The sequence below is a fragment of the Marmota flaviventris genome, chromosome 3 (assembly GCF_047511675.1).
Source record: "Marmota flaviventris isolate mMarFla1 chromosome 3, mMarFla1.hap1, whole genome shotgun sequence".
In the NCBI taxonomy this organism is placed as follows: domain Eukaryota; kingdom Metazoa; phylum Chordata; class Mammalia; order Rodentia; family Sciuridae; genus Marmota; species Marmota flaviventris.
In genome coordinates, this window is record NC_092500.1 from 50079123 (window position 1) to 50151211 (window position 72089).

Consider the following 72089-nt stretch of genomic DNA (forward strand, 5'->3'; position numbering starts at 1 on the left):
CCATATTCTAGACCAGGAATTTGAGGATAAGCGATTCATTCAAGTCAGCCAAGATTCAAACTCATGTGATAGCTGACAGTACAGTCCTTGTTCTTATTCTATTCTGCCTCCGAAAAGTGCAGCTCTCAGATTTTTAGCTTGAATGGATGGGTAGGTAAATAGGGTATCATCAGCAGAGAGGAAAAACTAAGGAAAAGGATGAGTTCATCTTTAGATATTCTGTGTTTGAGGAATCATTGTGAGGTCTCCAGCAGGAGTCCGAAACACAGGGATATGGACTGGGCTAGTCAGTCATACAGATTACGAAGTCAACATTATGTAAACATTAAGAATGGATGAGATGACCGAAAAATGATTATAATATATAGACTGAAGGAGTTAGTAAACCATATTTAAAGGCAAATGAGATGTAGTGACAACACAGGTATAAATAAATCCTCAGAAGACTATGGTGTCCTAGAAGTCAAGGTAGTTTCAAAGAAGGCATAAGCAACAGTATAATATGAAAGAATTCAAATTAAAAAAAAAAAAAGACAAAATGTAATGTTCAAGCATCTAAGAATTTACTGAGCTTGTTTTGCTATGATCATCAAAAGAGGGATGAAGGCTAGATTATAGAATAGGTTGAGAAAAGGGCAAAAAATTCAGAAAGCAAATCTGTCTCTACAAATAGATATTATATTGAAGATGCATTTTTTAATTATATATTTTAGATGAGGCTTAGCATTTTTTGAGATTCCAGCAGATGAACTTGGTGAGTTATAAAGGCTTTAACTATATTAATGAAATGAGGTTAGTGGTTGTCTGCTGAATATGGAAGCAAGGGTTAAACACTTGAAGTACAGGGAGTGGGAAAGGGAATGTCCACATTCCAATAAAAGATGAAGTAATTTTATGAAAAAGACATTTATAAAGATCAGCCAGACAGCTAGCAGAGACCTACAGAAACTGCAAGATTCTACAAGGTTAACGAAATTTTTACAGTGACTGAGGTTATGACAGAACTTGCTGGGTAGGTTGTAGTTAGAGGATACTGGAGTTTAGTTCAAACAACTCTGGATGAAAATATCTGAATTATATCTTGCAACGTGATAGGTTGAAATAGTGGGTACAAGAGTTTTAGTTAGACAGAAATGAGTTTTTGAGAACTATTGCACAGCACAGTGACTATAGTTAATAATGATGCATTGTATATTTCCAAATAGGTAAGAGTTTCAAATGTTTTCACCAAAGTATTTGAGGTGATGCATGTGGTAATTAACTTGATTTAAAAATTCGTACTGTATGTCATTTTTGCCCCATAAATACATAAATTGTAAGTTATCAATTTACTATAAAAGACATAAAATCAGGAAAAAAGATGTTTAAAAAAACAGTGGAGATCAAGGGAGATAAATGTAAACATTAAATTATTAAGGATGACTGCTGCTTTTGTTTGGAAAAATACACTTGAAATATACTAAAGAAAAAAAGTGCTTAAGGTAAACAATTCATTTCCCACAGCCCTAGGTGCCATGGATTTAAAAGAAGAAAGAAAATATTAAATTGCTATTTTGGAAAAGGTGAAGGTGGTTTTCTAAATGGTGAAGGAAAAGTAAAGGGAGAAGGGAGAGGGGTCTGAACTTAAACTTACTGGCAGGGTGGTTGGAAAGAATTCCTGAGAATAGGAACATGGCATTTTCTAGTGGAGTATGCAATGGGTTCAATCTCTCCCTTGTTTTTCTTTAAAAAGGAATCGTTCCCCAGCTCAACTGTGAGCTTGCTGCTCCCACCAATGCCTTGTGAATGTGTATTCAATTGTCCACCAAAAAGTGAACAAAAGAGGTGTGTCATTTCAGGTGAAAGCATTCAGAGCCCTCTGTTACAAAGACCAGCAATGTTTGGAATGGCATCTTGGTCATCCTGGGTCCCAGATGAGATAGAAAACAGATCTCTCCCTCCCAAGCTACCAAAAGACATATAGAATAAATCAATCTTGTTCTGAATCACCAGTTTGGAGGGCTGCTTGTATTGCAGCATGCAACTGTACACATGCTTCCAATATCCAATCACTTGCTAAATCCTGCAAAGTTTACTTGAAATGTTCTTAGCTCCGCTTCAAAACTACAATGGTTCAGAACGTTTACCACTCCTTATCTATATTACCCTAATATGTCCTAACTCATCAATAAGGTAAGGACCTTACTTCCTTCCTATCTTTTCTCTGCACTGCAACTTATCTCCCCAAAATACAAACCTGATCACTCTGGCTTTAAGCCTTTTTTATGGCTATTATCCTTATAATCAAATTCAAACTATTGAAAAGGCCCTTATGCTCTGCCCTTCCCAGCCACTCATTACTCTCCCTTTTCTAAATTACAGCCACACAGAGCTCCTCAACATACCATATAGTCTTGCCTCTAGGCTCTAATACTATTCCTAGTATATGGAATACATTTCCCCTCTTAGGCTTGTTTTGCTCCCGGCCCCCCAAAGGAACCTCTGCCATAAATCATAAAGAACCTTATATTTCTCTGGATATTACAATACTTACTAATAATTACACATACTCAAGTACACAGTACTAAAGAGTAGCAAAAGATGGGAAAATAAAATTTGCTTTGCCTTTAACTTGATGACCCATGTACAAGGGATGGAAGCACAGGGACATGGAAACATAATTGTTCCAGTTTTACTAAAGGATTCAAGTACATTGGTTGCTCATGGCTACTGCTCTTAAGCTTATATGTAGTATACTGGTTTGAAAGGACTTAAATTGTCTTCAAAGCCCCCTTTATTATCATACTTACTATTAAGTATTCAAAAAGCCACTTTACAGTCAGAGAAAAACAGATTAAAAGATTTACTACAGACCATAATATGTGTGTGTGTATAAATGCACACATAAAATACACACACAAGTTGTTAGATTTATGTGTCTTTACATGTAGAGCACTGTAAGGGCTCTGGCAGCGTACCTATCAGCAGTGGTACTCTTATCTCAGCAGCCAAACCTGTTCATGACTGCTGGCTTGTTTTAAAGGAAAACTGATGTTGAATCAAATTAATAAATTTAAATCTTTTAAATGTATTTTTTAAAACTATGGATATAGACTTTCAGTCATAGAGAAAATTTCTAAATATGTAGCGAAGTTCAAGATTTCCAAACTCAGCATTCTGGACATTTAAACTTCTGACCAATAGGCTTCAATATTGCATTAATACTATGTAAAAGGCAATTAACTTATCTTTCATTAGGCCATTTTCTCTCAAATGGGCATGACATGGTTCAGAAATTTGAAGGACTACTCACTGTCCCACTTCAAGAAATGGGAAATTTGTGGTAGTTTTTCTGCCTACCAGCACCATATCCCTTAAAATTCTATCAAGATTCATACAGAGGCAATAATTTTATTGTCTCCAATCATAAACTAATTCTAGAAAAACCTGCTAGAGTCAGCTTGACTTTAATAATTCTTCCCAAATATATTTTGGAATTATAATACAAAATATCACCATTTGGCATAAAGCTAAACAAAGATGTCCATATTGGAAACGAGCCTTTAGTTCAATAAAGTAATGGACAAACTGTTCCCATGGACAGAAAGTTAATGATTTTGAAAACCCATTATACTCTGGTTTCACTGAAAAATTCAAGTACATTGGTTGCTCATGACTACTGCTCCTAAACTTGTATGCAGTACAAGTTAAAAGCACTGATATAAAAGCACTTGAACTGCCTTACAACCCCCTTCATAATCATATTTCTACCAAGTATGCAAAAAGCCATTTTATAGCCAGAGAAAAACACTCCAGTTTAAAGGATTTACTCAAGACAGAACATAAGAATAGAAACCTATTTTCACTAAGCCATGATTGTTTTAATTGGTAGAAGAAAACAGGTTGATTAGAAGCAGTACATATAGTTAGGAAAATAAAATACTGACATTTAAGATTGTCTGAAAACTCTTTGCCTATGTAAACATGAGATTTCTGTTTACCTTTTCTGGAGAAATACCTACATACACTCTCAGTTGGGTATTGCTGCTAGAAACAAGCAAATTTTCTGGCAAACTGTTGTTCTCTGAGGCAAAGCCTGCCTCCCTTCACCTGGGGCATCTGCCAACCTATGGAGACAATGTTGGTTGTCACAACTGGGTTATGTGGGGTCCTACCGGCATCTAGTGGATAAACATCAGGGATATTGCTAATATCCTACAATGCACATGACAGCACTCCCCCATTACCAAAAAAAAAAAAAAAAAACCAAGTCCAAAATGCTAATAGTCCAAGGTCTAAAATCCTAATCTAAAATAATATGAATTTTATTTCTAAAATAGGAAAGCAGGAGTTTATTTCCGGACATCTTAGGAAAGCCTAACTTAATTCACTAATGGTAATGATTGCAAGCAAATACAAGTATCTTTTTAAAAAATGCTATACTAAGATTACAGGTAAACTGGCATTGCACATATTCAGCTGCCCTTACCTAAGTAGTTGGGTTTTTAATCATGTTTAAAAGTGAAATATCTGTGAACAAGTAATATAGCTCTTCATTATCATGATATCATCTAATCAGAGTCTCAAAGTACAATTCTTTAGTTTTTGTGTGTAAGAGCATTCTAGAGAAATATCACTCAATGTGCACCAAGCATTACTAACAACAGTTAATACACTAATTCCGATACTCCCTAATCTGTAAAGAATTTCATTTCAAATAATACAAGGGTTTTTTCCCCCACTTCCAAAGACCTCAGCAAAACAAACTTGCCAAAGTCATCCCAGATCTGAAATAATAACTTAAAGGTATGAAGGTCAGGGTAATAAGACTCCAAAAACAGAACTTCATCTCCTAAAAATTCTGAAACCTAACACATTGATATTACAACAGGGTTGAACAAAGTACAATTATATGGATTACCTCGGTGGTGGTTTTAATTAAAGCTGGCTTTTAAAATGCCCGATGAAAAAACAAATCCCATTTTGGAATCAGAGCTAACTTCCTAAGTTACAAAGAGCAAAAACATGTTTCTAAAACTTCTTGCCATAAACCACAGCACAGGTCTACACAAATTCTTTTCTAGTATTAATAGAAGTTACAAGCAACTGAAAGGTAAAATATGACTTCATTTTGCTTTTTTAAAAAAAGAACATAACTTTATCTGATGAGCTTTTGGTAGCTATGGCCAATAATTATATTGTGTTCCATTTTAGCAACCAAAATTATAAAGATATTCTATTTATCATAATAATACTTTCCAAATAGTAAAGGACCTGTTACTACAATGGTAACTTCCCACTCCACAGAAAATTTTTAAGATTTCAAAAAAAGGTCTGAGTTTGGGGTGGGCATGGTTTGATAATTAGGATTCAACTCAAAGTACAGCTAGAACCCAAAACCTACTTGCTGAAATTTTTGAGGTCTTTACTCTCTAAATATCATTAATTTAACAATTTATATTTTTGATAAAATTTAATGGTGGGCAGAAAATGTTATTTCAATTAAAAAGTATTACTTTATATTTTGTAATATGACTTTAAATACAACATAAAAGGCTAATTAACAACTCAACTGAATTCTTCAATGTCTGAGGATTTTGAATACTCATCCTTTTGTACTTAAATCATGACCATATAATCATGTCTGAGGCTGAGCAAGATATAGATATCAGAATACCCCCTAGAACTGGTTAGATATGCCCATATTAACTTTTTTACTATTTACCAAAAGTAAGTGTAAGAAAAAAGACTAATTTGGTTATTCAATTATGGTTACATAAAAATCATGTAAATTCTCAAACATGTGATGAAGTCATCATAGTATTCCTTATAAGAACACTAATTACTAATGGTTGAGTAGCTTTCAGATATCATTAATAAAGTACACGACCATCATTTTAAAAGTTATTCAGTGCTACTGATTTTATAAATAACTTTTTAAGTTAGGCTCTACTACACCAAATTTTCTTTCTGCCTTAGTTTTTTTAAGATAAAATAAACTCAATCCCATAGGACTTTCTTCAAAAAAATAGAAGACAGATCTAAAATTTAAATATTTAAATGTCTTCATGAAAACCAGAAAATAGCTTGTTCTCATATTGCTAAGTTTTAGATCTCCTGAGGAACCTACATGTGGAGAATTGTGAAGCAGAACCTCTTACCATTTACAGTAGGCAGCATAAATGACAAAATATGTCTGGTCTCTACACCTTGCTACTTCCAATTCAGCATCTGGACCACATTACCCTAGAAGTATGGAGTTAATCAGGATAATTCAACATTTAAATGCTGAACATACCTGTTACTGTGTTATGCTGGTGTACATATAGGTAGATTAACACTAGAACCATATTTCTTTAGTACTAAGAATTTCAGCTATGTTAGAAAAATGAACTGGTTTGCAAGACAAAAACAAAAACAAAACCCCAAAAACCCCATAACATGCATCTTGGAAGTTAAATTAAAAAACAAAAAAAACAACTTAATTTTAGGCAATTAACTAAGGCAGTCACACAACATATGTATGTCAGTCTATATGCATGTCACAAACCTATTCAGTCCTAAAGCCTGCATATTGTAGTTTATTGTGAAACTATGTAACCAAAACCTTAAATATATCCACAATATCTATACCACAATAATGCATAGGACATAATATACTACATCTCAAAATAAATTTCTATTACAATTTTATGCAAATTCTGGTATAAGATTTTCACCTGCCATATTTTGAAATGCAACCAACTTTAAGTCAATGTACTAATCAAAATTCTCACTAGTAGCAACGTCTTCTGTGTTATCATTGGAACATTCAAAAATCAAGCTCTTAATCTAATAACCACAGTATGTTATCAATTAAAACCACTGCATTATTGGTTGTTAAAGCAGGAAGTAATACAGCAAGTAAAGTATTTCTAATTCACAGTTTCAAAAATAAAATGTGCAGTTTTCAAATATCAGTTTGAAATTGGTCACTCAACAACTGCCTCCTTCAACACATGTAAACTATGTTTGCACAGCATTAGGAGATGTCTTTTATTTCAGAAGTTAGTTCTTACTGTTACAGGAGCACCACAAATTTGAATAGAGGCTACAGTGTGAAATGAGCTCACTGAAGGATATGTTAAAAAAAATTTCAACTATAATGCAAAAGCTTTGTTCCCCCAGCACAGATTCCTTAATCGGAAAAAGGAGTCAACACTTACCAAACACAATATGTAAATTAGCTCTATAAGAGATGGGGAAAAATCTAACTCAACTAAAAGATTAGTTAACAAACCTGTGATAGCTGGCTTCAGAATTTTCCTAAAAATAAAATTCAAAAGCATACACAGTATTTGTATCCTCTGCTGAGGAATGTAGACTTTCAACAGTAATGAAAGAAAGATCTAGCTTTAAGAAGTTGTAGGTGGAAACACACGCACACCAATGGGTAACTGAAGAAAACTGAGTACTTAAATATTCAAATTTTAAATGTGTAAGAAAATCTATAATAGAAAAAAAGTGGCAAATTGTTCCTGTGACTTGATTTGCTGAAAACATTTGCAAATTCACACTGGCATTAAGAAAACCAAAGTTTCAAAATTTACTCCTCTCTCTCCAGATATGTTTTCTGTGCAAAAATAAATATCTGAAAATTGCACTAGTAATACTTATTTTAACTTTTGTATTATGAATAATCTGCACATGCTTCTTTACAGACAATACATATTTGTAAACTTGCTCATGCAAAATTAGTGTGTGCAACAGGGATATTGTTAATCCTCATACTTAAAAATGATACCTTATTATCCTTTCAAAACTGCCAAATCCTCTGAAATGTAACAAATTTTATATGGATATTCTTGTCTGCCAGCTAAAAATCAATTTGTGTTGCTGAAACAAAAAATTATACAAGAAAAAGAAACATTTTTTTTTTTTTTGTCTTGCAGAATTGATTTTTAAATGAGAAAATTTATAAAACAAAGAAATTCATGGTCACAAAATTTTAACATTTTAATCCTAAACATTACAGGGTAAATAGATACTGGATTCTATCTCCACACTCTGTAAGTCCTAACTTTTAGTTTCCATTTTAAATGTTGCTTCTAACCACTAAAACATTAGTGGTTTCACAACCTCTGGATTATGGAAATACACATTTCTCAAATAAATGCTACAAAACAACAATGGAAGAAAGCTGAACAAACTGTCTCCATGAAGGAAAAAAAAGTGGAACATTTTGAAGCTTTTAGACACTTCTGTTTCCATGTCTTATGATTAACTTGTCAATTCAGTGCATTATATGGTCAAATGTAATGGTCCCAGTATTGAACAAGCATTTAACTAGTGTCCATTGATTCCAAATTAGTGGATGATGAATCTTTTTGGATACTTTCAAAGATGGCTGCCAGCTCAGGGTTAGAACTGATCTGTGACTGGAATTCACTCATCAGTGGACTCTTCTCTGCTTCTGGAATGGTTAGCAGTGCTGCTACTGCTCTCATGGCAGATCGCTTTAATTCATCTTGTTTTTCAAACTCCTGCTTTACTGAGTTTGCCTTTACCTGTAATGGGAAGTAAATTTAAATTACATGCTATAAAAGATAGCTTACATAAACAAAATTGAGCACACAGGAATTCCTGGTAAATAAGCAAAATTACTATCAGAGGTCCAAAGGGCACTTTATATTTTAAGTATAGCCAGAATTAAACTTCTTTCAAAGCAGAAGCTGTCTCTTTTTCTTTTATAGGAATTTACACAGAAAATCCAGACCCACATGATTGAAACAAAAAGTGAAACTTGGGGAATATCATCTGCTAAGCAAATCCTACTTTGGCCTTTAGCTATCCTATTATTCATGATTCTTCAAATGCCATATAATAACATCTCCATGCCTTTATTCACATAATTACTTGATATTTAAAAACCTTGTTTAACCTTCTTGGTCTAAAAAATCATTTTCCAAGGTTAATTTCAAATATCATCACCCTCATATGAAGTCTCCTATGTTTCCCTCCCTAACCAGAACTGAATATCACATCTTATTCTACATGGGTACTTTAAAATACATATCATATTATTATAGCAATAAAAATAACATTTAACAGTGCTACAGTTCATAAAACAATAGATTATTTTTAGATCAACTGCTACATATGAAGTTAGAATAATTAAATTTGGAAACCTCAGAAAAAGCTACCAATCCTAAATTCAAAGTTACACAAGAAAAAGAAACATGGTTTTTGTTTCCCTAAACTTTTTATTTTTAAATGAAAAGACTTATAAAGCAAAAAATAATTACATAGTCACAAAATTTTAACATTTTAATCTTACATGGTAAACAGACCCTGGCTCTTTCTCCACACTCCATAAATCCTATACCCAGGATAGTCTACGTTGATGTCTATTAAGGATTACCTTAGTTGTACATGTAGCACGTAATGGCTCAACAAGTCGGTCCAACCTCTGTAGTACCGCACTTGGACAAAGGGTAGAAAGTCTCACCAACATTAAAAATGTTAGCATCTATTAGGAATAAAAAATGACAAAATTTACAACTGATATTTTTTCTAAGGACAAAATCCCAAATTCTGATAAATTTCTTAAAAGGAAAAATGACTCACATGTAAAATAGAGCTTCATTTTAATGTAATATGTCATTCTGAATCACAAAGATTTATTTCAAACCTTATCTGAGTTAAGTGCTAGGGAGAACAACTGTCATGTGATCCTAAAATACAAAACTAGAAAACTGGTTTTCAATCTTGGCTGCACATTATAATCACTTGGGAAGGTTCTGTAACATACCCAATTCCTCAGCCTTATCCCCAGAGAGGTTTATTTAACTTGTCAGGATAGGGTTGTAGATTCAATGTTTTTTTTTTTTTGGTACCAGGGATTGAACCCAGGGGCACTGAACCACTAAGCCACATCCCCAGCCCTTTTTATTATGAAACAGGGTCTCACTAAGTTGCTTAGGGCCTCAATGAGGGTGACCTTGAACTTGTGATCCTTCTACCTCAGCTTCAGATTTAGTATTTTTTAAATAGCCCATGTGCACCAGAATTGAAATTCACTGAACTAGAATATTACTAACCTGGACAAAAGCTTTATAGTAAGTTTCCACTACCTTAGCAGATTTTTTCTAGGGAGAGGGGTTAACTCAACTGTTATCCAGATTGATTCATATAAAACTAAACAACCCCTAATTTTTTTCTCTTGGGCTATAAATTTATAGAATTAAACAATATATCCTGTTACTTTTTGGGGGAGCTCTCTTTATTGAAATCTGGGAGGATCAGGTCACTACCATATATAGCAACAAATAAAAGTTCTGGTAGAATAGCTCAATACTGATCACTTATCACTTTTGCTCTGCCTGGAAAGGCCCTAATGGAAGAGTTGAGGAAAAGGATATAATACATTTTTTTCCCCTCAAATCTGTCATTTACTGTTTGTATTTACAATGGAGATGAACAAACAAGAAAATAAAAAACAGTTCTAAACAAAATTCAAGTTCTAAACTTAAGAAGTCATTTCTAGGCTCTTCTACAGATTGCTTTGTATTTCTAAAAAATATTATTGCATGTTGTCCTCTTAATAAAATTTCTGATATTAAACATGGTATATTATACTGAAAAACAAAAAGCCCTCATTCAGGTAAACAAAAATAGTTATCATTCAGATCAGCCTCAAAGACAGACCAAGACAATATGAAGAAACTAGGAAACCCTCTCATGGGTAACAACTATAGTCCAACATTGAGACAGGCCAAAAAAGTCAGAGATTTATACTTTGAATAGCAAAAGCTATCTGGACTCTCTGGAAAAGATCTAGGTAAGGGACTAGTCACTAAGCAAGCTGGCACAGAATTTCTTAAAAACTTTGTGTCCATTTCCACTTCATCTTTTAATAAAATGAGTTTTGGACTTTTCTTTTATATCAACTTTTCTTACACTACCTTACTACTACTTTTTTCTTTTTTGAACCAGGGACTGAACTCAGTGGTGCTTAACCATTGAGCCACATCTCCACCCCTTTTATTATATTTAATTTAGAGACAGGGTCTTGCTAAGTTACTTAGGGCTTGCTAAATTGCCTAGGCTGGTTTTAATCTCCCAATCCTCCTGCTCTAGCCTCCCAGGCCACTGGGATTACAGGCATGCATCACCATGGCTGGTCATTACTACTACTTTTGCACATTACAGTTTATAAGATGCTTACTAAGACCTTAATAGACAACCCATTTTTTTTTTTTTAAACTTATAGGTGTTAACAAATTACAAGGGCACTAGGTGCTGCAGTCTTCCTCTAAAACATTCTATAAAACAATCAAACATCTTACCTTAATATCATAATGGTCCTTCAAACCATCTTCAACATGATTTAGAAATTCAAAGATATCTAGTCTATCAAGACAACTGTCTAGAAGTGTATACATACACTCAAAAGCCGCCTTTCTAATATCCAAACCGTCATCAACTGTGTGTTTAAATGGACCCATTTCTACCTGTTAAAACAAAAAAAGAATGTGTAGATATGATACTTAAGAAATAAAAGACAAGCTCAGATAAACAATGTACTCTAACTAACTTACCTCCCTTATAAGCTCCTTTCTAACTTTTGTTTCATTGTACAGATGTGGAAGAACAGTATCCAAAAGATCCCTTATTAATGATGGTTTGTTATGTGCTGCGGAGTTGAATGTGACCAAGGCTACTCTTCTTACATTCAAATCTGGGTCTTCTAAAGTTTTCAGGAAGTCACCTGAAAAATTATGAGAAAAGCAACATACAGCTATAGTAAGCGTAAAATAAAATATGCATAATATTTTTTTCAAATTGAATTGCTTATTATAGTTGGTATCACTGTTATTTTCTTCGTTGAAAGTCAAAGAACAGAACTTGATAAAATACTAAGTGAACCATAAAAGTTTATTTTAGCAGTAGGAAAATCATCATTTCTAAAGCTGAGTACATTTTCAAGTGATAACCCACTATCTATATATACTGCAGAGTATATGGAAGGACAGTCCATGAAATTCCCCAGAGGTGGCCTACACAGAAAAGTGATAAGTCTGTAGCCAAAAAGACTAAGTTGCAAGGTTTTCCTTATAGTTTCCTAAAAGCAACAACAAAAAATTTTTAAACAAAGTTCAAAATAAGGCAAGGACAGATCCACTGCTGAAGAAAGATGAACTATTGTTAACAGGTATACAAGCAATCAAGTGTCAGAGAAACTAGTCTCCAAAACCTGTATTTTTTTTTCTATCTTCACTAAGAAATACGTGAATCTGTAAGAGTATAAGACTATAAAAGGAGTAAACTAAAATTTAACAAGTAACAAACACCAAACATAGCCTCTAGATACTTAAAATAAGACTGAAGTCTGCTTGTTTTTCCCAATGTGGGGAGAAATTTATAATGCAAAAATCTTTGAAGTTACAGAAATGGTGACTCAAATAATTTCTCAAAGCCTCAGGTTTCTCAATCAATAAAATGAGAATTATACTTTTAGGGCTACCAAACAGAATAAATCATTATGCATACTGTTTGAACACAGTACTTGATACATACAAGGTATGCATAAGTAGCAGTGATTCAATATTATATGATCCCAAGTCTATATCAGCAATTTTTAAAAATAAACAAGAAAATGAAAACAAGGTAATAAAAAACTTGAGCATCAATTTGAAAAATAGCAATTTGATAAAATAAGGGGAGATTTCAGACACTGTACATTGGTAAACTCAATAGTAACATCCAGAAGTTTCAGCACTTATTACAAAAAAACAAACAAAAAGTTTAGAAGACAGCATGGTTTCAAAAGTAATTTAAATGTTGTTGGGCACAGTGGCACATGCCTGTAATCCCAGCGGCTTAGGAGGCTGAGACAGGAGAACCGCAAGTTCAAAGCCAGCCTCTGCAATGGTGAGGTGCTTAGCAGCTCAGTGAGATTCTGTCTCTAAATAAAATTCAAAGTAGGGCTAGGGATGTTGGCTCAGTGACTGAGTGCCCCTGAGTTCAATCCTTGGTACCCCCTCCCCCCAAATAATAATTTAAATGTACCAGATTAATCCTCCCCACCCCTTTATTTACCTAATTATTAAACTGTTAGAGGAATAATTATAAGACAGCATGTATTTCCTTTTAGCAAAGCACCTAAAATACTGTTGTTTATCATGAATGAAATGTTATTGCTGAGTAGACCTGTGGTCCGGATTCCTTGGTCTAGAAATTTCAATTTGAAATTTAAAAAGATTCCTAGGTGGTTTTGATGTTCAAATACTCAAATACTGAATTAAATAGTTAATTCAACTAGAAAACCACCTGACTGAATAACTATACTAACAATGTACAATATAATGGCTCTAGATATTCTTGAGTATCATCTCTAACCTCTTCTGAGAGGTTATTTATTGTTTGTTTCTGGGAGCTTATTTATTGTTTGTAACCCTCCAATCCCCCCCTACCAGTTCAAATGAGATTCATTCAGTTAACATTCTAACTGGCCCAAAATTTATTAATCTTAGATTATCCCCAAAATGTGATTATCAAGTATGTAATTGATTCTAAAGACATGCTTGTATTATCAACTAATTTAATATATTTGCAAAATCACCTAGTAAATGTTGGGACCCCCCCCCCCCCCAAAGACTAACTTCCCCATCCCCCAAGAAGAGCCGTCCAATGGTGAGCCCTGCTGGCTCACCTGATCCTACCCACCACTCAGACTAGCCCTGCTGGCTCACCTGATCCTTACCCTCCAATCAAAAAGCACCCCATGCCAACTGTCAAACCACCCCTGGCTCTATAAATATGCAGAGCTGTTCCTCAATAAACGGGCATTTGCTCCGAAGACGACAAACCTTGTTCGTTCTTTCAGTAATAAGTATAAACAAACATAATTTTATAAAGCTATAAGATCATACATAATAAATAATCCTTTGGGGCGGGGGGCAAAGGGAGCTTACCAGGCATTGAACTCAGAGGCACTCAACCACTGAGCCACATTCCCAGCTCTTCTTTGCATTTTATTTAGAAACAGGATCTCACTGAGTTGCTTAGTTCCTTGCTTTTGCTGAGGCTGGCTTTGAACTCACAATCCTCCTGCCTCAGCCTCCCAGGCTGCTAGGATTACAGGCATGTGCCATGAAGCCCAGATATCAATAATCTTTTTAATAAAATAATTACCTAAAAGGCATTTTAATTTCTAAGCAAAACAAAAATTTCCTCAGAAATGTTTATAGTTATTGAAATTAAGAAACTTGACAATATAGCTTTTTCACCCAGTTAACACACTATATTTATCTTTTTTTCCCCACTTACCTATGCAGTTCTTTAATAGTGGATCGATAGGTTGAGGATGATCAGAAATAGTAAACTTCACAGCTGTAACCACTGAACTTCGGGCATATGATGAGCCTAGTTAAAAATAAATTGCAAGTCTATTGGTCCATGAAACCCATGGACATCATTTCACGCTACTTTATATAACACCATGTCTTCAAATCTTTAAAATTCTCTTTGGCCAAAAAGGATATTCTTATTGCTCTCAGAATACTAAAGAAGCAAAATTTACTTACCTAACAAAATTTAAACACATTAAATTTCAAAAGATAATTTCTTCTGTGAAGAAGGTGACCAAAGGAAGAAACAATGGAGGATCTAGCCCTCACAAAAGGGAAGTGGTTAAATCCACAAGTAGCTTATAAATATTTCAAAATTTTATTTAAAAAAGAAATCTATTTTAAGAATGAATAGCCATTACTATTTTCTACTTATTTCAATAGCACTGACACTGGTAAATCTGAAATCTAAGATCTTTCAACTGAATTAAATACTTTCACCAATTTTAACATAATTAGCACTAGCAAGCCCTTTAGATTAATTCTAGAGCAATCTTCCACATTTTAAGACAGTGACATTAAAATGTAGTCAGCATGAAGAACTACATCAAACTTATTAAGCATTACTACTTAATTATACTCTATCCTTGTAAACAACAAAATTTCATCAATATAGCTCCACATTGTAACACAAGGCAGTACATGTACATACATTAACTTTTACATATAAGAGAATCTAGTTCAACTTCCTCATTAGCTATCTTTCAATGTCAAAAAATTTATTTATTTATTTTAGACAAGAAAATCTATCTTAGATAAGAAAATACTCACCTGATATCAAATACCCCTTAAGCCGTGGAAGGAGAGTTTCAGGATCAATTAGAGTGAGTTTTCCTAGACATTCAGCAACAACATTTCTGGTACCTTCCTCTGCACACTCACAGTGCTTTAATAATAACGCCCAGATATTTTCAACATATGGTTTAAGGCCCACCACTGATGCAGAGCTAATAATTTCTTTCAAGGAATGAAGCAGAAGATACTGCCTTTTGGGCTGACTGGTTATTTCTTGTAAAACAAATGGCAAATATTCAGGAAGGTTGCCCACACTAATGCTGCCTAATGCATAGGATGCAGCTGATTTTACTTCTTCACTAGGAGATGAGAAAGCTTCTAATATTACAGATTTTAGTTCCAACTGCCCACTTAAGTCAATATGATGCCCAACTTCTCCAAGAGAAAGGAGAGCTAAGAGACGAATGGAATCTGTAGACCTTGAGTTCTTGACATCTTGAATAAACTGACCTACTACAGCTGGTCCCTCCTTAGGGCATGCTCGAGTAAGAGCAGCTACACATTTGGCAATGGAATAATAAGACTGCTTATGAGTCAGAGCTGTGCTCTGAGAGTAAACTGGACCAGTCAGCATGCGCAACAAATCCATATATCCTAAATTATTTGTTCCAGTGACAACCAGAGCTTGGAAAAAGTCTAGCATGGCACTAAGAGCTCCCCCCTGCAACAAGGGTGATCTCACAAGTCCAATGAGTTCATTGAGAATAGATCCACTTATCTTTGAGAGGGAGGAGGGATAAACTTTTGCCAGGGTAGTAAGAAAACTGATAGCCATCTGTGAAACATGCATATCACTTTCACTGATAAGAGGTGGGAGCTCATCTAGAACTGCATCAATCATGGCAGCTGTCAGGCTGTCACTGTAGTTTTTAATCAGAATATCTAGGGCAGAAAGGGTCCCCAGTTTCAAAGCTCTCTGGTTCTTCCTGAGAAATGAAGCAAGAATAGGAACCCCTTCTCCCAGGACAGGTCTCAAATCTATCTTCAAAGGTGACCCAGCAATCAGTGTTAATGCCTTCACTGTAGTTAACCGGGTAATTTCATTCTTGAGTCTCTCCAAGAAAATCTGAAGGGTATTAGGCAAGTCGGAACCCAAATTGTCTCCAAGGTTGCAAATAATTTGTCCCATACAGGAAATAGCCCTTTCCTTGACTTCCTGATCAATGTCAGCTGCTTTTAACCTCTTAATGGTACAGGTAAATAGATCTTTGATGTAAGGAGTTGCATCAAACGAGGAAGGCTGATCTAAAGGACGGATTACTTTAACAAGCTGTTGAGTAACAAGAAGTGCTTCAGATGTAATCTTGTAAAATGGGTCTCCAACACAAGCCACAACTGGAGGGACCAAAGCCTGAACATGAGGATGGAAGACTTGAGGAGAGTGGTTACAGAGGATTACATATAGGCATGACAAAGCATCAATCTTCAGATTCGATGAGCTTGATTTATCATTCAGTGAGAAAATAATTCCTAAAAAGCCAACAAAAAAATAGAATCATTTCTATGCTGTTTCAAGAAAGAAATATTAAAAATCAACCTCTAAAATACTGCTAAAGTTCCTATTTTCATTATATTATCTCAAAAGTAAAAAAACCCACAATTTTAAACACAGTAAAATTTTAAACTTTTTATTTGCAAATTTCTAACTTCACATGTTCAAGATGCTTAGATGAAAAAATTCTATGTGCAAATTAAATTTTCATAAAATTCCCTCTTAAGAGAAATAATTATTTAAACTTATCTGAGTCTTAAAATAAAAAGTCCATAACAAGCCCCCAAAAGATACTATTTCTTTCATACCTGGTACAAGTACAGGAATGTGTTGTGTTAGGGCCCCAGGTAATACATTTACCAGTTCAGTTAACATGTTAAAACAACATTGTCGGGTCTTCACACTTTTTTCTTTCATCTGTTTATGCAGAGCTTTAACAATGTTGGGAACCTGTAATTTTCACATACTCATTAGTTAGTTCATCCATTGGTATCTCCTCAGTATATTTAATATAATTTATGGAGAATGAAGAAAAAGGTAAGAATTTATTTCTTTTGTTGGGTTACATTCCTAAATCAGCTCCTAGTGCTCTTGCAAATAAAGACTATTGGATCTAAACCAAGTTTTTTGCATGTACTATAACTCTTATAACTATTTGCTTGCAACTAATAAGAAACTAAAAAGATATCACTTAGCTTCCTACAGAGCAACAAAATAATTTTCCTTGATTTTTAATTATAAAATGCACATGACTAATAAAAATTCAACAAATGGTAAATGATAATTTTCAACTAAAAATTTAGCAATTTAATTTATAAATAGAAAGACAACAGATAAGTAACAAAGAAAACAAGTAACATTATGGAAAAGTTACTTTTGATGGTTACCATCAAATAGGGGTTTTTTTTGCTTTCAGTTTCCTGTCACCAGGAAAACAATCTCACTTCAAAAGTAGCTATAAGCAGCAGGGGTACAATTTGTAGACATCTGGTCTAAACTTTCTAATGTTTATAAAACTTAAATATGGTCTCCATCAACAATTCTTATAGATGAGCTTGATTTAGGCTATAGACAGAGCTTCTAAAATCCCTCAATAACTAAAAAAGAGATTAAGAACAAAAACAACCCCTCAACAATACTAAACAGCTACATATCATAACTGAACACATATGATATGTATTATCCCCTCCTCTGATTTAATGACTTAAAACATCTCTTTTATAATAAAAAAGACATAGTATTTATATACTCCATAGAGCTACTATAGAGATTACATGTAAGAAAATGCCCACTATATACTAGTCAATAAATGGGAGCTATAAAGATGTAATGTTTTAGAAAAAAAAGTCCTCAAGTAAAAAATGTGTATGTTATTATACTAAGAGTTGGCATATGTCAAGCACTAAGTAATATGCACTACACTGAAACTATACAGATCATTTCATCTCTTACTACATGAGCCAAATGCTTTTATGTAAACCTTTATTATAATGAGAAGACAGAGGTTAAATGAAACAGATAAAACAGATGGCTATATGATCTGACAGCTCTAAGAATTCTCCATTAATATCAAATATAAAGATTACTTTAATGAATCTTAATATCACTGGTCAAGTAGAATGAGAAACACTTTGATTACAATAAATGATTTATAAGTAAATATGAACATTTACTGATACACAAACATTTATCTTAGAACTTTGTTTCTCCAAAGATATTTCAGAATTCACATTTACACACACACACACACACACACACACATTGGAAGCACATTTACTATCATGAATTTCTAAGGCATACTTTTTTAAACCAACCTGACTCTGAAGCATTGTTAAAGGTGTTTCTCCCTGTTCCATTGCATCAGGGTCACACAGCCAACTTTGTACAGGACGAGTTTGCTTCAAAAGAGAAAGGTATGCATGAAAAACATCTGCCTTTACATTCTCTTCACGCTCTTTAAATCTGGATATCAGTGCAGGAGAGACAGTCTTGTAGAATTCTGGAAGCATTTCATGCCTTGTGCTAACTACGGCATCCAAGCATTTGGCAGCTGCACGCCTCACTTTCCAACTCATGTCATCATCATCACTGTATTCATCATCACTACCTAAAGGGAAGTTTTAATGTGAACAAGATATTAATGGTAAGAAAAGTATCTCATTTTAGAAAAAGCAAATCGGTAATTTTTAATCAAAGACAGTTAATCTAACTTTTCATTAACATATACAGCAAGCATAGTTTAAAAAGAACTAGAACTTAAAACACACAGAACTTGTTACTTGTATAAATTTGCACATAAATGAACTTCTTTATGACAAGGCTTTTCACTAAACTGGTTGATGTGCTATTAGGACAAATATGCATATACTACCTTTCAAAATTTTGTGAAAAGACACTGTACATTTTTCATGATAAAAAGAAAACACTGCCCACTTAACAGATTACCATCTTCTCCAAATTCCTAATGTTAAACCACAAACACAGCAAGCATAATCATTATATCTCACTTATGTATATGTAATAGATATAATTTGCAAAGGAACAGTGCCGTAACTCCTGTAATCCTATCAACTCACAGAGACTAAGGCAGGAGGATCTCAAGTTCAAGGCCAGGCTGGGCAAGTAAGAGAGACATTGTCTCAAAATTCAAAAAGTTTTTAAAAAGGGCTAGGGATCTAGCTCAGTGGTACAGCACCCTGGGGCAGGGGCAGGGGCAGGGGCGATCAATCTCCAATACTATTTAAAAAAAAAAAAAAAAAGTGTATATATGTGAGTGTATGTGAAATCTTAAAAAAAATTATTCCCTTTCTAACACTATTGGTTCAATCAGTTGAGTAACAAAGTCAGAAAGGCAACAAAAACATCAGTGGTTTTGGACTAGGGATGCAGCTCAGTGGCACAGCACTTGCCTAGAGTTCTTGAGGCCCTGGGTTCAATCCCAAGCACTACAAAAAAATTAAAAACTACAAGTGTTATGGGCTGAGGGTGCAGGTCAGTGGTAGAGCCTTTGTGAAAGGCACTGTACCAAGAAAGAAAGCAAATACAAAAAAAGCAATTCTCATGGCAGTCTAAAATTATTTATCAATGGTTTTGTTATTCTTAGATAAGACTATAGCTCTGAAATGATTCCTTAGTATATGAACATTGAGGGTATGGGGTAATATCTCTCTACCGCCTTATAACCCAATTAGCTTAGTGACAGTCAAGTATAGCCAAGTAGATTTTAGAAGACTCTATGATATATAATAAAAATTTCAAATCTCCAAATAGTTTACTTAATTGCATTCATTTTTGGTCATTATAGATAATTCAACAAAATACTGCTAAACACAAGACATTTGATTCATTCTCCCATACCTACTTAAATAAAATTTAAAAGGAACAGCTAGAAAAGACTACTGACTTAAAAGAAAATAAATAAATAGAATTTTCTCCAATTTCTACATAAATAAATCAAATTTTCTCCAATTTCAACATACAATGTGAATTACATCATAGAAATACAAGGGTTATTAAAAACAATTTTATGTAAAAAAATTAACAAATGTCCTAATCACTAAAATTATGTTTACTTAATGAATCATTATAATACCATGGAAGAAAGACAGGAGGTGTTACTTATAATTCATGCTAAACACCAACATTCAAAACCTGGAGCATACACTGCTACTACTTCGTTCAAATGATATTCACATCACAACATGCTAAGGTTTCCCTTCATTAATATAACACATGTATTACCTACTGTGTACTAGGCACTGTTCTAGGCACTGACATAAGGCAGTTAATAAAGAGGTTAAAATTTCTAGTCTCCCTGAAGACAGCAAGTAGGTGGAAGATAATCATACAATGTGTCAGAAACTGTGATAAACAAAATTAAAATGCTGAGAAGGAAAATAGAGGTATGCCAAAGGAGGGGAAAGCTCCAAGATGGGAGGGATATGAGAGAAAGGAATCAGGTATGACACCAAGGTTTTAGTCCTGAGAAACTAGAGGAACGGAGGTGCCATTCTGAGACCAAAAAAAAAAGACCAAAGAAAGAACAAGTTTGAAGATGGATGAACAAAAGGTAGAGAGAAGATATTTCAGATATTTGGCCAGTGATATCAATTAAACAGTCATATATGGACTCTAAAGAAAAGATCCGGAGCAAAGATAAGATATGGGTTGTCACCATACTAATAAAGACAGGAGACTTCATGAAGTCCACAACAAAATTAAGAGTCCAATAGATGGGACTGTGTCCTGGAAAAGGAGTACCACAATAGGACCAAACCCAGCCAAGTTTGGTATCCTAAAAGCTAAATAAAAAAATACTGCTAAAATTAACAGGCAGAGTCAGTCCAGCCTTTGCAATATTATACATCACTGAAGGACAGGGTTCAAGATGGAAGGTGAAGAAAGGAAAAGAAAAACATAATTTAAAGAGTTCTGCTGTAGAGGGAAAACAAGGAGTACCTGCTAAGAAATTAAGGGAGGTATTTTTAGTTGTTTTTTTAAAGATAGGTTAAATTACAAACTTTATAGGAAAGTTTATTACATAAATTCAAAGAATCAAACTAAATAAAAAGTATTATTAAAAAATATTTACCCATTAAAATATCTCTACGATTTACTCATAAAATCTCTCTTAAGTTCTTCCAATACAAAAAGAAACAACTAAACATGAGCAACACTATATCCTTTAAGTGCCATTCCTCTCCAGAGTAAATACCACAAATCACAGTGTAACATCAATTTTAGAAACTTTAGAAATGTTTAGGTCATTCATGAAAGTCTAATATGTCTTTAAACGTTACCCTACCCAGGTCCTCGCCCATGCTACACAAGTACTCAGTCATTGAGCTACTTCCCCAGTTCTTTTCTTAATTTTTATTTTGGGATAAGGTCTTATTGAGTCTCCCAGACTGGCTTTGTACTTGTGATACTTCTGCCTCAGCCTAAGTAGCTGGTATTATTGGCTTGCATCACCATACCTAGCAGATTCAAAAATTAAAAAAAACAAAACAAAACAAAAAACAACACTGATTTATGTTCTGACAAAAACATTTTGTAGAAACCGTGAAAACTAAAGAACAAAACTGTAGTATAATTTGCGGTAAGAATCACCTCCATCTATAATACTGAGTCTTTCACAAAATTTAAATTTTCTTCCATCCAATCTGAAATACCTTGATCATCGTCATCACCACCATCAGCATCCATAGCATTTTCATCTTCATCTTCATCATCATAATTGTAATTTGGATCATAGGTAAGATATTTAAGACAAATGTTTATAATAGTAGAAACATGAGGATATACTTCCTTAGGACATCTGAAGATAAAAACAAAACCTGCTTTAAGCAACTCTTCTCCTTGATTCAGTGTCTGCCACATTTTACTTTATTACCATCAATAACATATGAAAGTGTTTCCCAGACTATTTAACACCAATTGGCCTTGAACTTTTTCTTCCAGGGTCTTCATATTTTAAGATTTCTTTTAAATTATATTTATTTATTTAATTTTATGAAGAATCCTCCTCTTCACACACATTATAACTATGTTATGATTAATGTAGAAGAGTAGAAAGAATATGTGAAGACCAAGCCCAGATAAATGTGCTCTTTAGCAACTCAAATTATTATTGAAAATGTTGAAGTGTATATTCATCTAGTTTGGTCTTCTAGCTTTATGTTGAGAGGAAATAAAATACATAAATGCACATAGGGCTAATAAATAAAGGAACAATTTTGTGTTTCTTACAAAGGAACAGAAATAAATCAGAAAATTTCCAATTTTATAAATCGGATATGATTATAAAGTGATTTCTCAAGAACCTGAATGGCAAGGAATAACTGGAAGACTAAGTCCAGTGAGACCAAGACACTATGCTATATTAGCGAAAGGAAAAATCTGTTACTAGGTTAGTATTGCCTTCGAGTACATATTTGCAAAAATTCTTATTAAGCTTTTAAAAAATGTTAGAATCAAAATTTTCAAAATGAGTATCACTGTTCTTAGCAAAATGGATATGAGGGATCTAAACAAAAACTGTTGAAAAGATTTGAAAGTCACTGATCAAATAATTAATTTATCTTGTTGATCTCTCAAGACAGATATATCTTCATATATTGTATCTCTTTCCCTCTACAGAGGCAGAAATAATTATAAATGCTTTTCCTACATTTAAAAAATAAATTCCTAATAATGAGATGGAAACAATTTCAAAGTAAATGTGATAATCACATTTGATAACAAAAATAACATTATCTTCAAATATTGGCTATCAGTTATTAAAGAACTATTTAAAATACAGCTGAAATTTTGAGCACTGTTTTTCCTTATACAACCTACTCTAGATTGTAATTATTATTCTATTCTTTTTTAAAAATATTTTTTAGTTGTTAATAGACCTTTATTTTATTTATTTCTATGTGTTGCTGAGAATTGAACCCAGTGCCTCACACATGCCAGGCAAGTGCTCTACCACTGAGCCCCAGCCCTATTATTCTATTCTTAAGGAAAAAAAAAAAACCTAAATAACTTACCTTCTCACAAATGATTCAAAAGCTTGAATGCAGTATTCTCTCAATTCATCATCATCTACATTACAAAATTTTACCACCAAAGGAATTATCTTCTCAAGATATTCACCTAAGAAAAACATACCTTTTCTTAAAAACATGCTTTTTTTTTTTTTTTTTTTTAAATTAAAGACAGCTTTAAAACATTTCTTACCTATCCTATGGCCAGCTTGCCTACTAATAGCAGCAATACATTGTATGTAGGTTCTTGTTGTTGACATGGAATCATTTTTGGACAACTCTGACAACAGATGTTCAATAAGATCTACAAAAACTATATTTCCACAGCTCATAACCAGATGGCCAAGAGCAATAATGGTTCTTTTCCTCACTGCAAGTCTGGGGCTGGTCAACTGAGGGAGTAGACAGGTCAGAATTGAAGGATGGAAATTAACAAGAAGTCCTCCTTGCCTTAAAATAAAAAAGAAAGAAAAAAAATGAATGAATTCAAGATGTCGGAGCACACTAAAATATCTGTCCTCTGAACTCAACATAAATATGCAATAGGGTATAAATTTAGATGAGACAAACCCAAATTCATAATGAAGGGAAAACTGAATTCTCACTATTTTTTTGCCAATGCAACAAAAAATATAGAACTAGTACTAGAACTCCTGGAATCTAGACTTACATTCTCCATTAGAAGCTATCTAATGAACTGGCTAGGCAAAAACTCAATGATCTTGTCACTTTTTTCCTTCCATGATCTTTAAATGATTTTGTTTATTAGTCATAGTTTCTGGGGTGATTCACAACACTTCTATATTCCGTCTCACCTCATTCCTCTCTCTTCCTTGCCTTCTTTTCTCTATAAATCAAAATACCAAAAATTTCAGAGATTCTCATGGTTCCAAATGCTCTTTTAAAATCGTCTCATATGTACATGTAAAGTTCAATAAGTTAATAGTACTCAAATATCCATAATGTGCCAGGACAGTGCCAGCGATCAAAATACACACAGGACAGAAAGCCTGACTGGATTGTCAATGCTTATCAAATTAAGTACAAAATCTCTACCCACCTCAACATGACTCCAATTTATCAGAATGATTTCCTACTACTTTTCTATTCCTTCTATATCCTAGAAAACATCACTTACATGGACATATTCTATCCCTGCAATATAGGCACATTCATCTACAAAAGTGCTACTCAGCACTTCAATTAAAATGCATTCTTACCAGTCTTCAGTCCCATTCTGCCTTATAGCCATCTGTGTTCTCATTTCCTATAGTAAACTATATGCTTTTCATGTGCTAGAATGATAGCACCTCACTATATATTTACATATACTACACATACCCTTCCATATGAATAATCTTGCCTACTAATTTTATTATTATTATTTATTATTTTTAAATTGAACTGAGTTAGCCACAAATAATGAACAAGTGTAATTACAAGAACCAAGGATTAAATAACTGCAGACCATTTAACTTACTTTCTCCTAAGAGAAAGTAGAAAAGTAGAAAAGCAACAAATGACTCAAAAGTCAAGTTCCTTTCTCCCCACAAACCATGCAATACAAACAATGATTACTAAAGATTACCAGCATTTGTTTAACTGGAAAATTTGTAACTTTCACTTGTACTTCTTATCTAAGTAGATCAATACACATAAGAATATAATAGTTAAAAAAAAAAAAGGAAAAACAACTGTGCTGAAAAAACTTAAAATACAAACCTTATTAATTTTCAGAACTATACTATGCTTATAATTATGCTTACATAAATAGCTTATGTGTCCCCCTACCCCCAATCATATACATTTGTAAGACACTTTAAACATGAATAATTTTGGATACCTTTTTTACATTTACCAAAAGGAATTTCTAATAAATGAACATAATATCTGTAAAACAAGTAATGCAAATAACGGGCACATTTACCTGCTTAACATATCAGCCATAATATCCAAGGCTTCTAGCTGAACAGAGACATCTTCCTGTTTTGCTATTGCACTGGTAAGACGTCCAGTAATCTTTTTACATACATTAGCAGCTAATGCAGAACCTGAATAAATAATAAACCAATGATAATTTCAAGACAAAGATGTTGAATTCCATCTTATATTCATTGAGGAAATCAAATATTTGACAACTCTAAACTTGATGAAGACACTCAAAAGCTCCATACTAGAAAAGCATGTTTCAAAATGGGCTGTTTTTCAATAAAATAACTTATTAGACATAAATGAAGGCAATAACAATAGTCTTCTATACTTAGAAGTCCTCTTCTATACTTAAGTCCTCTTTTTTAGTAACCTAGCCTTTTAAATTTCAGTGAATTAAAAAACATTCTGAGCTCCAATACTTAATAGTTTCTTTAAAAGAAAACCTGATAGCTATGTAGTCTCTAATAAAGGTCCTTTTTAGCACAGATTCCATAGTTTCATTATAAAGGAGAAATGTTATTCCATACTCATACATATATCAAGGTAATTACTATTGAAAGTAGTTCATGTTGCCACTGAAAATGAGAGAAAAAAACCTAAGTAACTGTGAAAGAAAGAATCTGAATGGTTAAAAATAAAGTAAAATAAAGGAAATACCAACACAGCCAATACAATTTTAAATAATGTTGAGTTGTATAGAGTAGTCAGAGCCGGTGGAATATTTGAATGAAATGAACTTCTTAATAAAGATAAAGTTACATTAGTATGATATAGTGGAAAAAATATCAATCTGGAATCAAAAGATAATGAAATTGAATCTTTACTGGACTAGGACATCAAAACTTTGGATGAATTAACCTAATCTCTCTGAATTTCAGTTCCTCCATTTACAAACTAGGAGAATCTTAAGATCTCCTTGGGTGGCTGATGTTTAGACTAGGGTGAAATACATAAGCAGCATTTAGCATGATGGCTAGAATAGTGAATTATTAAGTATTTACTAAGCAAATGAGTAAAAACATCATACCTAGGTAACATTATTACCAATTAAATCTTCCCATGAAGCAGGGAGATAATATTTTACCCCATTTGCAGATGAGATAATAACTAGTAGACTGCTAATTTTAGTGAGTTTACAAGTCAAGATCAATTCTAAAACTTACATAGATACTTCATTAGAGGTCAAAGCTTATTAATTAACAAATTCATTAGTTATAATTCAAAATTTTTATTTTACCAAGTAATAAAAAGTTTAAAGTTACTAGTAAATGGAACAGGTTCACAGCCATGTCTTAACTGCTAAATTTTACATAGAAAATTCTGATGCAAAGGAAAATTAATATTGGAAATAGAATAGTAATCAGAACTCAAAATATTATTTATATTTCCCCTCAACATATAGGCTAGCACAACTCCACTCTGCAGTTTTGGCACATACAATATAAAATTTTGCTCCAACATATAAAAATTCATCTGATATATTTAAATTAAATCATAATTATTTAAAGTTAAATTTATTTTTAAGAAAAACAAGGCTTCAGGCCTTGATTTTTCTTAATTGTTTAAAGGGATACCTATAAAGATCTCTTATGATCTCTCTCCCTCTCTGGCCAGGAAAGGAAAAAAGAAACCAGGGGTTAAAGACAAGGGAGAAATACTTCCATTAAATAAGAAAAAAATGTTCTTGCTTACCACTGGAAGCTGGAGGAAGTTCTCCAATTACTGTTTTAAGGCCAATACTTGAAATATCTCGAAGTTGTTCTTTATCAGAAAGCATGTTAGTGCAGAGGGTATCTACAATTGTCTCTACTTGGTATTCTTTCACTTTACTCACTAAAGGTCCAAGGCTGAAATATAAAGAAGAAAAATTCCCTTAAAATTAACTTGTCTGGCTAGCAACTGTCAACTAAGTATACATTATGCCTGTATCGTAAATAGTATACAAATGAGGATATAAAAGAAACTCGACTGATAAACTCCTTGTAGTTGGTTTCCAGTTGGGGAAAAAATTGGAAACCAACTACAAGGAGTTTATCAGTCAAGTTTCTTTTATATCCTCATTTGTATATTAGGAGTCTGTTACTAGCAGGAAGATTTATTTACTATAGCAGTTGTCACAATTTTTCTTACAATTTTTACTTATACTATCATACTATTACCATACTCCACCTCATGAGCCAAAAGAATTCTGAACGTCCTTGAGTATCCTTAATTTATATAACAAAGTTCCTTTTATTCTGACTGGTTGCAACAACTGAAAGTAGTAATACTAGTCTGCTCCCAAAGCACTTTGCATATAGTTTTTTCCTGGTAGTATCTTATACTGTTAATAAAGGTATGCATTATATCCACAGGTTGAACCACTTCTTTATGGAGGAAAGTCCTTTGTTTATTACCTTCCCATAGACTTTAACACATAGTAGGTAAGTTTGATGGATGAACAGTTATCAAGAAGCCACTGTATTCAACATTACTAAATAACAAAGGAGGTATGGTCCCTATGATTGAAAATTTACTACATAGCTAGTGAGGTAAGAACTCACTTATCTATAAGATAAAGAAGTAAAACCATGTTTGGTGGTACACACCTGTAATCCCAGCTACTCAGGTGGCCGAGAAGCAGAAGGGTTTAGAGGCCAGCAAATTAGTGAGACCCTATTTAAAATAAAAGGCACCAGGATGTAACTCAATGGTAGAGTGTTTGCCTACCAGGTATAAAGCGGTGGGTTCAAGGCCCAGTACCAAAGGAAGGAAGGAAGAAAGGGAGGAAAGGAGAGAAAGGCATCCGCTATCTTGCAATTTCTTGATTGCCTTTATATTATAAAGTTGTTTTTTTTTAATATTCGAAGTGGTAGAGTGGGGAAAGTAAATGAACTGCTATTATTGCGGGAAGGAATTAAACCATATCAAGTGGCACAATATTAACTAAATAGACCATGATAAATTTAAGGCATGAATTGTAATCCCTAGAGTCTATAAAGAGACACATCTTAAAAGACAACAGAAGAATCAAAACAAAACATGTAACAGGAATTCCCAACTTTTTGAGTCTAAGACCCACTTTAAAAATCACTTAAGACCCTAAAGAAATTATCTTTAAGTGGGTGTATCTGTCAATGCTTACCATATTAAAATTAAATAAAACTACTTACATATTAGGAATAGTAACATTTTAAGAAAAGTAACTATAATCTCAAAAATTAAAAAAATATTACCAAAACCGTACTGCTTTTACATTTTGCAACTTTCTTTCATGTTTGGGATTAAAAGAATATAGAATTTCCATATCTGCTTTTGCACTGTTTGTTGTGCTATTGCACGTCATGTGGCCTCTAGAAAATTAATGCTGTGCGCTATGAAAAAATGGAATCAAAAGGAAAAATAAGTCCTCAGTATTATTCATGACAGTCTGACCCTTTCAGGGTCAAGGGCTATACCAGGGCCCCTCTAGACCAAACTTCAGGAAGTGCTGCGTTAAGTATTTGATTACCCCAAAAGAAAGTAGGGGGAAAATAATAACAAAACTAGAAAACAAAAGTAAATGACATGCCAAAATCCAGCCTTATCAATACTTACAATAAATGTCAGTGAATCAACTAAACACTCCACCGAACAGCAGAAATTATAAAACTGAATAAAAGAAAAAAGCCACATCCAATTACCTGTTGTCTACAAGAAAAACATACTCAAAGACTCAAATATCAAGAAGACATAACAATTATAATAAATGTGTTCACAGTCACCAAATTTTAGTTAGGTTCCTCTGAGACCACTTTTCAATTAGGCCTTGACCTTTGCTCTGTACTTGCTGGGTCTGTACAGCTCAGTGGTAATAAGAATTGGCTCACCCTGGTGTGTCTCATGTAATTTTGTGTCTCCTAATTCCTTCATTTTGCTTGCTGGCTATAAATCTCCACTGATCCTTGTATTCACAGTTAAGACAAATATCTGAGGAATAGTATCATTTTTAAGAAAAGTAATTACATTCTCAAAAATCAGAAAAAGAACTGGAAACAGTACTGCTTTTATATTTTTTGGAACTTTCTTTCATGTTTGGGATTAAAAGAATATAGAATTTCCATGTCTGCTTTTACAATAATCCTGACGCCTGTCACAACAACCCTGAATAGTTTTCCTAACTGTTTAAACAAATGCCAATAATTTTGTCTTTAAATAATACAATTTTAAAACGAAAGGAAAACTGATATTACAAAGAAAGATGATAAATCAACAATTATAGTTGGAAATTTTAAAATCCCTCTTAGTAATCAAGATTACCCAAACAAAAAAGTCAGACAAGATATAAATCTAAAACACTATCAACTATCCTGAGCTGACATTTATAAAACACTTTAACCAACAACTAAAGAATATACTCTCTTTTTAAGTGAATAGGAAATATTCACCAAGATCTACCATATGGTAGGTACACTATAACACAAATCTTAATAAATATTAAAAGAAAAAAAAACTGGTATAAGAACAGACAAACAGATCAATGGAACAGAAGAAAGTCTACAAACATAGACACTTTTATAGTCAACTGATTTGTTGTCAAAAATGCAAAGGTAATTCAGTAAGAAAAGAAGGTCTTTTCAATAAGTAGTGCTACAACAACTAGATATCCACATGAAAAAAAAAGTGAATCTAATTTTCTGCAAAAATTATTCACAATAGATCATAGAACTAAAAACACAAGCTAAACCTGTAAGGATTATCAGGAGAAAGTTTTAGTAACCCAAAGTAAACAAAGATTTCTGAGGAAACAGAAAACAATAACCAGAAAAGAAAATTAAGGATTGGGGATATAGGTCAGTGGTAGAGTCAATGTCTAGCATATGAGCTTTGGGATTAACTCCTAGTACCACAAAAAACAAACCAACTTAAACTCAGCAAATTGGGATAAAATATTTACAAAAAGTATGTGCCAAAGAACCTGTGTCCAGTATACATGAAGAAATCCTACAACTTAATAAATGAAAGGACAAACTCAATATCAAAGTATCCACAGAAAACAAATGGCCAATAATGAAACATACAAAACAGGTTTTAACATCATTAGTTATGAGAGAAACTAAGTTAATACCACAGTTAAACATCTACTAGAATGGCTAAAACTAAAGACCAACGCAAGTAAAAATAGTGAGAATGTGGCACATTTGGTTAATCTTAAGAAAATGGAACATATACTTTGGGAAATAACTCTTCTCAAAGACCTAAATATATAATAGCAATTTCACTCCTAGGCACCAATCAATATGAAATTAAAAAGATACATGACCGAACAAGGACTGTTTCAAGAATGTTCATTTATTCACAATAGCCAAACCATGGAAAGGAACCAAATGAATAAGCAAATTATAACATCAGTGAACTACTAACGATTAAAAAAAAAAAGCATAAACTATTAATACACATAACATGAAAAATTTCACAGATGTTAAGAGAGAAAAAAATGCCAGACATAAAGCAGCACATACTATATTCCATTGTATGTTTTATAACAGGTGAAGCCAATTTATTGTGAACAAAATCTGAACGATGTAAACTTGAATTGAGATGCTATATAAGAGTACAATTTCATCTTTTCAAATGGTTTTCCAGTTTGGGGGGAAGTGTTCCATCTTTCCCCCTGTGATGCCGCCCTATGACTTGCTTCATTGGTCTATGAATACCCCAGTACCTAACTGCTTTGATTATAGACATAATAGTATGATTTTTTTGTTTCATAGGGCTAAATACTACCCCTATACCACCAGAAATAGTTTTATTTTTACAGTTTTTTCAACTTTTATGTATACAGGCCCGCCCCACCCCAATAAACTTTAGTCAATTTGTCTTAGCTTCAACTCTACAATGCTGACGCTGAGCTACCCAATCCAAGGACACAGATGTCTTTCCATTTGCTTGAGAACATTTTTATCTAAGAATATTTTAAAGTTTTTCTCCCAGAACTTTTTTCTTTGGTAGTATTGGGGACTGAATCCAGGGACACTCTATCACTGAGCCACGTTCTCAGCCCTTTTAGATTGCTTTTATTTTGAGACTGGGTCTTGCCAAGTAGCAGAGGCTGGCCTCGAACTTGTGATCCCCCTATTTCAGCCTCTAGAGTTGCTAAAATTACAGGTGAATACTAATGCACTGGCTTTCTCTTAAAAGTTTTGAAAAAGTTAAAATTGTAACCTTACCTTATACAACACTCCCATTCAAGATCACCACTGTTAAATTTTCTTGTTACACTTCCTTCTAGGTGTTTTGTCTTTTCTGATGCTATAGTAAATAGGTATTCATTTCCATTATGGCTTCTAATTGGTTATAACTGCTTATATGAAAAGCTACTGATTTTCATAAGTAAATGAAAAGGTACTAATTTTTTAAACTTTACATTCTGCTACCCCACTGAATTATTTACATTTTTCTTGACTGACTTGCTTTTTCCTATTGTCCCTTATAGTGACTAATACTCTTAAAAAAAAAAAAAAAGTAGAGAAAGACAAAAACATACCCGGATGCTTTGTCTCTGAATTTAGTGTGAATTTATCTGGTATTTTATTAGCTTTTAAAGAAATGTAATATTTAATGATAAACAGGGACCTTCAATTCCTATATTATTAAGTGATTTACCTGAAACAAGTGATGAATTCTGTCAAGGAGATAAAGACCTACTCTTCACTCTAATGGCATGTTTAGTATGGTGTTGGTTTTTTGAGAAGATGTGTTTTCACCTTTCTAATTGTAATGAATGCACTTGTGTTTTTTTTTTTTTTCCAATCAAGAATCAATGTTAAATTTTATCAGTGTGTTGACAACTATGTACTTTCTTCCTTTGCCAATAGGAAACATGACAAAATAACTATATTCATAAAGCACACAATATTGAAGTGATTACCCTTACACTCTTGTGTTAAACCCCAGTAGGTCATAGGTGTGTTGTTCTTAACTTTTTGCTATATTTATTTTTGAACATTTAAATGAGGTGTATAGTTGCCCCCTTCTAGTGTTATCTTTGGTCAAGATTTATTGTCAGTAATTAGTTTAAATAAAAGTGGACGGTATTCAGATCTTATGTTCTGGAACAGTACTAGAACTATCTGTACTGGAGGTATCTGTTCTTTAAGATTTCAGAGACATCTGAAACCTCAAAGATCCTTTTTAGATCTTTCTGTTGGGTAATGAATTCTTTTCTATCTTAAATTCCTTTACTTTCTTGAATACTTCTTCTCTAACCTCTTTGAGTAAAGATTCATACTTAAGTGAATTAAGAACTATGTACTTTGCTACTCTCAATTTGGGACAAAGACTACTTCTTATTATTGCTTTAAGACGATAGTAAATGTTTAGCACATTTTGAACAAAGCTGAATTTTGCTTATCAGGCATACAGGAAACAATTATAACATAGAAAGAGTAAAATTACTAATTCAGTTGTATTATTCTACACTTATCATTTCCTGAAGATGTGTTTTAAACTTGCAAATGTTCCAAATTAGAGATATTTGTACTGTGTATCTACAGATTTTAGGTTGACCAATGATTTTTTATTTTCTGCCTGCTTTTACAGCAAATATTTAAGAACTTAGCCTAAAATAAATTTGAAACCTTTATTAAGGATTCAACAAAGGAGCAATAATGGAACAATGCTTTATTTAAATGGATACCAAAGATAAACACAAAAATGACATAACTTCAGTTTGATTTTTGTGTAAAATTGAAGGTCATACTTACTAATAACTTGGTATATAAATTACAGATTTCTAAAATTTAGTATTTGCAAATTAAATAGGTATATTAACAAAAATTTTTAAGAATTCAGATTCTGTACCCAATTATTCTAAGCAGAAACCAAACTGCCAACATCGTGCCTAACAAGAAGCTCCTGTTTATTGCATTATATATCCAACAACAATTAGAATTTCCATTATTTTAAGGAAAGATTCTTTGTAACCATCATGTCATCAGTTTTAACTATGGCTTTGATTGCTTCCATTCTTTATTAAATAAGAAGTTTTTTAAAAAATGAATGTTGATTTTCCTTCAACATTTGGTTTTTAAATCCCATCACTATTGAAATTAATATTTCAGAGGCAAACAGGCTTTTACCCATACGAAAAATTAGGCTATGGTCAAATAAGTTGGAGAACCATTGCTTCTGGAATTCCCTATATATATTCTAAAAGCGTTAAAAGAAATACCATGAAAAGCTCATTAATTTACATTATGTATGGAAATAAATATATATACCACAAACACTAAACATTCACTAGTTACCTAAAATTTATTTTTAAAAATCTAGAAACAAAATAAGATAATTACCAATCATATGGAGTGTTTTCAGGCACAGGAGTAGCAAAATACAACTTACCATTTGACAGCTAAATTCTGTACCTCACCATTTTTATCTTCCAATAACTTCAAAATCATTTTTACTACTTTCCTTTCACTATCATCATCCAACTTGATGGAATCTTTCTGCAATTCTGTCATCAAATCATTTGTAGCCATAAACCTATAAACAAATTAAAATTTGTTAATTCAAAAAATTTAAAGCATTAATAATAAATAACAAATAATAATAATAAAGCATCTTTCAAATCCAATGCTATATCATTTACATATTAGGAACACAGTATATTACAAAAACTCTTTTAAGTGATCATAAATTTAAATGCTACCAAAGAGGATAACAGATTATATTTAAAAATTATTATATTCAGATGGATATTTTTTAAGTCCCAATATGCTCTTACATTAGGTCTAAGTAACATCATTCAAAATTATTATCCCCTGGTCAGTCTTGATTTCATATTTACTAACATGACCTGCAGTGAATGTTCATTCATTCTAAGTAATTTTATTACTGTTCTTAGGGAAAATTTTTTTTTCTTTTTGCATAGGATTTTAATTTATCTATGAAGCCCTTAACCACAAACATTAAGAATACATTCCTCATACCATAATTGTGTTATGTTCCATCAGGGGTCACATATTATAAATTACTAGAAATTTTCCAGTATAAAGTCTCATGCCCACTCCAACTCTGTCACAAGAAATCAAGTATATTTTCAAAATGGTGAGGAGGTAATTCTAGAAAGTTGTTGTACCTGACATCTACCTCTCCCACCTCCTTAAGAATCTTAAGGAAAGTAAAATTTAGCACTAAATAGTCTGAAAATACCCTAGAGTGATCAATCATCTACCCTAAGCTTTAAATATAAAAGCTGAATAGAGGGTAAGATAAATAGGATCTTGGGTTTTTCCCGAATGTACATTACCACAAAATTTACTATTTTTTTTAAATTAGTTTCTCAGAATATAAGGTACTCACATTCAAATAAAGCTCTAAGACCTGTTTAAAGCCAAATCAACTTTTCTCATAATTCTTAGCTACATTCTACTCATTAAAATAATCCAACTTAAATGACAACTACTTAACACCTTTTTATTAACATCTTTCTCTTTTATTGAACCTGATCCAGTTTGAATAAAAATCGAATATTTTGTTTAATGCGTGAATGTTAAAATCCATGTTTAAATTTTTAAAACACAGCTAGTGACAACAATTGGAGCTAAACTGACAAACAACTATGGAGATAGGCAGTGTGGCAATAAACTATGGTAAAGGCTGACACTGTAATTTAGCAATTCACTACTTATAATTTTAAGGATAATTCTAATAACCAAGATGTTCATTTAATACTAATTAAGTTTTAAACTATATGTAAGCCATGTAGTTCAATTCTTATCAAGTTCTGTAAAACAGCTTATAAAGTTTATATTCACATCGAGACAATAAAAGAAAAATGAGGCATGTACTTTTTAAAATTGGAAGTTTCTCCCCATTATAAAATATGAAGACAAAATTAGAACCACATAATTTTCATAATATTTTGAAGTGGAAGAAAACTGAATAGCACATTAATACAAGTACTTTTACATACAATGCACTGAAAAGTAACTTAACCATTTTACTTAAATAAAATACGTTAAATAACCATAGAAGTTAAATAACCCAAAGACCTCTGCAAAGCCAGTTAAGTGCTTCAAGAGAAACACTGATCGTCAACTTAAGTGAAAATGCAGATAATTCCAAATAAAAAATTGTTCTTATGGTTCTAAATGAGCTCTAGTACACAAATTCATTCCTTAGTCATTTACTTATTCACTGCTTATTATAGGCTGGAAAGGCTAAGCTAAGAGCTAAGGAAAGATAAAAGGTGAATAAGTCTTGGCCCTGACCTCAAAAAGCTTATTCTGTATAAAGAAGTCTACCAATTTTTGAAAACCCATGGTTAAATTTAAATAAACAAATAAATAAAGGTGAAATGAGCATCAGCGAAATTAGCAATAGACAGTATTTTTAAACATCAGAAAAAGTGGATTGAGATATTGTAATATCAAGAATTACTTCTGAATGGTGATTCTGAAGCCAGAGAGTTCTGGGAGTACTTTTCTTCCATTAATTTGATAAAAAAAAAAAAAAAAAATTGCACAATATATCTCCTTCTAAGGAAAGTTGTCAGACCAGTAGAAAGGCTGTCCATAGCAGATTCAACAGCTAATTTGGAAATGACCCTTCAGCAGACATTACCGTTTTAGGTTATGGTGCTAAGGACCAAGATGATATATGCAGACTAAGTCCTGTACTTTTTTTTTTAAGTATATGTTTTAGATATTAATAAACCTTTATTTTATTCATTTATTTACATGCTGTGCTAAGAATCAAACCCAGTGCCTCATACATGCTAGGCAAGCACTCTACCACTGAGCCATTTTTTTTTTTTTTTTTTGATATGGGGAATTGAACTCAGGGGCATTCAACCACTGAGCCATATCCCAACCCTATTTTATATTTTATTTAGAATCAGGGTCTCACTGAGTTGTTTAGTGCCTCTCCATTGCTGAGCTGGCTTTGAACTTGTGATCCTCCCGTCTCAGCCCTCTCTCCAGTCTCAGACTCTGGAGCTGCTGGGATTACAGGTGTGTACCACTGCGCTCAGTGTAAATAGACAACTCTTACTGTTAAACATTTTGCTTTAAAACAGCACTCAAGAGCATAAAAAAACGAGTACATCAAAGAACTGCCTGTCATTTTGGATCTCACGGAGAAAAGTTGGCTTGGGATTTACATTTTTTTTCTTTTTGTGGTAGTGATGGCAGGGAACAGAGAACATCACATTGAAGGAATGAGTAGTTGTTTAGTGTGACTAAAGCACAGAAACTTAATAGAAAAAAATGAAAATGTAGGTTGAGGCCAAGCTAGGAATGGCCCTATATATATGTCTATTCACTATGTAATGTATCAAGTACTATACTAGCTGCTATGGATATAAGGAATAGCCAAAGAAGACATATTTCCTAATGTGAAGCTTACATTACAGTCTAATAAGAAGCATATTAATTTTTAAAATTACATAAGTACCTATAGAGTCATGAGGTGAGATAAATGCATAAAGAAACATGCCAACAAGAAAAAAAATGGTATAACAAAGTAACCTGACCTAGACTAAATTAGGGGTTGTGGGTCAGAGAAGAAAAATTCTGAAGAACAGGCAGAATTATTCAGGAGTAGGGAGAAAACTGATGTCAGGTAAACAAGAGATGGAATTAAAGTGATTTGTAGATCACATTAGGATTTTAGTTTTTATTCTAAGAGTAATGGAAAGTTACTGAAAGGCATATGGGATCAAGATGGGAAGTAAATGCAATAAACAGATCTGTCTTTCAAAAATACTATTCTAGCCACTACTATGGACAACACTTTAGAGAGAACCAATCTTCATTTAGCCTGACTGAATGGAGACCAGTTTGGAGAATCAGTACAGCAGTCTAAACCAAGAAATTATGGTAGTTTGAATTACGGTTATCAATAAAAATGGGGAAAAATGGAGAGCTGATCCTCAATTTTTGCAGATACATATCTGCAAATTTGCCTACTGGCTAAATTTATTCATAAGCCCAAAATTAATACTCCTCATTTCATAATAATTTGCAAACAAGTAAAGAATGGTAAAAAGTTTGAATCACTCAACACATACATTCTCAGCGGCCTCCTATTTTCAACTCTATGTTTCAACTCTCATAATTATAAACAAATATCTTCTTAGCTTATTTAGTGCCAGGTGTTCCACATTGGTACCTTTATTAGTGATTTTACTATTTAATACAGCCCCCATGCACAGTTCTAAAATGCTGTCCAGCTAGGATCCCTCAGTGCAAGAAGGCTGAGATGGGCCTTCAGGGAAAAAAAAAAAAATAGATAAGCTTCATTCAGGCATGAATTACAGTACTACTGACTCAGAGTTCAATGTTAATGAGCCAAGTATATTAAATAAGATGTCTTTAGACAGAAGTACATATAAAACTAGAAAAAATGTTTTGACCAGGGGCTCAGAATAATCTAACCTTTTAATTTCCATAGAAGCAAGGGTTCCATATATGAAAATTTGATGTTTGTGGCAACTTCACAGAAAGCAATTACTACAAGAATAAGGGTTAACTATATTTGAGATTATCAGGTAAAATAGTTCTTCAAAATGGATTAGACTTAAGCAAAGTAATGGATAAAGAGGAAGAAAGAAGTAGAAAGACTTGGGTATTACCACCACTAATGTATCTTTGTCTAGTCTTAATGTAACTGTACAGCCACTGTCACATCAAATGGTTCAATCACTCATCTTTCACTAGAATGAGAAAGAATTAACTCTGGTTTAAGCACAACTACCCTGAATAGGTATGTTGCTAATCTTAAATCAACAAAATCTTCAGTCACAATGAAGATATAAACACCATGGATCAAAGTCCTGTAGCACAACTTCATCTGCAGTTGGCCATAAATAGGAAGTGGAAGAAAAAACAGACAAACAAAAAACAACCACCAGCAAAAATATGCAGCCCCTGACATCCAGAAACTGACGTGAATCTCATATCTAAACCCAAATGTTATTAAAACTGACTTAATGCTTACAACTAAAGCACATACTTTTCTTTGACATAAAACAATCTCATAGAACATCCATTTCAGACAAGGTCACTGAACACCACAAATACCAAAATGTCCCCCTTCTCTAGTTAAATGAGTGCTACTTCTTTACCAATTACAGTCCTTGCTTCAGCCTCCCTAGTTGCTGGGATTACAGGTATGCACCACTGCCCAGAAATCCCTATAAAATTTAAGATGCCAGGTCATAGAAACACCAAGCCCTACTTCCTTAGACCTTTCCTTAAATGACCCAAATAAATAGGTTCCTTCTAACAACCTCCAAGACCGCGTTGTATGTGTTCTCCCTCACTGTGATGAACATTAAGCCTAACCTGTGTCCAGTATACCTATGTAAGAAACTCTGAAAGGAAAAAAAGTGACAAATAGTACTTAAATATCAAATAGATTGACCAATGAAAATATTCACTGAACCAAAGATATACACAGTTTAAACAGACCAATATCAAGTGATGAAATAGAAGATTCCATCAGAAGCCTACCAACCAAGAAAAGCCCAGGACCGGATGAATACACTGCTGAGTTTTATAAGACCTTTAAAGAAGCACTAATACCAATACTCTTCAATTTATTTCAGGAAATAGAAAAAGAGGCAGCACTTCCAAACTCATTCTATGAGGCCAATATCACCCTGATTCCAAAACCAGGCAAAGTCATATCAAAGAAAGAAAACTTCAGACCAATATTTCTAATGAACACAGATGCAAAAATTCTCAGTAAAATTCTGGCAAATCAAATACAAAAACATATCAAAGAGGATATTCAATCAATCAACAAATATATGAAAAAGTGTTCATCATCTCCAGCAATTAGAGAAATGCAAATCAAAACCACTCTAAGATTTTATCTCACTCCAGTCACAATGGCAGCTATTATGAAGACAAATAATAATAAGTGTTGGCAAGGATGTGGGGGAAGAGGCACACTCATACATTGCTGGTAGGACTGCAAATTGGTGCAGCCAATATGGAAAGCAGTATGGAAATTCCTTAACTTGGAATGGAACCACCATTTGACCCAGCTATCCCTCTCTTCGGTCTATACCCAAAGGACTTAAAAACAGCATACTACAGGGACACAGCCACATCAAGGTTTATAGCAGCACAATTAACAATAGCTAAACTGTGGAACCAACCTAGATGCCCTTCAGTAGATGAATGGATTAAAAAAATGTGGCACATATACACAATGGAATATTACTCAGCAATAAAAGAGAACAAAATCATGGCATTTGCAGGTAAATGGATGCAGTTGGAGAAGATAATGCTAAGTGAAGTTAGCCAGTCCCCCCAAAACAAATGGTGAATGTTTTCTCCAATATAAGCTCACTGACTCATACTGGGGTAGGGAGAGGGAGCATGGGAAGAATAGAAGAACTCTAGATAGAGCAGAGGGGTGGAAGGGGAAAGGAGGGGGCAGGGGGTTAGCAATGATGGTGGAATGTGATGGACATCATTATCCAAAGTACATGTATGAAAACATGAATTGGTGTGAACATACTTTATATACAGAGATATGAAAAATTATGCTCTATATGTGTATTAAGAATTGTGATGCATTCTGCTGTCATGTATTAAAAAAATAAAAACAAAAAAGAAAATATTCACTGAATCAGTTATATCAGAAGACTGAATGCTAGAGACTTCAGGTAGGGCAGTTTCAGTGAACTCAGAGAGGCAACAGCCAAAAAGTTTGAATTTATTTTGTCATCAGGAAAATTAGTCAAACAGGCAGTAATTGGCTGAAAATAAAGAATCTATTTCCTTTATGCAAGAGCGAACAACAGACTAGATTAGGAAGAAGGCTGAGGTAGGGACACTAATTTGAGAAATACTCATCATAGGACTAAAGAGAAGAAAGGCAGGATAAGGGTGACACCAAGGTATTCTGCTTTGGACTTTCAGTGGGATTTACTCAAACGTATTTGGGGGTCCCAGCATAAGGAACTGTGCTGTGAACACAGTGATGAACAAGACTGTCATGGCTGGTACTTATACTCCTGGGAAAACTTATCTTTAGTAAATCCAATGTGGAGAAGCAGGAACACAGTAAAAGTAGATGTCTTGACTGCACACTGGGTAACTTCCACCATAATCTTTCTCCTCTTATCCAAACACAATTTCACCCATGATTACAACAGAAATCTAGGTGATATGGGCCAACTGCATCACCCAGTAAACCAATTATCTTTCAAATTTCAAAGCCTTTGAGCACACAACACTGTTTTAACTTTTTCTCATTTATTTCCTGAAAGGCTATAAATTAGCTTACAGTAAGTAGTCTTAGTGATATTCAAGTAAATAAAACTAATTTTTATTCTTCTTCCAAGTATCCTCTATAACATCCCCCTCCCTCCTTCAATAGTGAATCCTAACCATTGCTGATAATGTTTGTAGTGTATCTATATAAAGAAAAATCATGTTGAGTAAAATCAAGTAAGTTGCTGCCATAAATCTGCTAAGTACTTAAAATGTACCAGGAATCACCTTATTAATATAATATCTCTACAAATATATTTCTTCTCAGGACACCTGATTTTCTCCAAGTAGTCAAAATAATTTCAATTGGTATTTCCTGTTAATGCTCAAACAGTGTTTTGCTTATGATTCCTTAACAGGTCTAATTTTTTTTTTTTTTTAGCATTTTAAACATTTTTCGAGAGAAAATGTCTTCAAATATCCAAAACACCTTAACAAACTTGTATCATAAACCATTCTGCAACTGAGAAATACTTGTATTCTATAATAGTGATTAAGATGTATAGAGAGGTATTTAAACAAAATGATTTTACAATGGCTTATTAAAGAGATTTCTTAGAATTGTTTTATATATGTGTGTACACACACACACACTTTTTTTCTTAACTCTGGATCTAATAAGCACTTACTGAAGAACCACAAGGCTAAAGAATTCTACAGGTTTCAGTTCAGTAAGACAAGGTTTCTGTCCTTAACAAGTTTCTGAACAATACCTGCCCATCTACAGTCAAGATTATTTTCTCCCCATCCCCTAGTGAAATTTTGTAGTGTGCTTGCATACTTGTTCTCACATTTTCTACTGAGAATTTCAAGACCTTACTAAGATCTCTCCATGAATATGAATCTCCTTACTTTAATCTTCTCTGGCACTTAATGCCTGACACTTACACATTGCCATGGTATAATTTATCTTTTTACAATAGTGTCTTGACCACTCAGCAAACATGTATACTCACTAAGCACAAGCAATGGATCTTTCTGAAGTTCCTCTCAAAGAATTATTAAAAGTATTTTCCAGCATAAAATATTCCATAAGCCTAATTTTAGAGGCAACTGAAATTTAAGGCCTGACTTATAATGCCACTAGTTAAAACTCTAGAGAAGTAGCATAGCATGGTAATTAAGAGTTCATGGGCAGATTATGTGATTCTGAAAGGTTATATATCTTCATGTTTTATTTAAATAAACATTTATTAGTGAGGGGGCAGGAAATAAGAGTTCATGGGTAAAGAGGTTCTATAAACCCCAAATCTATCATGACGTAGGGGAAATAACTAAGCCAAATCTCAGTTTCCTTAATGGTAATACAGTTACTGTCCACTTTTACTACTTATGAAGAATAAATAAAGTATATGACGTTCACAGTAAGCAGAAATATATATGTACAGAGAGACAAGTGAATATTTTCCTTAGCTTTTGATTCTTTGCAATACTTTAATTAAGTTGGTAGTGAGCAGATGAAAAGTTGCCTCCACCCACTGAATGCTCACTATTAATAGTCATGTATGGACTACTCACTCACAGGGCTCATTTACCTCAAAGCTTTCACTCTGTTATCTACACAATCACCTAATCACCAAAACATACTGATATAAAGGTTTTCTGGGTGTGGAGGGAGAAGCAGAAGGTGTTTCCTTTAAGTAAGTGATGAGAACTATTCTAAGGTACTCTCCTAAAGAATGTTTCTTCATTTTTATTTTAAAGAGTTATCTGAATTAGCATTTATTATTTTAAAGATTTTTTTTCCCAAAAAATTAAGACTAATAGGTGACAGGCACTATCCTCATTATTAGGATACACACAAATGTCCCATTTTATTAAAAGGTTCCAGTCTTGACATTTCTCTTCCCAAAGCTTCTCCATTCTCCAAACTCTTAATATCCTACCATCAAATAATGAAGAATACTAACACATGAAATAATAATAATTAAAAAAAACTGGTAAGTTTTTTATCTACAAAAAGATTTTAAAATGTTGGAATTTCAAAATTCTAAATTTTGCATGTTTCTCTACCTTCTCTTCATTAACGAGCTATGTAGTTAGCTAAATAGAAACCTGAAACTTCAGACCCATAAGAGACCTTTTGTAATTATACCTGTGCAAGCCTCTCAGAAGTGAAAATGTAATCTCAAGTAACTTGCCCAAGATCTCACAGTTCACAACAAAGAATAGTGCATGACTAGAACTCCTATCTTGTGACTGGGTAAAATTCTCCTAGGATTCTATCAAGAAAATAGAACTTTCTTCATTTTGGCAGCACTATTTTCTTCCGCTTTCCTTTGTACAAGATAGAGTACTTTAGACACGTTAGTTAGGCATCCAATAATGTTAATTATCCTTGCCCTCAAGATCCTCTTGGTACTAATTATTTTAAAATATGTAATCAGGATTCCAGTACTTACATCAAAATAACTAAATTTCTATGTGAACAAAGCATCATTTAAAAAATGTAAAATAAATGCCTATATAGAAAATATGGAGAAAAATCCTCAAAAAACTTCAAATGCTATTTTAATCTTTAAATGTCTGTTAATTAATACACAAGGTGCTTTAGTTCCAAGGACTTGTTTGTTAACAGATGGCTAAAGCATATTACAAGAAAATCTTTAAAACAGTTAATAAAAATGTTAAAGATGCCAAATTACTGAAAGTCACTTATTGTTCCTCAAGATACATTTAATAGCATTCACCAACCATTAGAACTATATCAATAAACCAACCCTCTAAGCAAAGTTTTGATGCATCCCAACCCAAGTAAATAGATAATTCTTATCAAGTTCAGCAATCACTATAGTTGAACATCGAAGTATTAATTCTTTCATATAGTTTATTTAGAAAACAAAAACTCAGGCATATATGCATTACTTTCTTTTGCCAGAAATATAAGGGAACTTCAATCAATAATCACATCCATGGTATCACCACATGACATGATTTCTTTACTCTTCCTAAACATATTATCCATATCTGATTCAGTCTAGTTGAACAAAATTGTATTAGTATGATGGAAGCACTACCTTTAGACTAAAATTAAAATCAGAATGAAATTTAGTACTTTTATAGGAATAACCAATCTGACATAAGGTATGAGGAAATCACACCACACACCTTATATGATCCAAAGGTATGTATGTATGTATGTTCCATTCAAACATCTATTTAAATTTCAAGACTGGAATTGTAAAAAAGCAAAACTCCAAAGGGAATCAAACAGCATCCCAATCCTTAAAACAATACATAAATTTTTTTTTAATATTTGTTTTTTAATTGTAGTTGTACACAATACCTTTATTTTATTTATTTTTATGTGGTGCTGTGGATCCAACCCAGGGTCTTGCACATGCTAGGCCAACGCTCTACCACTGACTGAACTACAACCCCATCATACAATACATAAAAATTTTATTTCCTTCAATAATCTTGATTTTGGTCCTAGAACTACACAAATCTAAAATTCCAAAAAACCCAAACAGGGCACTAAACTATCTTCAGCAAATTAGTTTTTAGAAATTACAAATAGAACACTTAAAAGCTCTCTTGGTAGCAAAACTTTCAAATTTGTTTTGGAACACCATCGTTGATTTTTTTCATGGTTCCTTTTTTCAGAAATTGGAAAATTTCTTCCCAAGAGGCAAGGTCTGAACACATTTTCAGGTGTTAAAACTTATTGTTCATACAAATAGAAAAGGAAGTTCTTTACCCATAATTTTAATTGAAGATTGCCGGTTCTTTTAAATAGAAGGCTAATTACAGTTACTACAGCACAAGAGAAGAAAACTTAGGTTATCAATAGCTTTTTTTCTTTTTGATGGAGAGCTTATTTATTTGTGAAGAAATATAAGGCAGGCAGTAAGGAATGTAACAATCCCTGTAGTGTGAAAAACAAACAAAAAAAAATGTGAAAATATAACAAATCTTAAATGTGCATGTTACAAGAATTTGAAATCAACAGTACAAGTCTCCTGGATCAGAACTACTGTACTAAAGCTTCATGTTCACCAGCCCGTCTTTCAAGAAGATTCGTTTGCGTGGTTTAAGGTTCAGCAATTCAACCCTCTGGCAGTGATTTTGGATCTAAGGATACCAGACTTTCAGAAATCCCGTGATCTTGCGTGGGTTTCACCTGACAAGGAAGACTGACAAGATGCTGGCGGGAAAACCCTACCGGCCAAGTTTCCTTCATCACAGCTCCCCTCCCCCTTCTCCCCACCTTCTCAAAAAAGCATTATCCGAAGAAAGAGTACATAACCCAATCAGCGAAGAGCTCAAAAAAGTTCATCGTTCCAGCTGAATGCAGCCAGGTCCACATCTGTGGGAGAGCGGGCAGATGCTGCGTCCCTGAGCGGGCAGCAGCTAGGGCCCGGGCGCGTTCGGAGGCCTAGCGTCTTGGAGGGCCGGCGAGTAGGCCTAGCCGCCGGGTCTCCGCGCCTAGAGCGACTCCCTCCACTACAATACCGGGTGACTCTGGGCCTCCGCACTGCCGGGGACGCGGGAACCTCGTCGCCGGGGCCAAAGAATGCGGCGGGGACGCTTAGAGACCCAGAAGGAAGGGATCCGAGCAGCGGCGGACAACCGCCTAGAGGAAAGGCTGGGGGCGGGGGCTGGAGGAGGCCCGCGGGGAAGCGGGAGCGAGCGGTGGGCTGAAAACCTCGGGGAAGAGAGGCAGCCGGGCCAAGGCCGAAGGGGTGGGGCCAGGCCGGCGTGCAGGCCGGGGCCGTGGATGGGGGACCCCCGAGGTGGGTTAGAATCGGATTTCGACCTCACCTAAAGTCCTTGTCGCTGGATGTCATTTTTTCCAGCAAATTGGAAATATGGTACGAAGCGCTCGCCATGTTGACGGCCTCGATCCCGCCCGCTGGCGCTGTGGCTGCTGCTGCCCGCTGCCGCCGCTGCTGGGGCTCCTCCTCTCGCTTGCCGCGGCTCCCGCTTCCAGGGTCGCAGAGCGACGCTGGCGCTGACTGGAGGCGCCTCTACAGGATGCCCCCTCCCCGAAGAGACGTGAGCCTGTCCCGGGGGAAGCAGAGTTAGGGGGCCGGCCTAACGACGGCGGCTTACATGGGCGGCGGGGCGTACAGCAGGGCCTCTACGGGAGGAAGCCAGACACTTCCACTCGGGCCGTCTCGCTCCCACTCCCTCCGCACTCGCTCCCTAGGGCAAGAGGCCAAAACCCGCCTCCTTCGCTCCGCGGGCGGGGGTGGCAGACGCGGGACGCTACGGGAAGCTGAGGTCAGAGTTCACGAGGCCTCTTCAGGCACGCTGTGGAGGGGCTAGTTAAAGGGCAATTCTGTTGGCTGAAGCCAATGTCAGTCTTCGCATGAACCGCCTTCAGGAGGCATGACAACGAGTCAACGGAGCTGTTCTCGCGAGACTCTAGGGCAACGGTTAATGGACGGAAGACTAGTGGGACGAATATAATTTCAGAAAATAGGTTGAATGTTTTCTTCCGTATGACATTGACAGAAAACGTTTATGACTCCTAAGACGTGTAAGGTCTGGGAGTAATAATAATAGGGAACTAGCTTAGAGAACAACAGAAGACATAAAATGGAGCTCTCGTTTTAATACGGACGCGTGCGTGGCTTTTAGCCTTAACCACCATGATGTAGTGTTGCCACGTGAAAACCACAAGTCCCAGAATTCAGTAGGGTGATAGGCTGCATTGGGATGTGATTGGCTGTAGGAACTTGTCTCTTCCTCACTGGCTCCCGTGGGAGGCGGGGATGCTGGGATTTGCAGGCGATCTAAGCTGCTGTGCTGGATACAACCTTTCAATCAGCGTGCTCTTCGTTTCTGCCTTGGGTTCTTGTTTTCCTCCGCGCGCCCCTCCCACACAGACCTCCCCCCCACACACACCCCCATTTGCCATGTTTGCAGAGCTAGGCTGCTGCGGTTTGGGCAAGCGCATTGCGGATCAGTTGGTGCTTCCTTACCCATCCGAAGGCCCGGAGCCTCACTTCTGGCTAGACCCACATCTTTCGGGAATCAAAAAACCAGTTCTAAAGCCGCAGGACCTTAGTAAGAATAATATACAGCTACGGACGATTTTATTGGGGGACACTCGTTTTAGAATGTTAAAAGACTATCTTCTGCATTCGATTTTGTGCATTTGACGATCCTACAGCTGTTTATTTTATTGTGCCCTCATATACATAGAGAAGCAATATCTTTGTTCACTATCCAAGGTTTTTTTTTTTTTTTTTTTTTTTTAATCTATTTGGGAGTTTTCACATAAATTTTTCCAGCTAGGGATCAACACCTAAAAAATTTTAGTAAGATTGAAGCTATCTGTTCTAGCTGTCTGGAAAGAGTTAAGTGAGAGACAAGGAAAATTCAATCTCATTCTGATAGTCGTATTAAATATAAACCTTTAAATGTTTTCTTACTTCTAAATACATCGAATCCAACCAAAGCCATCTGACATATCTTTACCATTCTTTCCCCCAAATTATTACTGAGTATCTTCTAAGTCAGAGACATTTATAGACAATAGCAGTTTAATAAAACAGATGGAAATGTGATTTGAACTTATAGCAAGTATCTAAATTTCTCCTTATTACTACTGTCTACCACCATTTATTCTTTTACTTTAATATCATATGTATATTCTTTAATGCCCAGTAATGCCATATGCCTCCTTTCATTCTGCCCAAGTTTGCCAACAATAGGGCATTTTTCATCAAAGTGTCCTTGAGGACTTTAGCCACAATTAATTTCCTTTTGCTCTGAACAACTTTCCCACAATAGTTAATGTAATACACGCACACACAGAGAGGTCATTTTTCTTGTGTGACTCTCAAGGCTTGAAAGCTCAGTTATCTGATAATCCTTTCTTTTAGCCTATTTCCAGTAAGACACAAAATCATGGCTTGTCTTTTTTTGTGTGTAAATCTTTTCATTTATCAGTTTCCAACTGAACTATAGTATTTGAAGTCAGACACCTTGAATATAAATCATGTTTAGTACCATTTACTAGCTGTGGCAATTCATTTCAATTTGATTCTCAGTTTTTTCATAAGTAAGATGAAGTTCAACAGAGTATTATCCTTAGTGTTGTTTTAAGAGTTAAATCAGATACACCATAGATCACATTGCCTATAGCATAGTAATAATATTTAAAATTAGTGTTTCTTGCAAATCTTACAAAGTTCCAAGAAAGTATCTAATAAAAGTTACTATTAACATTATTCTATTCTTTCAGTCTTTTATTTTTCCCTATTCCCAAGTCATTTTACATACCCAAAGTTATTCAAAACATTGTTAAAACTGAACTGTTTAACCTATTTAAAATGTTTAGTGGCTCATTAGTAACATAATAATATCTCAATATTTGGAAATTCATTGGCCTCCTTCATCTGTCCTTACCCTTTTGTTTCTAACTTGTCACTCTTCTAATATAGGAATTATTCCCACTGTTTTGAGTCTTTCAAAGACCTAGCTCCAATTCTTTGTATATAATAATAATAATACAGTTGTTCTTCAATGTATGATGAGGTTACATACCAATAAATCCATCTTAAGTGAAAATTCATTTTCTACCCCAAACCTACTGCACATCATAATTTAGTATCAGTACACTGTAAAGCATCAGTTTTTTATCCTTGTGATGGTGTGGCTGACTGGGAGCTGTGGCTCACCTCTACCATGTATTGCTAGCCTGGGAAAAGATTAAAATTCAAAATATGGTTTTGACTGAATACATATTGCTTTAACACCATTATAAAGTTGGAAAATTATGTGTAGCCATTCTAAGTAGGTGATCATTTGTAACTTCAATAAGAACGTATTCATGGATCAAGTATAGTATTAACTCCTTAAATCCTCAGAATCTTATAGATGTTTTCTATCCCTTAAGTATAAGAGGCAGAAAAAAGTTAAGTAACTCACAAAAGGCCACTGAAAAGATGGATTCAGGGTTTATAAGAGGCAGAAAAAGATTAAGTAACACAACAGGCCACTGACAAGATGGAGTCAGGGTTGAAACTAAGACAGTATTGCTTCAGAGCCCATTTCCTAAATTATTCCACTAGAATGTTTCACCCATATGGAATGCCTTTCCCCTCCCATTTCTAGAGTCTTAGACAAACTATATTAGTAATATGTAAGTTCCCTAAGAGCAGTTTCCATCTTTAAATTTCTGCTTATTTTGAGTAAAAAGCCAATACCAAAATTTTAATAGGCACTTTAGTGGCATTTAATTTATTTTATAAAAATCTAATTTGGGGGCTGGGATTGTGGCTCATTGGTGGAATGCTTGCCTAGCACGCGCGAGGCCCTAGGTTTGATCCTCAGCACCACATTAAATAAATAAATAAATAAATAAAATGTAAAGTATTGTGTCCATTTACAACTAAAAGATATTAAAAAAAGGAAATCTGATTTTGTATTTCAATGAATATAGCTTGTTAGTAAACAGCAGAGAATGCTTTCTTTTAAGGATTCATTTAGGCTAAATTAATATTACATAGAAAAGAAAATAAATCTAGGTAAAGCTAAACTCAGAGTTTTGTTTTTGTTTTTGTTTTTTCTAGTAAATGGTCAGAATAGAAGGCTTAGATGAGAAATAATAGAGAGCAAGAAAATCAGTGTCCTTCCAGCTTTTGGGAAGTTCTCCAACATTTATCATTAGTTTAGCTTAGTTCATAAATATATATTGAGTACCTACACTATGCTATACACTGTATTAGATAAAGGGGACACAAAGATAAGCAAAACATGTCCCCTAATCTTGAACATTCATGTGGATAAAATATTAAATTTCATATCAAAGTTCTTATATTTTAGGCAAAAAAAGAGACTCACCATGAATATAGAATCAAGGTAGCTTTATATTCTGTATTTGAAATGAAGAGTAGATCTTAAAATTATCTTTAAAATTTTTAAATATGGTAGGAATAAATTGTGCATTAAAAGATAAATGTCAATAAATGAAGAACAATGGAAAGATCATTTAATTGGTTTGTTGAATAATTGAAGTTTTCAGGGTACCAGCACAAAACGTTACTTTTCTGTTTTGTTTTCCAAATACACCTGTAAAATACTTTCCATGACCTTTAAGGACATCTTGGGTAGAACCATAGATTTTCAGACCTTTCAAGGTGTTACAAGTTCAATACAATTGCTCCTACTGAAATATAATTACTATTATGATGGTATTAATAGGTGAGATATTAAGGCTTTACCTCATTAATCCACTCATTTTTGTGTGTGTGTGTGGGAGTGGGTGCCTAATTAGAAGAATGAGTTCAACTAGATATCCTCCATTTTGCACGTACATGCTTACTTGCCCTTTCACCATGTCATGAACTCGCACAAAGGCCCTTGTCAGATGCTTTTAGACTTTCCAGCTTCCACAGCCATAAGCCAAATAAACTTCTATTGTTTATAAATTACTAGTCTGTTGTTTCTATCATATCAACAGAAAATAGACTTAAGACACTAGTTAGTCCAATAGCCATCCAGATACTCCAGTCTGTTTCTAGATCCTCTGGAATTGAGAGGATTCTGTCCTTACTGTTAATGTCCTCTCTTTGGCATTCACCCAAACACTGACTCTTATATGAAGGCCAAGGTTGTGAGTTCTTTGAGGTGTCTCTCAAGAGGCCACTGACTGGGGCTGGGGATGTGGCTCAAGCAGTAGTGCGCTCGCCTGGCATGCGCAGGGCGCTGGGTTCAATCCTCAGCACCACATAAAAATAAAATAAAGATGTTGTGTCCACTGAAAACTATTAAAAAAAAAATTCCCTCTCCCTCTCTCTCTCTCTAAACGAGGCCACTGACTGCACATTTTCCTGACAAAGTAGCTCTGAGCACTCCATAAGCCTCCAGGTGGCAACAGCACTCCTAGATGGGATACTTCCAGGTTCAAGCCCAACTTTCTTCAGAACACTTGTCCATGTGGCCACTAAAACCCATGCATTCTAGGCACATTGGGTAGAGGAAGTACAACCACTGCACTATCAATTCCCTCTGGACCCTGCCACTTCTCTGCCTTTCTCTTCTCAAGTGGGTACAGATCAGAGGATGGCCAACCATGAATAATGGATAATCTAAAGCTTTGGAAGTATTAAATTAAAGATTTTTCTATCATTTCGTTTTTCTTATCACTGCTTTCAAACAAACACTCTCAAATCTTTTCCTTCATCCTTAGTGACATCATGGGCAGACCACAAAGCTCTCCGGCTCTTCCTGTCTTGCAAAGATTCTCATTTCCTCCAAGTGTCTTTTTTTTGTTGTTTGTCTTTGAAGTGAGTAGGGGAAGAAACACCCAACTCTCTCTACCAATTAATAATTACCACATTTCTTTCTCTTAGAATTCTCTCCCCATGATAAGCTTATAGACTGGAGGGCATCTGGGTCCCCTCAGAGGATCTTTTTAAAAATAGGAGGGTACTTTATGTGTAATATTTTCAACGCTGGGGCTTCTAAGATCACAGGAAATGTCTCAGTTTATACATGTATGAAAAGAATGTATGGAAGGGTGAGGAAGAGGGACAGTTTAGAATGACACTTTTACAGAGTAATGAAAGATCTGAAGTGGTATGACAAAGAATGAAGTTTTCTTCATCAATTTTGTGGTTCTTTATATTAGCCTGCATAGTTCAGAGTGACTTGAGTCTGAACTCTATTTCCCCAAACTGAATCACTTCTATCTCCACTCTGTCAGTTCTCAAGAAGTAAACCCTGAATGATGCACACATCTGACTTCTTGTTTCACTGTGTACAGTCTTATTATGATCCTTGTCTATGCATGTACATACAATATACGTTGATGTTGGGTACTCAGGGTGATTTTAAGAGAACTAAATTAATTTTGTTATAGATTATTTAGATTCTGAATAACATCCTAATTTGCTTATCTGCCCCATTAGGTATTTGACTGTTCATTAATACCCCTGCAAGAGACTATGAGTGTAAAAGAAATTAAATGGAATCAAAACCCTTTAAATTTTTACTAAAGCAGTTTTAATATGGCAGGAGATGTAGAAAAAAAGTCAAAGCTTTTAGTGGGAAAAGACACTCCGAGGGCTTTCTATGGATTTCCGTCCTTTTCCCCTCTTATTACAAGGAGGCTCTGCTGCAGCAATTCACAAACTGTGCTGGAGTGAACAAGTTCCATAAAATGTTAACAGAAACAGATGCTTTGAGGTTTTGGTATAGCTTGGTGATAATGGTGGCAAGATACTACTTAAATATAAAAGTTTATAAAAGGGTTTTTTGTTTTGTTTTGGTACCAGGGATTGCACTCAGGGACACTCGACTACTGAGCCACATCCCCAGCCCTATTTTTTTTTTTAAATATATTTTTTATTTGTGGATGGACACAATACCTTTTTTTATTTGTTTATTTTTATGTGGTGCCGGGGATCAAACCCAGTGCCTCAAGCATGCTAAGCAAGCACTCTACCACTGAGCCACATCCTAGCCACTTAGAAAAGGTTTTTTGTTTGTTTGTTTGTTTGTTTTGGTACTGGGATATTTAACCACTGGGCTACATCTTCAGCACCACCACCACCCCCTTTTTAAAAATTTTTGGTTTTGAGTCAGAGTCTCACTAAGTTGCTGAGGCTATTCTCAAACTTGTGATCCTCTTGCCTCAAACTCCCAAGGTTCTGGAATTACAGGTGGGCACCATGGTGCCCAGCCTGGAACAGTTTGCTTAATGAAAAATACTTCAGAACATTTAATATGCTAACATATATTATGAATCCCAAAAACAAATATGTAGTACACAGTTGCTTGACACATTTGAGCATAAAATTTAAAGTTGTACCTATTACTATCTCAAAGGATAAATGTAATATGAAACACAATTTGGACAATGTTCTATTGATATTTTTTCTTAACAGATGATGGGGAGATGGAGAGTCATGGTAGAAAATAATTTCAGTGTACATTTTTAAAACAGCCCTCAGTTGAGTAAATGTGGACTGTGCTCTATTCCTGTTTGTTTTAAATTGAATTAAAGACAATAGGGCTCCATCTATTCAACCAGTTATTGATTCCTGAAATATAATTAAGTCTTTGTTAAATGTCAAAGCTGATAGGTTAATAGGGGAGGAAAAGGGCACTTCTGACTTGTGTTTCACTGCAGACAGTTTCACACACAAACAGGCGCAAACTACTTCCTATTATGGATCATTTGCCAATGATGAATTCTACTTAGGTACCCAAGGAAATGAATACTGTGTAAGTCTAATCTCAAGGAGATTTATTTCCAACTGATGGGAAACAACCCAACAGCTAGAGTTTTTCCTGTGATCTACTCTCTTCTAAATAACTTCCAGAGCTCTTGGTTAATTTTTAGTGGCACTCTAAATCAAGCTTAATTGCTGTTCTGTGAAGGAATTATTCTTTTAGAGTTAGAAATACATTTGCTGCATATTAGTGAAAATTACAAAGATTATTTATGTCACTGATATGCTTCCTTTGGAATATGTACCATTTTTTTTCTTACCTTTGGCTTTTATATTAGTATTAACCATAATGTAAAAATCACAATATTTTCTAATATCAATGATAAGAGCACTCTCTAGGATTTCTAAATAAAAATATAATTCTATATATGTAAAACTTGTTATCAGTTTTGGAGTAAAGATGCGGAAGAAAGAGCTAGAATTCAACAAATGCTGCAATTCACTTTAAAATACAGAAGGGCTGATAATGCCTTATTACTTAAAAGGGTATTTTGCTTACTATCAGTGTAAGTTTTGATTTCTGAAAAAAAGGTGTTAAAGAGTAAGAGAAATTATGAACCCATAGGATCAGGGATTGAAAAAAAATTACAACAAAACAAGATTGGGAAAAAAATTGTAAATTAATGAAAATAAATGTAATGAAATGATAGCAAAATTCTTTCCTTTTATGCAATATCATACATCATTACTAATACTAATCAGTTAAGTGATAAAAACCTTATATTCCAGAAGAAAATTGCTGATCATATAAATGTGGTTTTGCTGCCTTTGTGTCATTTTGGAAAATAAAAACTGTTCTATATGGCCTAAAAAAAAAAAAAAAAAAAAAACCTCAAGTAAACTCTCTTTGCATTTCATGAAGAAGGCAATAAAAATTTTGGATTAATCCCAGCAAATATAAAGGATTTTTTATGATCAATGTAGTAATTTTTATATATGATATGTCAAATTCTGGAATTAGAAAAAAATATTGCCCCCTTGGGAAAATTATTATTTTTACCAGTTTAATCAGTATTTAAAACAAGAGAGCTATTTGTGAAACATGTTTAACAGAGAACTTGTATTCAGAATATGTAATTAACTTACATAACTAAGTAATAAGACAAAAATCCTGATTTTAAAGTATGTAAATTATTTGATCAGATATGTCACCAAGGAAGCTACAGAATGACAAACACCTTAAAAAGTGATCAATATCAATACTCTCAAGGAAAGACAAATAGATGCCATAATAATATACAATGTATGTGTTAGAATAGCTGAAATTAAGACACCTGAGCACACTAAATGTTGGTAAGACAACTGGAAGTCTTCTACACTGCTGGTAGAAAACAGATCAGTGGTTTCTTCAAATGTTAAAAATACACATCTACTATATAACCCGCCGTTCCATTCCTGGGTATTTACCTAAGAGAAATAGGAAGAACATATGTCCTTACAAAGACAAAGAATATGAATGTGTTTATAGCAGATCTATTTGTAATATTTCCAAACTGGAAACAACCCAAATGACTACCAACAGATGGATGGATAAAGAAATTGTGATATATTCATATAATGGAATATTTCCCAGCAATAAAGAGGAGTGAACCATGGATATACACCTACCAACATGGATGAATCTCAATCTCAAAATGAGTAAAAGAAGCCAGGCAGAAAATAGTAAAAAAAAAAAAAAAAAATCTGGAGTCTATTTATATATAACTGCAGTCTAAGCTGTAGGAATACAAAGCACATCAGTTGTTGCCTGGAGATGAAGGTGAAGAGAGGGATAGATGATTAAGGGGCTCAAAGACAGCTTGGAATTTTTGTTACAATAATTGTAGTAATGATTTCATATGTGTATACAGATGTCAAAATTTATCAACTTGTACACTTTTTTTCGTTTTGTTTTGTTTTTGCAGTGCTAGGGATTAAATTAGGACTTTGCACGTGGTAGGCAAACACTATACCACTGAGCTACAATCCCAGCCCCCAATATGTACACTTTAAATGTGTGCTCCTTCTTGGATGTCAATTATACCTCAATAAAGCTGTTGAAATGATAATAAAAATAAAAATCATGTTACCTAAAAACAAAATGATTTAGAATATAAGTCTCAAAGTAACTTTAGTTTTCTTTCATGTATTTGTCCCAGAAAAGATATTTATTACAAACAAGGACTCAGGAATTGCTTAAATGAGGGTTTATATCCTATATATATCTACGATCCTGATAAAAATTTTTGGAAACTAGTCATACTATATTTATGAGAAATTTACTATATTTATTATTTTTGTGTGTTTTTTTAAATTGATTTTATTATTTTTTTAAATACACGACAATAGTGGAATGCATTACAATCTTTATTACACATATAGAGCACAATTTTTCATATCTCTGTATATAAAGTATGTTCACGTCAATTTATGCCATTATACATGTACTTTTTTTACAATTCTTAATACACATATATACCACAATTTTTCATACCTCTGTTTGTATATAAGGTATGTTGACTATATTTATGACACATGAAAATGTTTGTGCTACTCCTCCATTTAAAACTACTTAGTAAGCATATTTATAAACTATAAGTACTTAATGGTTTTGCTGTGATATACTCATATTTCTAATTTTTATGGCATGTTTTTACTTGAATCTTATACAGTCACCTTAAATTCAACATGAGATGCTGTAAAGTGTTTTGGAGTGCCAAGTTTAACTCAAAGAGGTCTGCGCTCAAATCCCACTTATTCTGTAATCTTGGGTAATTTCTGTAAGTGAGAATAATGTTTACTTCATAGGGTTATATCAGACTTAAACAAGTGCTTGACAAATATTTCTTTTGTTATTAAAAACCCAAATGTATTTTTCTCCAAAGAAAACCAACCCTTTCCTACTACCGCATTTCTTTTCATAGGTCTAAAAGTATTCCAACATCATAAATAGGAACGTTAACTGGGAAGTATTGCAAACTAAGGGATAATTGGTTTGTTCACCTTATAGTCCACAGAATCTTCTAAACATTTCCATGCACACACTGTGCCTTGGTTATTCCACCCTATCCCCGACTTTCAGAATGCTAATCTATTACAAGTGATTATGGATGAACTTGGAATCATCTGGAATGCTTTTTCAAAATATAGATGCTCCAACTGCACCCCAGACCAATTAAATAAAAATTTCACTAGGGAATTTTAATGTGCAATTTGAGTTGAGAACTCCAATTTTGTTTGTTTGATTTTTATTCTGTTGTTCCTGTTTTGCCTGGTTTTGTTTAGGAACTAACTATAGAATTTTGTTTTTAATTTCTGATGATCTTTTTGGATCTTTAATTTACCATGAGGCATGCTAGCTTCCCCTTGCTGCTACTAGTTTCTGCAAGTTCAGACATCATGTCAGCAATTTCTTAATGCTTTTTTAGTTGTAGATGGACACAATACCTTTATTTTATTTATTTATTTTTATGTGGTGCTGAGGATTGAGCCCAGTGCCTTATGTGTGCTAGGCAAGTGCTCTACTACTGAGCCAGAACCCCAGCCCCATGTCAGTAATATTTTTAACCAAATCATTTGTGTAAAAACAGAGAGAGTGAGCTAGTAGCATCTTCTGGAGAATTCTCTATATCTTTGCATTAATTCATTAATCAACATTTTGGGAGATATCATTAATCAAGTACTCTAATTACAAGTCCACATAATTGCACTTGATGATACATCTTAATCTACAACATCATCCCTTCTAAATCTTCTACAACAGAGAACAGCCTGTCAGAGGACTTTCTAAAATCAAGATATATATTTTAATCTTATCTGAAAATACAAGGCTTACCTGGCATTATTTATTTATTTAGGTACTGACGATTTAACCCAGGGGTTCTTTACCAATAAGCTGTATCACCAGCCCTTTTTATCTTTTATTTTTATTTGAGACAAGGTCTCACTAAGTTGATGAGGCCCAGCACAAACTTACAATCTTCGTATCTCAGCCTCTGGAGTCACTGGGATTACAGGTGTGGGTCACTGCACTCAGCCTGGCATGACTTTTTTTTTTTTTAATTTTAAGCAAATCTATTTTAATTCCTCCTGATTATAGGTTTCTTTTCTCAGTGCTTAAAGAACCAATAGTCCATCCAAGAGCCTTAATGAAAGTCATGTCAAGTTCTCAATCCTGTAGTTTGCAGTATCTTTTTTTTTTAAATTGGAGAATTTATTTTTTTAACTCTAAATTTTAAACATCTCTTCATTTCTTTCCAAATTCTCAAAGATTGTCAATAGCTATTTAGTTAAGACATTTTATAGGCCTGGAGATCAACTAGAGTGGTGGACATTTCTTTACAATTTTATTTTCTAGTCTCCCATCTCTTCTTATTAATGTTTGTTTTGCTTTTTCCAAATGGTGACGAGCCTTCACAGAAAAGATGTAAATATACTTAAGAAGTTAGTTGAGTTAAAAAAAGATAAATAATTCAACCTAATTTCTTCTCTTCAGTAGCATTTTTGTCATTTACCCCAAATAGAAGACTTAATGTCATTAATATTTTCCTTACTCACAAATAAAACTCTTTTTTCTTGCTATTAATAATTTTTCTAAGCCTCAGAATCTTCTGAGCTTTGAGCATCTTGGATATCATTTCCACATACTGATTTCTACATCTTCAGTATTAGTACTTAATAACATTTCTCTCACATTTTTTACAATTTTTTTCAAAATTCTTTTAAATATTAACTTGCTGGAGAATTCTCCATGCATTAACTTTATTGATTCCTGTTCTCCCTCATCACTGTCGATTAGATTTGGCAAAATTTTCTGCAAATTGTAAGTATTTCAAGATTAGTGTCTTACAGGCTCTGTTGTAACTACTGAAGTCTGACATTATAGTACAGAAGCAGTCATATAAAATAAACAAATGAATGTAACTATATTCCAATAAAATTATATTTATGAACACTTATTTTTGAGTTTCATATAAATTTCACATATTATGAAATAATTTTTTACTTAAAAACTATTTTAAAATTAAAAAAAAATTCTTGGCTAATAAACCTTATGAAAACAGGCGACTGGGTGGAATTCAAACAGGTAAAGATTGGAATAGTTTGCTAGCCTTCTTATATGAGAGTGAAAATATATAATATATACTATAATATAAGAAAAATTGTTTTTTCACTTTCTTAGGAAATCTTGAACTGATTTTATACAACTATTTTAGGTTCCAAAGAGTAGTACCCTCACTCTTTCAACTTTATATGCTCTCTTTCAGAAAATTTGGAAAAAATTTCTCAAGACCTGTCCTGAGAGCACTCAGAAACTCCACAGGGCTATTCTCAGAAGGGCCATTCTCTCTCCAATCTGGCCTCCTAAGGCCAGACTCCTCTTCCACATAATGAATGTGTTCCCCTTCAGGAGGAATTTACTTTTATCACAGGAATCTGATAATATCTCAAAATCCTCTCCACCAACATTCCCAGGAATATGGACAGAAGAATCTTCATAATTTCTCTGGGGAGAGCTCAATCAAACAGGATTTCTGATAGGCTATTCTGACATCCTGGAGTTTTTGAGAATTCCATGCAGCCTTAGGTCACTTTTGTAGAATTATCCTACATTTTTAATTTATATCATTAATCATCTACTGAGAATTGGAAAAAAGTCAAATTATAATCAAAATTTTAGATATAGATTTAAAAATGAACACGTTATCTCTAGTAATAAATTTTTTCAACACATTTTCCCATTTAAATATTATTCTCTTGCTTTCTAACATTTTATATTACAATAATGCATTATTGTAATCCACTAAATTTCTTCCCATATTCCTTCCAAAAGTTTTTTCCTTCCAAGAATGCTGTAAATACATTTAAAGACTCATATGAATTTTAAAAGTCAATGAAATTAATTATTAAATCATATATACATAATTTGAATACATACATTTGGAGTAACTTTTGCATCTATAAATTCAAATTAACAAACATTTGGGATTACCCATTTTGCAATTATTATATGCTATATATTGCAATATCATACCAGCCTTTTGGGGATCCCAGTATGTTCATTAATTCATAAGATGAAGAGAGGAATATGGACTTTGATATCAGGTAGATTTGAGCTCTTAAAGCTACCACTCACAAATTGTTACCTAGGACAAAGTAGGTATTATCACCTTTCATGCTGATGGTAAAAATGTCACAGTACACAATATATAAACTACAGGAAAATTATTTAGTTCTAACTGTGGTGAGGATGGACTTTAAATACTTGATAAGGAAATGAGATTAAGAAGGACTTTGAAAGATATGTATGACTGCAGAAAGTGGAGTTCAGTCTGGGCCAGGAAAAAAGAATATTCCTTGATTTGTAGATAAGACAAAAAATTTAAAAGCATCTATGGTTTTACTGTTTGCCTTAAACATTTAATTAGCCCACTGTTATTTTACAGCTGCCTGTATATTTGTTTTTTGTTGTTCATATTTTCTGAAGTACCCAAGTGAACATGTTGTGAAAATGTTATGATCTGATATAACCCAAAGCATATACCTATTTTTACTCATTGCTCTATGTAGTTAACAAAAATTTAAAGTAAATAATCAAGGAATCCTATACATTAGATTTACTATTAACCAATAAAAGTTTAGCCTTTTTACTAAACTTGTATTTAATCCTTGCATAGTCCTAACCTATTTTATTGGCTTTTCTAAACCATTCTTGCATATATGCATACTCTATTTTAAGCATAATATTTTACAGTATGACAGATCGCTTAAACAACAGGGGAATTTTGTTTGGCATTGTATATACTCTCTCTATAAATGTTGGTCCTGAATAGACATAATAAATTTTCAAATGTTCCTTGATCTTGTTTCTAAAAATTAAATACATCTGGATGGGTGCTACTATGGTTTAGATGAGTATTCTCCAAAGACTCATATGAAAAGGCTTGATCTCCAGGGTAGTTGTACCGTGAGATGCTAGGAGCCTTTAAGAGATGAATCCTAATGGGAGGTCCTTGCGCCTTTGGCAGTATGACCTAGAAGGGACTCAAGTCTTATTCTCTTTCTTTCCCCCTCTATTTCTCTGTCTCTCACTCTCTTTTCTGGCTTAAGATGTGACCACTCATTCTGACATGCACTTCTGCCATGATTGCAGCCCTCAGCAGAAGCCCAGACCAATGGGTCTACCTGATGTTAGACTGAACCTCTAGAACCATTAGTCAAAATAAATCTCTCCTTATAAGTAGCCTATGTCAGCTATTTTGTTATTCTGATGGAAAACTAATATATTGATCAATCAGAAGACCTGTGGATTCAAAAGTAAGGTTAGTACAGCTGTCAAGTCTAGACCAGCAGTACACTAAGTATCTCTCTCTCTCTCTGTGTGTGTGTGTGTGTGTGTGTGTGAAGGGGTAAGGGGCAGGGGGTGCACTCCAGGGACTACTTAAAACTATCTGTTGAAGTCCAGCAAGAAAATATAAGAACTTTTGTTTACATTTATTTTAAATTCTATTTTATATGTGTCAGTACCTTATTAGCATAATAATATATCTATACAATTAGTAAATAAATCAATCACCATGTACTAGAAAATGTGCTCAACTATTTTGAATTGTTATGGATATTTAAACAATTAAAAATATTTGAAGTGAAATTAGTATGGAGTGAAACATCAGTCCTACTTCTTCCCACCTTTCAGAGTGGCAGATTTGGACAGCCTGGATTTCTTCTGTCTACGGGCTGTGGGCATCAGACCCAGGATGTTTGTCAGAAAGTTGCTGCAGTCTTGCAGTACTGCACAGAGAGGATCAGTACCCTTTGAATCTTGAACTCTGAGCACCATTCCAGAGTTGGTTATAAAACAGGAATAATCTAAACCTACAATGTCATTTGGCATATCTTCTATCAAAGAATAGATAGGCTTACAAGACTGACTTAGACTTTTATATTTTGCTTCACCATTGTAGATGTTAAAAGAACAAGTGCTTTGTACCCCTCAGCCCTGGTTCAAACATTGTACTGTTTTTCTTTATCTACTTTAGATTGACAATAACAAGTAATTATTAGCAGTTTCATAATGGAACAAAATATATTGCTATCATCTATGAAATAATTTTGGATCTCACAGAAAATATAATGGATAAAGGTGACAGTAATTATCTGCTATACTTCTAGAAGAGAAGAAACTTAGAAATCTCTGGTGCCTCAAAAAATGGAAGAAAAAAAGAGGAGGAAGAGGAGAGGAAGAAGAGGAATAGGAAAGAGAGGAAGAAGAGGAAGAGGAAAGAGAAGCAGAAGGAAAAGAAGGAAGAAAGAAAAGAAAATTCTTAACAAGAGAGCCTCCCAACTAGGGGAATGAAGCATGCTTTGGTTGATTTTTTTTTCTGAGTGAATTTTGATTAATTTAAGACAAAATGTTTTAAAATTACCTTTACTTTAAGAATGACTTTGGATGATATAATGGACTACATTACAATAAAGATGACTCAATATCCTTATTTTAAAGGATTATTATTTTATAAAGGATTTTATATGGATGAGGATTACCTTTCTGTCTAGTCCATTTTGCATTGCTCCTTAAAAAAAAGCCTGAGACTGGGTACTTTTTAAGGAAAAGAAGTTTATTTGATTTTAACAGTTTAAAATTCCAAATACCATGGTATGAGGGTCTGATGAGGACTCCCGGCTGTGTTGCAACATAGTAGAGAAGCAGAAAGGGAAACCGTCCCATACAGAAGAAGCCCAGAGCATGGAGTGGCCTAGCTCTATAACAACCTGTTCTGAGAGGATCCATTCACATGAAGCCTAGCCCATTCCAGGAAGACAGTCATTAATTCCTTAGAGAGTAGTTGCCCCCATGATGTAATCACCTCCCTCTGTGTCCCATCTCATAAAGGTTCCACCACCTTTCAATATCATCACAGTTGAAATCAAACTTCAAGCACAGAAAGCTGTAGGGGACAAATCATAAACCCTAACACATTCATTATACCCACTTTCAATCTCTAGAAGTATAGCAGTAGGAGATCAGACAGTGGCTACTGACTTCCAGAAAATACCTGACGCTCTGGGATTGTTTTTACAAAATATTTAATATGACATCATGTTCTTGCCACCTATCCCTTTCTCTGAAAATAGGGCACTATCAGACATTTGGGTTAAGTTAGAATAATGGTCAACTGAAGAGAGGGATCTTTTAATTTTTATTTACTTTAAACCCTCTTTTGAATGAGCAGTGCCTTGAAAAGTAAATCTCATGAGAATCCATGTTTTAGCCTAATAAAACATTTAATACTCTTTCTGATCCCATCTTCTGACTTTTTCTTTGAAAATGTATGCTGAGGACTCTAAGGCTATTTCTCATATTCTTTTCATCACAAAAGATAGGAATTCTTTAATATAAAAAGTGAATCCTACAGCCACAAGTGTTTGGAAATCCTAGGTATAAAAGAAACTAATTTTCTTCCTGGTTTCCAATTTCTACCAACACATGTTGTCAGCTTTGTTTTTCATACTGAGCCACTGCCCAAGTACACATAATCTCAAAGATGAAAGATTTTATCATCCTCCTAATCCGCACAGTACCCACACAATACCTGTTGATGTTGGTCCTCTGTAGTAGTAAGTGGGCCATGACACTTGTATTCTAGTCTTTTTAGAAAGAAACATTTGTATCTGAAAAAGTAAATTCGAAGGTTGTAAATTCTGCATTGATTATGGCATGGTTTGAGAGTTAGCCAGCACTGTGTCTCCTAAAATAATTTCTTGAAGAGTAAGCCAAAACTCAGCCTGAATAAATCACCTGATGGTATTTTTTTCAAGAGTGGGTACGATTATGACAATAGAGAATATGGTGTACTTGGTAAAGATTTTGAGCAATAATATAAAGTATTTCATGAATTTTATGCAGCCTGTAAATAATAGCTCTGCCTACAAGATGATCTTCCAAAAATATGTAATTAAGTATGAGAATTTTATTTTATATATATATATCATCTTGCCTTTAAGCTATTTGCAGTTTCTTACTTTTTTTGTTTTGTTTTGTTTAGCACAGAGCATCCTATTAGGTAGAAATAAAATTCTGTCAAACTGCAGTGTATGCAGTGAGGGTATGCAGTGAGGGTATGCAGTATTACAGCTTTGGAGTTGGGTAGAAATCCCTGAGTTAGAAAACAGACTCCAGAGTTTAACTAGCCTTATTTTATTTAAGGATAGCAACTTCTAGTTCACAGGTTTGTTGTAAAGACAAAATGGAAACAGTTATATACAAGACAAGGCTCAGCACCTGACACTTTGCTCAGTCCTCTGTTGCAGGGATCATTAGCTGGGAGGCTGTGCTAAACTGTTGACAATCTTAAAACAGGATTGCACACTCTTCCGAAAGAGAAAGAAAGAGCAGTATTGTTTGTATTTTGAAAAAGGTAATCTTCCCTCTAAATGTTTACTTGCTTCTCAGTAGCAGTCTTCAGTCTCATAGTTCAGAAATGGAGCAAACCATTCTCAGGTTAAAGCATTTTATTACAGTCATTCCTGTGGAACCTCTGAGGAAAGGAAGTCATGCTGATCATGGGAAATTGATTATGTTAGAATCTGCCTCAAAATTCAGCTCTTGTTGCTTTTCAATCTTTCTCTCTGCCTCTGTCCAGGATTCAACCAGGCCATTGCTTGCTCTGGCATGAATCATGGTGAAATTATAAAGATACCTGTCTTTATTCCTATTCATCTCTATCTAATCATTTAACAAATTTTCATTCATAATGTATGCCCATGCTTTTCGCACTTAGAGAAAAGTAGTCAATTTTCCAAACTTTAGTGACACACTATCTTTGAGGGCAGACTTACCACTGGGTTTCCTTGGTGTGTGTGTCTCTCTCTCTCTCTCTCTCTCTCTCTCTCTCTCTCTCTCTCTCTCTAATAATGTTAAAGACATTTGTTTTTCATATATATCTCAAATAATTCAATATCCAAAAGAAGATCAATAAGTCATAAAAGGAATATTCTGAATTGAGGTACCTTTATAATCTATCTTGATTATGAAAGTGAGTAAGAATAAATATCTAGAAGACATGATGAAGTTGCTGCTTCATTGTGTAGCATTTCAGTTGGCATTTATGACTGAAGTTCAGTACTCAGTAACATGAGTAGCTCTTGAAGTTTGGGTGGGAGTTAGGATCAGTTATAAGATTAGTCTTCCTTGAGCCTTGGCACTCATCATGGACTCTGCTGTGCCTTGCTTTGTTGCATTTGGACCATGCCGAAGGCCGGCTGGCTGGGCAAAATAACCTGGGGGTGACGAATAACTTGTGTACGTTGATACAGCAGGAATGGGAGCCCTTTATTGTAGGACAGGAGGAGTATTTATACATTCCACACAGCTTATCTAATTAGCATAAACTAGATACATCAGTCAACCAATAAGGAATCTCCACACTTAATGGCTCGCTTTTGTTACTTCTCAAACCACTCCCTCTGGCATTTTGCCAGGCACCATCCAGATTTGTTTACGAACTCTAACATTCCCCTGGCAAAATGCCAGGTGTTATTTTGACTTGTTTACAGACTCTAACAGGACCAGATTAAAAGAATAGTGCAGAATAGTTGTTCCATGTTTTAAATTAATAACATCACAGAATGTGCTAGTTTCTGTTGGTCATCTGGCTCTCCAGTTGCTTCTGAGCCCTTATCAAATTAATGATTCAGATAAATTAGGTCATGTCTGATGACATATCAGTTACCCCAGTATTTCTTTGTTTTCAGCCTGGATTATCATAAAAGAGAACTCATAACTATAGGTCTTTAACAGGACTTTCAGAGTATATAAGAAAAAAAATCATGTAAATCAAGATTTTTTTGGACATATTTTTTACCATGATCCACATTAAGAAAAAAATTTATAACACAATTCATTACACACATACACACATACACACACACACCACTCATATGGAACTATACACTAATGTTTATAACCTATTTTATTTCATGTTTTCCTAAGTAGTAGAGATTCACTAATGGACTATGACCCCTCTTCTTAGAAGTATCTCCAGAACCTGTTTCCCTGGCTGAGAATCCACTGAGTTTGTTCCTATCTGTGTACAATTTCAAATCTGGTTGTCTGTTAAACCCTGAAAATAACAGAGTTATGTTAGTCAGTTTCCATCCCAGGAACAATTAATTGGGATAACCAATTTATAAAGAAAAGGCTTACAGTCTAGGAGGTTTCAGTCCATAGTCGGTTGACCCATTGCTTCTGCGGCTGTGGTAAGGGAGCATATTATGGTGGAAGCACATGGCAGAGCAAAACCACTCACCTCTTGGATAGGAATTATAAAATCAAAAGAAGAGACCAGGGTCCCATGATCTCCTTCAAGGGCATGCTGACTAACATATGTTCCTCATAACCTGAAAATCTCCCACTAAGCTCCACCTCTTAAAGTTTGCACTTTTTTCCCCCAGTGCTGGATATTGAATGCAGGGTCTGGGGCATAGGCTAGGCAAGTATTCTGCCACTGACCTACATCCCCAGCCCGTTAAAGTTTCCACTGTTTGCCAATAGTGCCAAACTAGGGATCAAGACTTTACCAAATAGAACTTTAGGAACATTCCAGATCCATACTATAGCATTCCACAATGACACATCTGTCCAGAGACTACTTTCAAAATACAGCTAACTGGATTCAAATAATCTTTACCTCAATACTTTCTGACTATGTTTTGAAGAACTAATTAGGCATACTGTGAGCTATGGAAAATTCAAAGTACCTAAAAATAAAAATGTATTGTTATCTCTGTAGCTTCCAGAATAACATCTGCAAATACTGTGCTTAGGGCAAAAGGACAGTTCCTCTTGCTTTGGAGAGGGAGAGCTGGTTTCTTATCTGAAATCAGTTTAACACAATAGTAAAAGGTGCACAATTCCTGCCTTGACTTACTATGGACAGGCTCTGTGGTCTAAGACGTTTTTAAACAGTTTCTAGCTGTCTTTTAAACTTGCAATCTATTTACAGTGCATGGTTGGAAATAGACTTTTTATTTAGCTGTGTGTGCATTTGGCAACCAAGATTGGGGACAGCTTCTGTCTGCCACAGCAGAACTGTGGAGAAGCAGATGTGGCATGCTTGATGGAGCCCGGACTGAGAAAAACCTGGATTTGCAGGTTCTATTCCTTGTGAATTATGCTGTCTTAAGGGAAAAAAAGACCCAGTTTACTATCAAACCAATAGGGTGATTTGAATGCCAAGCACAGTGTCAAATTTTGGAAGAAAAAGATGACTAAATTATAGTTCACACCCCCCCCCAAATGGAGATAAAAATGTTATAAGATACTGTTATAATATTATTCACAAAATTAAAAGAGGCTAAGCACAATGTTTCACCCATTTTAGGATTATTTCACCATGTAAGGATTATTTTTGTATTTGATGCAATTTTATTATAAAATATAACACAATGTTAGAACAATGCAAAACATATGTTCAGCCAAATTTATAATTAAAAAGCAAACACAATGTAACTCTCAGACAGATAGATAAAGTCGTTGCCCCAGAAATCTCCACTGAAGTCTTGATCCCACTGAAAATGTCTCCCCATCTAAGGCAGCCACTTTCTTAATTTGTATGTATCAGTTTTGTTGCATATATAAACACACAAGTATACTATACCCACCTATATATCAAATTGCACATTATATCCACATATTACATGTGTAGCTCTATGTAACCACATACATATGCATCCTCAACAATTTATCATTTTATGGTGAAATCTTCAAAATCCTTTCTTCTAGCTTTTTGAAATATATAACACGTTATTATTATTATCTGTGGTCACCCTACTGTGCAATAGCACAACAGAACTTCTTGCTTTTGTGGTATACATTTTTCTGTGCCTGGTTTATTTTATTTAAAATAATGTCCTTTAGAATCATTCATGTTGTTATAAATAACAATATTTCCTTATTTGTCAAAACTGAAGAGCATAGTGAAAATACCATATTTTCTTTATCTATTCATATGCTGATGAACAGCTATGTTTATTCCATATCTTGGCCACTGTGAACAATGCTGTAATAAACACTGAAGTGCGGATACTTCTTTGACAGACTGATTTGATTTCCCTTGGATATACACTCAGAGTGGGGGTGTTGGATCTTTTGTACCACTTTCTCACTAACTCTTGTGATTTTCTGACTTAATCTTTGCTAGTTGAGAAGGTATGTGGTATTTCATTTTATTGTAAATCTCATATTTCAGCTAAATATGAGATTGATTATTAATAAGATTGAGCATCTTCCTCAGACATTTGCCTTTTATGTGAAATTCTGTTTAAGATTTTGGCTCTTTTTATGGGTCATGGGTACCAGGGATTAAACTCAGGGGCACTCGACCGCTGAGCCACATCCCCAGCCCTATTTTGTATTTTATTTAGAGACAGGGTTGCTCAGCACTTTGCTATTGTTGAGGCTGGCTTCTTTGAACTTATGATCCTCCTGCCTCAGTCTCCCGAGCTGCTGAGATTATAGGCATGCACCAACTTTTTCTGAAAATTGAGTTGTTTGCCCTCATACCAAAATGCTCTGGATATGATCTCTTTGTCAGTATACACAGTATAAATGTCATACAAATGACTTCTCCCACTCCATATCGTGTCTTTTAGTCACTTATTGTTTTTTGGTGAACAGGTCCATAATTTTAATATTAGTCAACTGTGTCTTTGTTTTCTTTATGTTAGGTGCTTTTCTCTATATTGACAATATGTACTGAAAAGACCATCTTTTTTGCTTGCTGCACTCCAGCTCTACTTGTGATAAATCAAGTGTCTGTATACATGTACTTCTGTTTGTGGGTTTTTTATAGATCCAATGACCTACCTGTCCATCTTTACAACAATCCCACAGATCTTCTCTATTTCCTTACTGATTTTTATCTACTTATTTACTCAGTGAAATATGGATGCTATAATCTCTTAATACAACTATGATTTGTCTACTTCACTTTGTAACTCTATAAATTTTTGCTTCATATATATTTTTTTGCTTCATATATTTTAAAGCTAGGTTGTTAGATATAGGTTATTATAATTTTAAATTTGGTATGTATTTGTTATGAATTGAAATTCTTACCATAATATCTTTTTAATTTTTTTAAGTTGTTGATGGATCTTTATTTTATTCATTTATGTGGTGCTGAGAATCAAAGCCAGTGCCTCACACAAGCTAGGCAAGTGCTCTACCCACTGAGCCACAACCCCAGTCTCTAGAATATCTTTTTTTTAATTTCCAGTAATATTTTTGTTTCAATATCTACTTTGCTGTATATTAATTTGGTAAGGCCTCCAATTATTAGATCACTATTTGGTTTTTCAATTTACATACTTTTGTTTCATGTATTCCATTTCTTTATTTCATGTGGTGTTTTGTTTGTTTTATAAACAACAGTTACTTGTGATTTTCTGAAAAATTCTTGTCTTCTAATTGGATTATTTAGATCATTTATATTTATTGTGATTAGAGTCATTATTTTATATCAGCTATGAATTTAATGCCTCTCTGCCCCCAATCTACCTTTCAACACCATGCTCATGATGTTGGAACATTTCTTCTCTGACAGTTGACACACTGTTCAGCTTCATTTGCAGAAGACCCTGGAGGGACTCAGAAAGGAATGCAGAGGTCAAAGGCATGTAGCATCTTCCTATGTACAGCTTCCTCTGGTAATTAGAAGGAAGCTTCAGAAAGTTTTGTCATTGGGGCACCTTAGCAAACTTTTCTGCCATCCTTCTGGTAATGATCACAATCTCTCCAGTGAGGTTTGGATTTCAGCCCCATAGGAAAAGGAAAACTTCCAGAATTGTTCTGCTCTGGATAACTATTCTTCATTCTAGATGTAGAAAGTACTCCATTCATTTATTCTTCCTGAATTCTTTATGGTTCTGTTTAGCCTTAAGTAGTATTTCCCTATTATGTACTTAAATATTCTTTGTATTAAAACTTCCCTCTTTGAAATACTACATGTTTTCTTTCTTCTGAATGGACACAGAGTTTAATCTTCTATTTCATTCTGTGCTTTCAATTTGGGTCTCTTGTTACATGCAATGTTATGGTTACTCCATTGCTCCATTTATTAATTTGAAAACATTCTTTTACCACTCTTAATGGTGATGCAATTATTACAACTTACAAACTTATAATAGAACTTGATACTTTTGCCTTTTTCTGTTGTTTCTGCTCTTAATAAAATTGTAGGTCTTTTGAAGAGAATCTGTACTTTTTTGCTGTATAATTGCTTTTAGGATTTTTTCACCTGGTATTTGGTTCTATGGAATTTAATTATTATCAGGTATGAATTAGTTGTTGTTGTTGTTATTTTGCTTGAATTTGTATTCATTGAGTTTGTAAACATTTGGCTGATGTCTTTTACAGAATTTGAAAAAAATTCTCAGCTAATTTCTCTACATATGAAACTCTTGTTTTATTTTCTGTCTTCATTTCTTCAAAGACTCCACTTCCATGTATATTAGATATTTTCACTGTTTTTCTTCTCTTTTGAATCTTCCATCCATAAATTTCTTCATGCATTATTAATATTTTCTACTGATTAATCATTCAGTTTATGATATTCTGTTCATGTTTATTTTATTTGTAATTAATCCCATCCAATAAATCCTTAATTGTAGTTATTACCTTTTAACTTTCTATTAAAAAATTTCAGCTTTCTGAGATTTGTCTTTTATCTCCTCAATCATATTAAAAAGAGCTATTTCAAAACCTATGTTGAATAATGCTATTGACTTCTTCTGTGAATGGGTTTCTATTCTATTTTCTGTCTTGCTTTTATTCCTGTTGTCTTGTTTCTTAGTGTGTTTGGTTATTTAAGATTGTGTGAAATCATTATATAAAAACATTGTAAAATTATGAGGATTAAAAAAAATATTATCTTCCTCCAAAATTCAGATAAATTTGCTTCTGTAGGCAGCTAAAGACTCTAGCAATGTGGGATCACTGTAGGCCAATTTCAGAAATTTGGATAATTTTAACTTGAACCTTGGTCACCGAGAGGATGGATCTATTTCCAGTTTATCATTACTTCTATAGAGTAGCACTGGGAGATTGAATCTTTGGATCTTAAATTCAAATATTTGTTCTCCTAATTTCATGATCTGTCAAAACGATGTTTAATGTCTTAGCACTTCCTCTAGAATAGGCAGAAACCCTTAAGGTTAAGCAGCAACAAATGTCAGGCTTTTCACACTGGGTTGTCTTCAGAATATTAGCCCTGAATTTCTTTGCTCTCTTGTCAGCAGTCTGATGCTTTAGACAGTTTTAAAAAATATTATTTAACATTTCCAGCTAGTCTAGTGTAAAGATCATAGTAACAACTCTCCTTGTTACCATGGAATATCATTTGACTACCTTGTTGTTTTTCTCCATTCCTTTCTATATCTCTGCCTTCCATTTAGGATTCATTTTCTCTTCTTTGAAGAATGTTCTTTAGAATTAGTTTAAGCAGGGGTGTTTTGCAAACTCTTTCAGGTTTTTTCTTCTGAAAATGTCATTAGTTTGTCAATGAAAACACAAGGAAGAGGCAAGCAAGTTGTCCAGTGTATAAAATAAAAGAAGGCACTCATTCTCAGACTCATGTACCTTGTCCCTTCTTGCAACCTTCAGGTTTTGTTTGCCTCCCCCTGATTCTGGCCTTGTGTTTTACTTTCATTATTATAGATATTTCAATGGATTAGAGTTTAGTAGAAGTTTTGTTCTTTCAGTTTATTGAAGGAATATCATTTGACTACCTTGTTGTTTTTCTTACTGTTGTTGAAAAGCTAGCTGTCCATATGATTATTTTCATTTGAAGGCAATATTTCTTCTCTGACTGCTCTACTTTGTCTTTGCCTCTGTAGTCAGCTTCATTGTGATATACCTAGGTGTGGATTTCTTTTTAAATATGCTGCTTATATTGGTTAGGCTTATTAAATCTATGAATCTCTGTTTTCATCAATTTTGAAAATTCTTTGCCATTATCTCTTCAAAAGTTGCTTCTGAGTAATTGTATTTCTTCTTTCCTTGTGAAAATTTAATTAAGAACATATTAGACAATGTCTGTTCTTTGTTTCATTACTCAATTTTCCCAATTTACTAATTTTAATTTTTGTTGTATCTAATCTGTTTTCTTATTCTCTCATCAAGTTCTTAATTTTATTACTGCATATTTAAACTCTATTATTTTATGTGACTTTTCTTAAACTTTCACTATAACTCTTATATTCTATATTTTTTCTGCTGAAATTTTCTAACCTGACTATTTTGTCCTTGAACATGGAAGACACAGTTATTTTTCAGTCTTTATCTGATAACTTAGTACCTAGAGTCCTATTGGGTTTCCTTCTGCTATCTCTCACATCTCACAAGCTCCTTGTGCAGCTTTCTATCTTTAACAGTGTGCCAATCATTCTATTTGAAAAATTTTTTATAGTAAGATTTTGAAGGCTAGGATAATCTTATCTTGCTTCAGAGATTTTTTTTTTCTTTCTTTCAGGTATTGATGGCTAGAATACTATCTACCACTGATACCCTTCATCTGTTTTTGAGTCTTATGATTTTAGGAAACACCTGGAAAACTTAAACCAGTGTTCATTTCATGTGAATACCAGTTTGTTTCCATTTTATTTTTATGCAAAGAGAAAGACTAAAAATAAAAATGTCCTCACCTTTGTTAGGCTGGACTCTTATTTTTGTTCTCATAGGTTCCTAAGATGGTTGCAAGTCACCTCTTTCACATTGATAACACTCTCAGGACACACTGGGTCTCTAATCTCAGGCCCGTACTTCCAAATTTTTTTTTATTATCAAACATTGGTCCCACCAGTCATCATTAACTGATTTGATGGCTAAAGTCTCTAAGAAAATTTCAAAAATATTCTCCAACTTATTTTCACTATGTGCAGTAATTACATAGTCTGTCATATCAGAAGTGGTATGACACTAGCTAGTTGATTGGTTGGCAGGTTGGCTGATTGATTGACTATTAATTAATTAATTAATTAATTTTTGGTGGTGCTGGGGATGAACCCAGGGCCTTCTGCATGTGAGGCAAGCACTCTACCAACTGTGCTATATACCCAGCCCAACTTAATTAATTAATTAATTTTAATTTTTAAAATTTTATTTATTCTAATTTGTTATACTTGACAACAGAACACATTTCAATTCATAGTACACAAATAGAGCACAATTTTTCGTGTCTCTGGTTGTATACAAAGTATTGTCACATCATTAGTGTCTTCATACATGTACTTAGGGTAATATGTCTGTCTCATTCCACTGTCTTTCCTACCCACAAGACCCTTCCCTTCCCTTCCCTCCCCTTTGCCTTATCTACAGTTCGTGTATTCTTCCCATGCTGTCCCCGCATCCCCATTGTGAATCATCATCCTTATATCAAAGAAAACCTTGGGCATTTGTTTTTGTTGGGATTGGTTTACTTCACTTAGCATTATATTCTCCAACTCTATCCATTTACCTGCAAATGCCATGATTTTATGCTCTTTTT

General features: G+C 34.1%; 1 protein-coding gene across 1 annotated transcript; it reads right to left on the reverse strand.

Annotated features, from left to right (window-relative positions):
• Positions 1–6989: 6989 nt before the first annotated feature.
• Positions 6990–45526, reverse strand: Cand1 (cullin associated and neddylation dissociated 1). Its single transcript, XM_027925446.2, has 15 exons — positions 45137–45526; positions 33480–33623; positions 26811–26965; positions 25114–25237; positions 23380–23636; positions 23190–23295; positions 21828–21973; positions 18471–18763; positions 16965–17106; positions 15141–16634; positions 14290–14385; positions 11559–11728; positions 11307–11471; positions 9380–9487; positions 6990–8525 (listed from the first exon to the last, which is right to left on the reverse strand). Exons 1-15 carry the CDS (start codon positions 45202–45204, stop codon positions 8301–8303), a joined length of 3693 nt encoding a protein of 1230 aa, XP_027781247.1. The 5' UTR covers positions 45205–45526; the 3' UTR covers positions 6990–8300.
• Positions 45527–72089: the final 26563 nt, after the last annotated feature.

What these genes read in the sequence shown, in the direction of transcription:
- Cand1 (XM_027925446.2), bottom strand. Translation starts at nt 45,204, where the DNA reads ATGGCGAGCGCTTCGTACCATATTTCCAATTTGCTGGAAAAAATGACA. An exon ending in TCCAGCGACAAGGACTTTAG is followed by an intron (nt 33,624 to 45,136) that starts GTGAGGTCGAAA and finishes ATTTGTTTATAG; the next exon opens with GTTTATGGCTACAAATGATT. An exon ending in ATGGCTGATATGTTAAGCAG is followed by an intron (nt 23,637 to 25,113) that starts GTAAATGTGCCC and finishes TTTTATTTTAAG; the next exon opens with GCAAGGAGGACTTCTTGTTA.